This window comes from Taudactylus pleione, unplaced genomic scaffold (genome assembly GCF_031769625.1).
Source record: "Taudactylus pleione unplaced genomic scaffold, aTauple2 ptg000431l, whole genome shotgun sequence".
Taxonomy (NCBI): domain Eukaryota; kingdom Metazoa; phylum Chordata; class Amphibia; order Anura; family Myobatrachidae; genus Taudactylus; species Taudactylus pleione.
This window is the reverse complement of record NW_028284833.1, coordinates 1514361-1586449: the sequence shown is the minus strand read 5'-3', so window position 1 is coordinate 1586449 and position 72089 is coordinate 1514361. Positions and strand designations below refer to the sequence as shown.

Sequence of the window (72089 nt, the reverse complement as noted above, 5' to 3'; positions counted from 1 at the left end):
TGGGTCTTGAAAAACTGTAAATTGCATTGCCATAGATAAAGTGCAAGGGGTACTACAGATTTCGAAGAAAGCACATCCATACCTAGGGGATTTGTATTAGTATAAATGAAATAGTGTTCATCCTTAAATAAATTCAGCTCAAATTAGATATTAAAAAGAAAAGTTACTTGAACATTTATAATTACCATTGTTGGTGTAGACAACTGTTTTTGTCTGTATGTACATAATGTACATATATGTATATATATTTCTATATTATAGATAGATATATATAGAAGCGACCCACTCCGGCTTTGTATGGGAGCAATTTCATCTGGCCATAGCCCCCTGCATCTCATAACAACCTGTGCCATGTCACCACAGTCCCTTGAATCTCACAACAGTCTCCTGTTTCTTATTCTTGCCCACTGCATCTTAGGCCAGCCTCCTGCTCCTCACTACTGCCCCATGCATTTCACAACAGCATCCTGTATTTCACCACAACCCCTTTTCACTCCTGCTTTTTACCACAGCCCTCTGCATCATACCACAGACCTCTGCATCTCACCAAAACCCCTGATTCTCACTCATGCACCCTGCATCTCTCCAGTGTCATTACAACCCCCACTGCTGCTGCCCTACAGTTGGCTGGGGCACAGCCACTGGGATGTGCTGGGTATGGCAGGAGGATCATGGATGAAAGATTTACATTGCAGCTACCATAAGCATTATCAGAAACATGTCCCCGGGGCTTGGGCACCTGTGCATATTTCCGAAGCCTCTATGTGCCCCACGACCCAGCTGCCAAACAGCTATTGTGACTGCATCAGGGCATCTTCATGGGTTCGCCGGAGGCTGTCTCTCACTCTCTGGGCCTGATTCAGATTTGGGAATAGAGTAAGGTAGATATATATATATATATATTATAGCCCTCACATACCAGAGAGGAGTAATTCTGTGTTGGAAGTCCTTGAACTCAGGGTTTTCGGCAGCGCATACCTGGTTTGTGCTTGCTACCAAGTATTCTACTTTGGCTTCAAATTGCACATGACTTGTGACCCTGAAGGGTAGAATCATTTATCAATTGTGAAAGAGATTTTCATCATGGTGAGTGGGTATCCCTTATTTTAAGATTTGGAGGTCTCCAAAAAGTGGTGAATAAATAATTTCAAAAGAAGGTCTTATCCTGATTCATCATACCCCTGAGTGGAGTCACATGGAGGTAAGCACAGATATTACTTATTTCAAACCAATTGGCACTTGCATACTACTTTTACTGTTTTTATCAATAGCGCATTGAGCGTCTGCTATACTTACATATATATATATATACACACACTATCTGTTGCTTGTGTCTTTTCCCACTATGAAACCTCTTTTGTCAATTTCTTTTATTTGAGGTGTTCTAGCTGTATTGCTTTGCATAGGGGCCCTGTTGTGGGAGTTGCTAAAGTGACCAGCATCTCTATACAGCTTTAACTTGACAGATGAAGATTATACTAAGTGCAGGTTATTTCTAGGAGTTCCCACTAGAAAATGAAGCAGTTTTCATGAAAATCAGTAGTTTTTGTGCCAACTCGGAACAAACAGACAAACACAGCATTCTATATATACTGTAGAGAGAGAGATGTAGCTATGCTCATCTAAGTTGCAATGCAAGCGCATCACGGCATGGATGGCGTGAATAGCATGCTCGTGGTTATGGTGTGTGCGTGTGTATGCACACACACACCATAGACTTCAATGGGTTAATCACCGGCTGTTAGCGCGCGCAGCCTGGTGATTGCTGCAGTATGCCGTGATGCGTGCACACATGTGAGTGCATCACGGTAATGATGAGGCTGGCTACATCTGTACATATATATATATATATATATATATAGTGACCTCATGCTGTAATCATGAGGCTATGACATATGTATGTCCATGTTTCTAGATTTCCTGACTCCACTGATTTTAATTACATTTTTTTCCAAAATGTTATTTTGTAAAAATTCACTAATGAAAATAATTTTTTTATTATAGCATAATTTATTATCAACAAAATCCAATAATATATGTAAATGTAGGAAGTATAACTTTTTCTGATGTTGCCTTCTTTGCAACCGTTAGTGCACAATCTACTGAAAAGTAATTTTACAAATGGGAGCACACGTTCACAATAGTCCTTATGTTCAACTTTGTTTAGGAGACTTCTAAAATAAAAATCACATTTTAAAAATATTTTTTTCAATCATTCACAAAGATAAATGTGTGAAACTTTAATAACATGACAAAACTTACATATTTAAATACTAATAAGTTAAATCTTAATAAGCCTCTGTCCTATATAATCACACATATGAGGCTTCAATGCATTCTCCAATAGTAAGTCTGGTGATTAGACCTAATTTATTTCTTATCAAATGAAACAAAACTTAAATACTGCGCTACTTCTTCATACCACCCTTTTTAATGCCATCCCTGCTTAGCATTGGTAATATTATCTGCATGAAACTTTATTAAAATGTATGTATACCATTCTACATTAGCGTCATTATAATGCCACCCTTGCAGTAACTCCAGTTTTGGACTATGGTTTATTTGAATACGTAAAGAAGGAGTACCATTTATTTAATATTTAGTAATTTTTACGTATTTAAATTTGAGGAGTTGCATTTTATGTATAACTTACAACTCAACAACTCCATCCACAAAGGTCCATCTGTTTAAAGGGACTATCCACATGCAGGATAATTCCTGCTAAAGACCCTACTATACCTGGATCATAGTGGTAACTATAGTGAGACTGTTTAACATCATTGCTACATAATATTTGTGTGACATCAACCAACCAATTCCAGCATATAAGAGGCTATAATAGGAACAGGTGTCTCTGATTACAAATATTTATTGTCCTGTATGTTCATTAACATTGTTTTTATTAATATATAAGTGATATTTCTCATGACACATATGGCTTTATGATTGTATGAAATTATTTTTTATTCAACATTATATTTTTACCATTTAATCCATTCCATTCCACATATGTTTTTTATGTGTCTTTATAGCACTGTTTAATTGCATTTTACATATTATTATAACCTGTAATGATGAGCATTGATTATTAAAGTTTATTTAGACATACAAATTTTAAATATTCTAATATTGAACTCTAGGGCAGACATGTAATACACTGCAAATTTGCACACCTTATAATTTGCTGGAAATCCCAGTATGTTTCCAGCAATTTCTTTGTATTTTTAGTGTGAATGCCCTATATACCAGTGAAAACTGGCCCTTGTGGTTCTCCAAGTGCCAAAGTGACCTGGCAACCAGTAAAATTAGGCATGATGGGACCTGTAATTTACTATCCAAAAACATTTGTTATATTATTAACCATTATATTACCCCACACCAACTTGCTGCCAGGGCCTATTGCTGGCAGCAGATGTTTTTTGGGGGGCACCACTCTCTTTATTCCACTGATGTTGCTGTAAAAAGTCTAGGCTGGCTTTTTAAAATATTGATTTATTTATAGTTTATTAAAACAAGGTGACTGTGTGTGACAGTGGTTTCTCTATTGTTTCAGATATTCTTCTGGTGGATTCAGGACTATTTTAGAATCTCGGGCTATTACATTTGGTAACATGTACTTTCAAAATTTTAAAAAAATCATGATGGTGACTTGAGGCAATGGTTTATGGCAATGTATTTTGCATTATATTACATATGGTAAATCAAAGCTCACCAGAAAATCAACGGAAACCTATAAATTTTGCTAAATCAGAGACTATTATATTATAGCTTATATCTGTTTAGCATAAACTCACACATCCAAGATTCTGCTAGACTATTATCACGTACTACATTTTCTTTTATCTTTACTCTTGTTAAACTGTAAAGCACCAGCTAGAACAGGGGTGGGGAACCTTTTCTCTGCTGAGGGCCATTTTGATATATATAACATTATTTGTGGGCCCGGTTCAGGCCATGCCCCCTCTGTATGATGTCACAAGGGGTGGGGCCACAATTGCTGGTGATTACAGCAATGCCTGGAGCATCCTGAGGATGCTCCCGGGAGCTGTAAGGGCAGCGGAGTGACCGTCTGAAGTATCCTAAAGATGCTCCAGGTGGCATTTCTGCATAGATTCTGGCTGCAGGTTGCCATTCTAGACACCTTGCTAGCCAGATGAGGCTAGCATAAAACAGCTATGAGGGCCAGACCAAATGATACCAGGGGCCTTTAACGGCCCCCGGGCCTGAGGTTCCCCATCTCTGATCTAGAAAGAAGGTGTCCTCTTTTATATATATATATATATATATATATATATATATATATATATATATATATATCACTGGACATGAGAAGAAGTTAGAAATCTGGATGTTTTTAAAAGTACAGACTTTTGAAATAAACATCAATGCAGGTCATTCATTAGTTACAGTAGGATAGAGCCAGGGGTACAAAGCAAAATGTTCTGCCTGCCTACTGTACATTCAAATATTTATTCATTTGTTCAGATACTTTTAATGATCGTTTGAAGGATTAAGATTTGTGATAGGAATATGCATACTTGCAAAATAATCATCTGCCGATTATCATTTCCAAAATACTTTTATAGAACTAGCATTGGTAAAAAGTTGTAGGCAAGTCAATTCTATAGGTAAAATTTTAAGATTACAAATCCTTTCATTACATTTATAATTACAAAAAAGAGAATTTATTGCACATACACATATTCACATCGCAAACTAATGTACATTTATAGTAATCACACAGCCAAACAGAATGAATTTCAACAGAATTATATGGAAAGTCAACACTTTGGAATTAAGGATACAACCCAAAATGTATGAATTAAAGTTAGAATTTTTATTAACTCACCTCCATAAGACTGCTGTGTTGCTTACTTTGTTCTAATGCTTCATTGCCATGTCCAGAAACATCAGCATCAATAAGATTGTCCACAGGAACATTTTGACTAGGTTTTACAAATGCAAAGTCACTTTCAGATGAGTCCAAAGCCACACAAACATTGTAAGAGTATGGAAAAGATAATGATCCATCACTGTACAATGAGAGCATTCTGGGGTCAACTGGAGGATACAAGTTTGTACTTAGAGATCCAAAGGTTGGTGAAGGTTTTGATTCTTTGCATTTTGATATAATGACCAAAATAATAGTGACAATAAATAACAAAGAAATCAATGCTAGGGCAATTACTAAGTAAACTTGTAAATTTGACTGGGGAACATCATTATTGATTTGATTGATGAGCTTAGGGACCATCTGTTGAAAGCTATCTGCAACAACAAGAGTTAAGATAACTGTTGCTGATAGAGAGGGGTTTCCATTATCCTTCACCATCACCACAACCTTGTGGTTCAATATATCCTTCTCTTGAAAAACCTGTGATGTCCTGATTTCACCCGAATGCTCACTAATGACAAATTTAGAGGTTTCTGACATGTGAATGAAGTTATAGGAGAGCCAAGAATTATGTCCAGAATCTTCATCTACTGCAATCACCTTAGTTATTAAAGAATCTTGTTCAGAGGTAAAGGGCACAATTTCAAACATTGTTAATCCACTACTTTCAGGTGATGGGTACAATATTTTTGGTGCATTATCATTTTGATCCACTATTTGTATAATCAATGTAGCATTACTATTGAGAGATGGGGATCCATTGTCTCTAGCAGTTACCTGTATTAGAAACTCCTTGTGCTGCTCATAATCAAATGATCGCTGAGCATAGAGAACTCCGGTCTCTATATTGATAGACAGATAAGAGGACACTGGGAGATCTTCTGTATTATTGCTTGAAATTGAATAAATTATTTTAGCATTGTCTCCAGTATCAGGATCCGATGCTTGAATACTGTATATTGAGGCCCCTGGTAAATTGTTCTCTGGGACATAAGCAACATAAGTAGATTTAATAAATATTGGGGGATTGTCATTAACATCTGATATCTCCAATCTGATTGTTCCTGTACTGGAAAGTGGGGGAGATCCTCTATCAGTGGCTATAATGGTGATGCTATAACAAGATACTTTCTCCCTGTCCATGGTGCTTGTTGTAACAATTCTGTAGTATTTAGCAGAAGATGATATTAACTCAAAAGGTGCATTCTCAACAATTTGACAATCAATATCTGCATTGTCTCCAGAATCTTGATCATGAACTTTAATTAGAGCAATCACAGTGCCAGGTACGGAATCCTCAGGGATAGGAGTACTTATTGATGTGATAGATATCTTCGGAGCATTGTCATTCTCATCAATTACTTCAATTAGTACCTTGGAATGGTCCACAAAGCCACCTCCATCCCTTGCTTGTATAGACAGTTCATACTTTTGTGTAACCTCAAAATCTAAGGAAGTTCTTATTTTTATTTCTCCATTTGCATTAATGCTAAACATCCCAGTATGATGGACATCTCCTGCTGTGTTTTTGGTAAATGAATATGTAATTTGTGCATTGGAGCCTTCATCTTTGTCACTTGCACTTACATGCAGTATAGTAGAATTGATTGGAGTATTTTCACTTATACTTATTTTATAAACTGGTTGAATAAATACAGGGAGGTTATCATTGGCATCTGTGACAATAATCCTTATTAATGCAGTACCAGATCTCACAGGATTGCCTCCATCCCAGGCTGTTAGAATTAATTCATGAATGTTTTGTGTTTCTCGATCTAAAGGTTTCTCTAACACAATTTTTGGAAGTTTACTCCCATCTGGGTCGGTGATTTCACTCAGTGTAAAATGCTGATTGTCACTGAGCCTGTATGTCTGTACTGAATTAATACCAATATCTGGATCTTCTGCATTATGCAATGCTAACTGTGTTCCTGGTGAAGTAGATTCAATAATATCTAGAATAACTGGATTGTTAAAAAACACTGGAGAATTATCATTTATATCCTGAATTTCCACAATGATACTGAAAACATTTAAGGGATTTTCAACCACTATATCAAAGGTTAGGAAGCAGATAGCTGCTGCCCCACACAGTGTCTCTCTGTCTATCCTGTCCTTAACATATAGATTTCCATTTTCATTATTTATATAAAAACATTTATCTGAAACAAGTGATTCAATTTGAAGTTTTCTAGATGAGAGCTGTTTAATATCTAATCCAAGGTCTGCTGCAATATTTGCTATAACAGAGTCTTTTCTCATTTCTTCTACAATTGAATAATGAATCTGACCAGAGACTGAATGACACAGCCATGATAATAAGAAGGGAAATATTACTTGCCATCTGATTCCTTTGTTTTTCTGTGCTTGTTGATTGATCTTAACCATTTTTAAAATCTTAGATCTTCTTTTAAATCCAGATAAAAAAACCTTTAAAATATAAATCCATGCAAATAGTAATGATTTCTTGTCTTTCTAAAATCCAGAAAATGGCTGTGTGTCTTCCTGCAGATCTGCAATATGTGAGTGATGAAAATACCAGTGGATCTCCAGATCTGTATTCTTCTTATTGGTGAACAGCGGCGCTCAGAGGTGCAGTTGCTGAACTGCAAGTCTGAGAATTTTTATTAAATATACTGTATTTCAAATATATTAATACTTAATGGATGCTTTAGTTTGTAAATCAAATATTTTTAAAAATACAATACCAATAAAGTTTAATAATATAAAAATCAAAACTTGGTAATTGAAATAAACATAATATCCTTTACAACATGAATGCAGCAAAAGTTCCAAATTAAAAGCAACCTCTTAATATACAAAACCTGCCATAACAGTTTTATAGCAGTGTTTGTAATTTGTTGGCTTGTTGGCTAATGTTTTTCAATTATTAGAGTTATAAAAGTTGAAAACAATTTGTGTAAACATGAGGTCAAGACAGATGTTGCAATTTTCAATCAAGTTTCAGAATTTAAACTCAGAATTTTTAAAATAAATACATATGTAATTTCCTATGCATTCTGATGATAGTAACATTTTAACTCAAACATCACAAAGTCCAAGTCCAAAGAACTATAAATCTATCTTTTACATCACTGGACCAGCTCACTTACTTTCTCTTCACTTACACCAATCTTATAGTACTTATTCTTGTTTATTAATATCAACACACAAGTATTTTTGATTTAGGTTACATGTAGAAAAAAAATCTGTATTGCATGTTCCATGATTCTAAATAAAGAATGCCTTAAAAAAATAAAATATATTACAAAATAAAGCACGAAGTATAAGTATTCTATATTTTAAATAATGCATCTAGTACAGTATTTATGCACATTTTAACACTTCTCTGCAGTTACATCAATTGTTGCTCATTTATATAGAACAGATTTTTTATAAAATGTTGAAAATCTAAAATCATTGACTTTTTAGAAACAATTTAATGAGCTACAGTAGATGGTTGCCCTATGTATTCAGCCACATGAGACTCCAATTTATTATCTCCAATTAATTTTCAGAAGGACATCTGGTGAATATTTTTGGTGGGATTTATTTCATAATATCATAAGGAAGAGAGAAATTTAGGTCATAGTTGATATAAGAACAATTGCTCACAGATAACTTAAAAAATTCTTTGCAGCTTCTTCAATGAGAAGAAACAGAGGTACCAGAAACAGGGTCAGTAGGAGAAGGCAAACATCCACTAAAGAAAGAGGAGATGCAAATAATTTATAATAAGGGCAAGCTTAATTTTAGCCCTCTTCATATAAATAACAGTTACGATACCTAAAACTCAGACGTTGGGTTATCTGCTGGAGAGCAGAACTAAGAAAGTGATTCCTTTGTGGGGGCAGTCATAATAAATCACACAGTAGTTAAAACTTAACTTTTAATAGTTTTAATTTAAGATTTGATTGCAGCATTAATCCTATTATCAAGTGTTATAAGTCATTCATCTAACGTTTATCCAAGGTTTCTATGAGCCTGTGATAGAAACTGTTTCGTATAATTAAACCAGGTTAATGTTCCTATTTTGTATTGTTATACTAGGAAATAATCACATATAATGTGATAATTAAACACTAAATGGTGTATCAATAAGGTGTAGAGGTGAAGGTAATTATTCAATCAATAACTATTTGAGGCACAACAAAATTAAATTACTCCAGTTAAAGGTGTGTAGCTGAATCCTGGGGACTGAACATATAGATATACAGAAGAAAAAGCGTATATAGCACTAAAGAATAAGTAAAAAAAACCATTTAAATATGCTTAATATGATCCTGTGGAGATAGAGATCCAATCCACCATTCTAATCATATATATTCATCACTTACTCTAGGTCATATTCTGTGACAGGCATAATAAGGTAAGTGGGGTTTACTTTGTGGTCTCATATACAATATCTACTATGTAGTGTATACAGAGAGTAGTAATCTATATATATATATGTAAATCTCATATGTCCCTGCCTGTTATGCATGTCTAAAAAGAAAATAGATGTCCTGTATTATACTGCCAGGAATTTCTGAATTCCAATCATGAGTCACAAGGACAGTGGATGATAGATGAGAGAATCCATGGCAGTTTTTCCAAGGCAGAAGTATAGAAAAAAAGGACACTTCTGCTGTCTGTATAAGAGTTAACACCTAAGATTTCCTGTTGCAAAGCATTGCAGGGTAATATAAGAGGACCAGATGAGAGAGTGTCCGAACACCTGATGTTCAGTTGTGTGCTCAATTAATGCAGTCCTGTCTGCACAGACAAGGTACTGCTGAAGCTTCTGATGTGCATTTCACCCATGTAGGGCTTGTTCACAGATTAGCCATGTGTAATAGTGTCCAATAGTGTCCACAATACAAGCATTATGTAAGCCAGTCATGTGTTACAATTGGTGATTGGCATGTCTATATACCAATGAGAGCCTGCTTACGGAGGTATAAGGTAACATGTGGGTCTGAACCCAACCAATCTCGTGTATGCAATGTGACTGACATGTTCAACCACCTATCAACACGTATTATGGGTGGTCAAATCTATTGTTAATAACATGACATTTAACCTGAAGAGCATCATTCTGAAAATTATCTAAACCTCTGCTAGGTGATATGCAGAAAAGAGTGGGAGCATGTGGATTAGTCACGTGATCTGTCCCCTGGTATATTAATCTATCATGTCCAGAATCTGTATTGTGGCATGTAATGGGGTTGGATTGCTTCATTCCCAGAAATTAGTCATACAGGGGCTCCTCTATGTTTCCAATAATAAACTGAATATGTATCATGGACTAAAAAGTTTAAAAAAATAATATATAAAAAATTTATAAAAATGCCATGCAAGGTCATTTTCGTAGTTGTTGCTGGAAAATGAGTCATCCTAAAGGTATTGTATGTCATTACATATAACAGCATTACCTAACAGTAGAATGGTAAATCCAATCTTAAAAACACTATATATCATAGGTGACTGTACAGCAGTAACTCTGATCTATAGTACAGGGGTATATAAAATCTTATAAAAGAAGAATGAAATTAATTAGCTCAGTCATTATACTGAGGTAGCAATCTATAATGGTTGCTTGGTTGTCAATTAGATATCATATCAGAAATGTCATATACACGTTTAGACCAGTGTAAAATGTGAGAAAAAATGTGTAATCGCCTCATAGATTGATTACCCAATGTAATGATGTTATTGGAATATTTGGTGAAAAGTGTAAAGGTGTGAAGATGTGAGAAGTAGGAGAAGGGGAAATAATATATATCGTGATAAAAACATACGTGAGTAAGATTATGATCATGATAGTTACCAGTAATCCAATCTAGTGAAGGGTATGGAAGCAAAAAAAGTGGTATGCTGATGATGTAAGAGGGAATAAGTATATGTGAGGAATATATATAGAGAAAAATGCACAGCAGTGTAGTGATAGTGTAGTTATAAAGGGCCACAAAATATTGTGATTATATGATTGCTAAAGAGCATGTAAGGTGATGATAATAGCGCATGAAGATGTGCAAGAATGCTATATATACAGTATATAAAGTGTAGAATAGGGTTAAAATATATTTATTTGAGGAATGTGATTTGTGTTTTAATAGAGAAATTCTAAGCAATATAAGGGTATGTGATGGATAATGTGCCATAAAAATCAAATTGAATAATTGCGTTGTGTGGTTAATCAATAAAAGTAAAAGAATATATATAAAAAGTGATGCATAAGAGAGGTTGGATCACTGAGAGTGGATGCGTAGACAAGAGTATTGATGCGAACATGTTATAAAAAATAATAATAATTGATATGCTCATTGAGGCCTCCTGGTGCAAGTGCACCAAGTTTAAATGTCCATTCACTTTCATTTTTCAGTAGTTCCTTGGTGATGTCCCCTCCTCTGACACCCAGATTAATTAATTCCAGCCCAAAGATTCTGAAGTCCTCATAGGTATTTTTGTGTTTTGTATGAAAATGTCTGGCCACAGTTGTAAGTTGCTTCATTTTCTGTAAATCATTAGCAGCATTGCGGATGGATCCGATGTGTTCAAGTGCTCTTTGTTTAAGCATGCGAGTTGTCATGCCAATGTATTTAACGTTACAGGAACAAGTTATGCAGTAAACTAAATTAATTGCTTTGCAAATGATAAATTGGCATACTGGTATAATGTTGGGAAATTTGTCAATGACCTTGTCTTGTTTAAGGATGTATTTACATGTTTTGCATGTACCACAAGGGTATGTGCCTGTTCTCAAAGGTAGTTTCCGAGGGTTCCTCTGAAAGTGACTTTGAACCAATGCATTGTGGAGATTAGGTGAGCATCTCCAGCTCATGGAGACTGTGTTATTAAGAGTCTTGGCTAGATAAGGATCTACTAATAAGGTTGACCAATGTTTCTGAATGATAGATTGGATCTCCCTCCACTTGCAGCAATAATTGCCTACACATCTGATTGTCTTGTCTATTTCTTTGTCCTCTGGATTCTTTTCCCTATATATCAGGGACTCCCTTTTAACCATCTCAATAGATGTCCTTGCCTTTTTTATAGATCTCATACTTTAACCCCATTTTTTAATCTTGATGTTAACTCCTTGCTCATCTCAATGTATATTTGTTGGTCCGAGCAGTTTCTCTTTAGATGGAGAAATTCCCCTTTGGGGATATTTGAAATGGTGGTGGAAAGTGTGAGCTGGTTCTATGTAGCAAGCTGTTGGTTGCAGTTGTTTTCCTGAAAATCTTAGTACAAATCCTATTGTTTTATTCTTTATAGATCAGAAGATCAAGGAATGAGATTTGAAGATGGCTGGCTTCATATGTCAGTTTTAAATTTTGATTATTATCGATAAGTCATGATATGAAATGGGAAAGGCTCTTTTCATCTCCATTCCAAATCAGGAATATATCATCTATGTTTCTTTATCACATAATGTTATTTCGAGAGAAATATTCATTGATTTCATTAAAGACCATTTCCCTCTCCCACCATCTAAGATAGAGGTTAGCATATGACGGTGCACACACAGCACCCATCACAGTCCCCCTAACTTGGATGTAGTACTTATCATCAAAAGTGAAGTAAGTACAAATTCAAGTAGCTCAATGATAAAATCATGAAAGGGACCAAACATTTCCATTGAGAGGAAATATCTCTCGTTCTTGATGGTTAATGCTGGTGTAGAGGGACTCAACATTCAGACTTACCAGAAGTTGGTTCTCATCCAGAAATACACCTTCAATTTTTCTTAAAATGTCCCTCCCTGTATATAGGAAGGCAGTCTATGGATGTGATGTCTAAGATGTATATCAATAAATGTACTAGCATTCTCTGATACTCCCCAATACCCAAAACAATGGGCCTACATCCCTACACCTTTTTTATATACCATTTAGTGTTTAATTATCACATTATAGTATAACTATACAAACTAGGAACATTAATCTGGTTTAATTACACGAACCAGTTTCTATCACAGGCTCATAGAAACCTTTTATAAATGTTAGATGAATGAATTATAACACTTGAAAAATAGGAGTAATGCTGCAATTAAATCTTAAATTGAAACTACTAAAAGTTTAGTTTTAACTACTATGTGATTTATCATAAAAGTGCCCCCACAAAGTTCTGCTCTCCAGCAGAGAAGCTAACATCTGTATTTGATTTTATTTGATTCCGGGGAGCACCACCAACATTTGCAATTGTATTACATTTTCAAAAATTTATTTTTTCTTGTACTGTTGGTCCATTACATACAATACTTCTTATTATTATTCATTAAAAAATCCTGTGTTGAAGTCCTTCCGACAACCTATAATATCTAAAATGCTTAAGCAAATATTTTACTTTTGCTCCAAAGAACAGCACTGATCTATTTAGATCTATACTGGTGATTATATGTTAAGTGTAGCTTGCTGCCTAAACACTTTTCTACAAAGATAAGTAAGTTTTTATGAATTCTTAACAGTTTAAAAAATACATCTTAACATATCTCTAAAGATAAAGACCATATTCGACGCACACATCAAAAGTTAAATCCTGCATTGAAAAATTCCACAAACTTGATAACTTGGAAGTATTGTGCAAACAAACACCACAATAACAAAAAATTATTTCTCAAATTAAAAAAAACAGATCCTTGGTGAATTAATAAATAACCTTGATATTACTATCCATCTATCAGTTAAAGGAAGAACAATTATAATTAATATTGAATATTCCCTAAAGCTAGCCAACTGACTTTTGTCTGATGTTGGTATGCATCACACTTTAAAATACTTTGGTTTTCAAACAAAACTACAATATGCTAGCTGTTACATTCAGTTCAGGGGGTATATTTACTAAATTGTGGGTTATTAGAAGTGGAGTTGTTACCCATAACAACCAATCAGATTATAGCTATTATCTTCTAGAAGGTCTTACATAAATGATAAGTAGCATCTTATTGATTGCTAAGGGTAACAACTCCACTTCTAAAAACCCACACTTTAGTAAATATACCACCAGCTTATCATAGAAAAAAATATAATTTGTTTCTTGAACATTGATAATCCGAGAATGCCAATAATTTTTTAGTTCTAGGGCTGTCCTTTTGGGCATAGTTTCCTTAACTGACATTTTAAGTAGTGCCAAGAAAAGTCCAGAGGTAAAGAGCAAATGTGTCTGCATGTCTCCATTTCAAGTACTGCACACCTATGTGGATACTTCTCACAACCACTGACATGACTAAGGTATATGATAGGAATATGAACCCTGTCAAAAAACCAACTACCTTGGTTATTAAAGAACCTGGAAAATGGCACAATTTCAAAAACTGATTATCCACTACTGTATTTTAGGTGATGGGTACAAGCTTTTTGGTGCATTATCATTTCGATCCACTATCCATGTAATGAATGTAGCATTACTAATGAGGGATGGGGATCCATTGTCTATAGCATTTGCTTGTATCAGAAACTCCTTATATTGCTGATAATCAAATGATCACTGAGCATAGAGAATGACAGTTTCTATGTTTATGGAGAGATAAGATGACACTGGGATGTCTTCTGTATTTGTGTTGTAAATCAAGTAAAACATTTTAGCATTGTCTCCAGTATCTGAAGCTTGTATACTGAATATTGAGGCTCCTGGTAAATTGTTCTCTGGCACATAAGCAACATAAGTAGACTTCATGAATATAGGTAAGTTGAAATTAACATCTGATATCTCCAATCTGATGGTTCCTGTACTTGAAAGTTGTGGATATCCTCTGTCAATAGCTATCATTGTAATATTATAAAAATATACTTTCTCTATGTCCATAATGCTTGTTGTTACAATTTTGTAATATTTAGAAGATTAAGTTAAGTCAAAAGGCATTTTCTGAGCAATTTGACAGTCAATATCTGCTATTTGCATTGTCTCCAGAATCTTGATCATGAACTTCAATCAGAGCAATCACTGTACCAGGTGCAACTGCTGAACTGCAAGTCTGTGACTTTTTTTATAAATTGCAGAATTTAATTGATACTAACCTCAGTAAATAAAATTCACTTTACAAAAATAACAAATCCAAATTAATAAAAACAAACATAGAGGTCTATTTACTAAGCCTTAGATCAACGTAAAGTGAACGGAGATAAGGTACCAGCCAATCGGCTCCTGTCATGCCATGTCACAGGCTGTGTTTGAAAAATGAAAGTTAGGAGCTGATTAGTTGGTACTTTATTTATGTTCACTTTATCTCCATCCAAGGCTTAGTATATAGACCCCACAGTCATTAAAAAAACAACATAGTGCTCTAGTGCAGTGTTTCCAAGCCTCGGCCCTCAAAGCAGACTAACAGTCATGGTTTTAGTGATATCCAGGGTTAAGCACAGATAGTTAAATCAAAATAACTGAGGTACTAATTTAAACACGTGCTCAATTATAGCTATCCTTAAAACCTGGACTGTTGGTGTGGCTTGAGGACCACGGTTTGGAACCCCTGCTCTAGTCAATACATTTGCAGCATCATTTTCTAGACAAATTTCACAAAAACTTATGGTTAATCTGATGGCACATTTTTAGGTAAGTATTTTTCAAACTTTGCTGTGTTTCAGAATTACTAACATTACACCTTGCATGATACTATGTAAAGTGAGTACAGATATCTTTATTTACATGTCCGAATTTATGTTTTGTCCTTTTAGCAAATTTGAATATGTAATTTATGAGCAAATTAGCCATGATAAAATTTGAACTGAAAGGTTTCAAGGGCCAAGTTCAAAGCATGATAAATCTGTGTTTTACCCCCCTGAAACTGTTATTTTATTTTTAACACCCTCTTGTCCACTAAAATGATGACACAAATTGGTTTTTGGTATAAGTATGAATAGTGAATAATTTAAACTGCATTTTGCTAAATAAATCACAGGACAATGCAAAACATTCAAGGAGGACAGCTTTTTCATGAGATCAAAAAATCTAAAAACATCTTTATTATTCTAAATAATGTAATTTAATCTGATATAGCTCAATACATTACCCATGAGAGGTCTAGTTACCTTACTTATTGAACCACCCTTGTATTTGCAGATGGCAGTTAGAGATTTCTGCACTTTAGATAAAGTCCATTTCCAAGCTTCCACATAAAAACTTTTGCACAAATATAAAATCTTCTAAAAAGTTGTGAAGGGAGTGGGTACTTGTAGTGGTGCTAAGGAGAGCTATCAAAACAAGTATAAAGTTGTTTAATTTTAATACTTTCTCACTTTTGCTCTTGGATAAAAGTGAGCTTAACTGTCATTTCTGTTTCAAAATCTATTCCTCCATTGTCATCTCCACTGTCTTGATGACAGCTGCTATTATTTAACATGAGGAAGAACTATCCTGGCACCTTTTAGGGCAGCATGCTTGACACTACAATGCTCACAGAAAGAGTAGTGGAGGTGTGGAAACCACAGAACCACTAATATCCCAGCATAGGTTTTGTATGTAAAGATCTTACACCCGCTGCAAGTGATATTAGGGCACTTGCAAATGTCTCAATTAATTACAAAAGTAAACACTGTGCTTAAGTGCAATAATAAACATAGCAATTAGTTATTCTGCTCATTGTCATGAAAACAAGAAGGCCTCTAAAATATTAATATTTAATAGTACAGTGCATTAAATATAATATATATATATATATATATATATCTATATACAGTACAGTATATAAAACACATAATATGTTCCAGCAGGGACACAACAGTGTTTAGTCCATAGTGTGTGGCACGAAATTGAAGAACAAGATGGAAATAATTAAATATATAACTTTTAAGGAAATGCTACGGTGTTTGGTATGATTATAGCCAATATTGTAAATTGCAGCTTAAGCCTATAGTAGCAGCTCATCTATGCATATGGAAAGAGCTAGCATACACACTGATACAGTGTAACAGAACTTGGAAGGTTTCTTAGGTAATGAGTAATCCATAGATAAGCAGAAGTCCCAATAGAAGCTTGCCTTAATTCCTGAATGATGAGTCTGGTTGTTTTTTGGTGCAATGCTACCTGCATGATATTTCAGTTTGTTTTGGAAAAGAGATATTCCAGAGCCACTAAATAAACCAGGGTTCCACTTTGTTGTGAGGGCAATCAACCTCTAGTGCTTTTTAAATAATATTTTTAAAGCCTCCTTGTTTCATGACATTAAGCAGACTTACAAGATGCTTTAATTATTATTGCACTTTTATGCAGTGATTACTTTTTGGTTTTCATTTACTAAAAAATCACCTTTGGGCTATGCAAAGTAACTCCAAACTGACCGATGGCCACAACTGTGCCTGCCCAGCATGAAAGCAAAATCTTCATCTAGAGCTAGCTGAGAAAGATGCTAACTTATGAAAAATGGTGATGGACAACTACAGTGTGGTTTAATACAGTAACTAGCTCTTGTTTTGTGTCTCTGCCTTCTGCTGTCTCTACTCATTATAACTGTACCAGATAAGTGATACCTTCTACAAAATGCCAGTTGAGTACTTTATTATTTATTACTGGATCATTATTTATTTATTACTGGAGGCTTATAATACTGCTGCCTAACAATGACCTGCACTTTACCACCAATTGTTACTCTGCTACATTCTAATGCTTATTTTGTTTAATAATAGTATTTTATATACCATATCACACATAAAATTTCAAGCATTTGCACCAGTCCTGACCTTACTAGAGATCACAATCTTTTTTCCCTATCACATGGACACACATACACACCTGATATAATTTATTTGACTGCAGCAAATTAACTTGTATTGTATTGTATAGTATATTAACTAGCCATTAATGGGAATTGAAGTCATGACCTCAGTACTATGCCAACCATTGTAAGCTCATTTGGGTAGAGTAATTTGTTTCATGACATTGCATATAATTTGTTTATCATGTCATGATCCCCTCTATGTGCAGTGTTGTCATCACTTTATAAATAAAAAGATACTGTAATACAGTAATATTTATATTAAAATAATAAACAAAAAGTATCTTACTGAAAAGTGTTCAAATTGTTCACAATTATTTAGCAAATAATGATTTCCATTTTGGTTACTGTATTATATAAATTATTAATGGCTCATTATACTATACTGTGCTTTGGATATACTTTGAAAATATGAAAGAAATATTTGAAATTAAGGTTATATATGAAAGAAAATCAGAACATTTCAATTTATTTTTAAAATATACATATATTCACAACCACATATACTGTATATGTTGAATTAAAAACACACAGGAATATACAAATTGCCAGGTAAAATAAATGTTATGTACTTAATTTTTATATTTTTAGCATTATTATGATATGTTTCAATTAAATCAAATTGACCTCTAATATGGTGTTTTTGTGAAATTCACATATTACTTCTACAGCACCTATAAAATTATGATTATATGTTTTGGTGAAATTTGTTTTTACTTTTCAGATTTCACAAGTCTAACTTTTTGTGTATTAACAAGTTCACATTCTACTCACATTTGATACAAAAAAGGATTGAAGATTCACAACATAGTATTCCTTACTTCATTCTAATTTGGCTCTTTGTTTAATAAATGTTTAATATTAAAATAGTTTTCAACATTACAGAAATTTTTTACCATTTACAAATAATGGTTAAACTTCCATAACACAACACAATTTAAGATAGCCATAATTTGCTCAAATTGGTGTTCAACAATGTATTTTTAAACTAGATGTATGGTAAGTAGATCTTGTAAAAAAATGTTATAAAGAAGAAATAAATAAGTATCTTACGAGGCCTACTGTAAGTACTATTTGCCACAATATTTTAATTTCTAGAAAGAGATTACCCCCTCCCAATGAGAATAAAAAGATATCACAAAAAGGGTCTGAAGGAGAAAAGGAGAAACCCAAATATTTTAGTCATTGCATTTTTATTCTTACTGTAGTTCTATTCAATGAAATAATATTTGCATAAAAATCATAGGCAAATGTTTATCCTTTTATCATACCAAAATAGATTAATTGGGAAAACATATATGTAAAGATAATTAAATCCTTAGTATTTATATGCAAAATATTCTGACTAATAGCTCACTACATACAGTACAAACTCACTGTAACTTTTATTTAAATTTTCCAACAACTTTTAAAAAATATTTAGAAATATTGTGTATAAAACTGTCCAATAAAAATAATAATAATTTTACAACTAAATTGTTAATTAACAAATAACCCTGAAATTACTATCAAACAAGCAAAGGAAAACAGTTATTATCCCCAAATATTGTTTAAAGGAGACCAACAGATTTTTATCTCATGTTGCTACATATGAGACTTTAAATTCTTATCCAACATTGGGTTTTTAAACAAAACTAAACAATATGCTAGCTGAAGCATCAGTTCATGTGTTTCTAGCAAAAAATAATTTGTTTTCTTAATATTGATTAACAACTAATCTGATATTGTTACTATTTTTAAAGTAAACATGGAGGAAAACATCCCCAGTGAAAAACTATAGTTGCAGTAATAAATTCCTTAATTACAAATAAAGTTGTTACTGTGTTAAGATTTATTTAACAACAAATTTTGGGTACTTTTTTTTCTTTAAACTCAGAAAATAATCTAACTGGGATATAATTTGGGATAGATGAATTTATGTATGGTACAATAGATGGATCTTCTCTTTATAAATCAATTTTTCATGAAAAATATTATGAAGCCTCAAGTCATTTACACAAAATGATTTTATTTTGGAGTGTATAGAATTTATTTTAACTCAGAGTTATTTAAAAATTCTGGATTATTATAGTTACAAAATCAATATGACGTTTATCTGTGCAAATGGCAATTATTTTCTCCTTCTTCTTCCTCTTACTAGTATTATCATTATATTTTATTTATGGAGAAACAGAAGGAGCCTGCAATGCCATACAGTCATGAGAACATAATTTATATTGAATAAATACAAAGAATGACCAGGAATAAAATGATGAAACCAAAGACAATAGAGGGTAAGAGGAGCATAGGGTAGAATAAAAAGACTCAGTATGGTTTTAGAGGCAAGCAATAATGAATCAACAGGGAAATGTATTGTCATTAGCAAATAGCACTAAGTGAGCCTGTAGCTACTAAGTTTGTACTGTACACAGGATCAAATGAGGCTTACAGTCTTATAGGGAGGAAATAACCAGGAGGATAAACTGGTAGAGAAAATAGATGGGTGGTCAGAGTTGCTGAATAAGGAGTTATGATGACTCATGCCCTTGCTTCAATAAACTTAATTCCAGCCTCCACCCCTTCAAAAGAGTCCCACTCTTTTAAAGGTGGGAGGCTGGAATTAAGTTTACTGAAGTAAGGGCATGAGTTACAATATATATATATATATATATAGTATCAAAAGTGCCCCACTTTTTAGTATGGATGTTTTTTCTAGTCCCACTTTTAGTTACTAGTATTTATTTTTGGTCACATAGCACCATTCATATAGGATGGTGACATTTAGACATCAGTGTTTAGATTGGGTAATGAAAGTGCCCCACTTCCTAGTATGGATGTTTTTTCCAGCCTCACTTCCTGTCACAAGTAACCATTTTTGGTCACAGTTTCTATAGCCCCACTTCCTGAATTTGAGGTTTGCCCCATTTCCAGACCTTTCATCACCTCCGATGTTGGTGGGAGCATTGTGTCATTTCTGGTAAACAGGTGATGCTACATTACCCAGTATACCATTACCATCAGCATCGCATCATTTCTGGAACACGGATGATGTGGCGCCTTGTGTGGGACCTATTATATCCAAGTCAGACTTGGACTCACCTGTGCCGCATCACTTCTGGTGATGCGGCACCACACAGAGGATCATTATATTGATCCAAGTTAGACTTGGACTCTTCTGTGATGCATCACCTCCGGTTCATGCCTCGACACTTCCGATTTATCAGTGTTGTGGCAACATCTAATAAGACATTAGATACCTTACCTTAATGGCCTAATTATCCATCTTGTGTTTAATACATCCAACCACTATAGCCCTGTCCTTACTATTGGTGGCCATTTTGGGTTAGCCCACACAACTCCAAATTAATTTTAACATTTACAACCTGTTAAACTATATAATTTTTTGATTTTAGGTGTCTATCTCTTGTCTGTATATTAGTGATGTATTGTTGGATTTAATTAAGTACTGTATGTACATGATTTTTATCTTTTTAAATCAGCCATTTTTAGTCCTTCTATATGTTATATATCCATATATGAAGTTGTCCAAATTGTGAACAGGAAATATTCACAGAGATGCTCTAGTTAATTGATAGCCCTATTTAAGCACCATCAGTGGTACAGGAACCCATCCCTGAGGAAGTTTGGTTCAAACAAAACACATTGGAGGTTCCTGCTCACAGTCTCTCAAGTCTACACCCATTGAAGAAATACCATGGCTGTGGAAAGTTCCCAGAATTTGGTGCCACTCTGCTTGGACTGTCCAGATCCCGGGTTGGGTGACTCACACTTGTTTGATATGTATTGTGTCAAGTGTTTTTTATGTACATATTCTTAATGTTTTAAAAACAAAGTTTTGATATACTACCCCATGAGTTTTCTCTGATCTTGTTTTCGTGCTGGGCTGCATTCTGAAATTAGAGATTTTAGGAAGTTTATGTCTTGACTCATCATACCACCAGTTAAAGTGGAATTGAGATAATCTTGAGTATTTTTACGAAATGTACACACATTACTTACCTTGAAACCAAACATGTTTTTACATACAGTACTACACTATCAGTGCCTTCTTGTCCTGTCATCTATATATATATATATATATATATATATACATATATAGGAAAAACACATGGGATGGGGAATTATGACACTCCTGAGATGGAGGTAGAAATGAGTGCCTAACAATAGCAACCTCCTCTATCCTATCTCTTTGGGAATGTATGCTAACTTGTTAGAAAACACATTCATTAAAAACTGAATAATACATTTCCTATGACTGTAATATTATCTCTAACATTAACACATAAACACATATTCAATAGCATCTCTTATGGATGGTACACACTAGACTATATGTCATCCAATCCAGCCGGATTGGACAACATGTCGGCAACATAATCTAGTGTGTACACTCAATGTCACTGACTATGCGTACTTCCATGCAGGTCTGATGGGTGACATCATCAGCAAGGGCCATGCTGCTGAATGCAGCATGGCCACCACTGTTGCAATGTCTCTCCTGACATCGGCAAGTGTGTATAACGGGAACAACAATGGGTCCCACCACACAACAAATCAGCTAGGTACCATTAAATGTGTACCCAGCTTTAGAATTCATTGATACTACAAGTATATTTATGTACCAACAGAAATGTAAACATTATTATTTGTTTATCAATATAAGATCTGTCAGTAAAGAATACTAGTCTACCTGATGAGAATACTGTACATAAAGTCACCATGAAAATCAGTTTGGCCACAACTTGAACAAGAACTCCACTGACCAGCATCTACTCATTGTAGTAAAATTAATATAATGAATGAAATAATAGAGGTTAAATAATCCAATAGATATTAGTGCAGTATTACAAGTAGGTGTATGCTCACAAAATGGTTCCGTTGGACAGACAATTGCAGAAAATAATTTTACTAGTATTAAAATAGTTTATTCAGCATATTAGTACAACTACCAGTAGAAGAAAGTGAATCCTTTAAATGTTGATTGACCAAAGTTTCAGAGTCTAAAACATATAGGTAACATAATTAATTCTAGTGATAACCCTTCATATGTATGCTATAAATAAGAAATATAATATACAGATAGTTTTTTCATCAAACAGTAGGCAAGGCAATGCATAATGTTTATGGAAATTATTGCTGTTTCATCAGTACTACACTATATTAGGTCTGTTTGATTGCAGAAATAAACTGAAAGACAAAAAAAGGATTGTTGCTGGAATAATGTATTTCTATTTCTATTGTGCTGGCAGATTTTGCAAAAAAAAGAGAAGTTTTGTTGAAAATAAAAGTTCTAATTATATACTTTAAAATATCACCTACTTTAAAAGGTGAGTAATATACATTTAAAAATAAGAATAAAGGTCTGTATGGTATACACTATATATATCTTTCCTATATTCTTGGTACACCAGCGCCAAAAATATTTTTTATCTAACAATGTCAATACTGTAAGAATACTTATAAGAGCGAAATATTCACTTCCAAATCTAGGCCAATTATGATTAATACACATTACAATAGATAGATGTTTCAATAACAAAACTGCAAAAAATCAACAACAGTATCATGTAGTAATTACAGTAGTTAGAACGTCACAACTTAAGATATGCAAATTAAATTATTCCTTTTGACTAAGCAACCTGCAAAAGGCTACCTACACACTTACAGGTTTCTAACAACTGGAATATTTTCATACATACATTTTAGAAAATACTGCATGGGAAACTTATTCATATCAGTAGCAATGATTTAAGAAGGTAGTGTCAGTTCTAATAGGCATTCTTCACCCAAGGCTGTTAAAATAAATTCAAGAATATTTTTTGTTTCTCAATGTAAAGATTTTTTTTAGCACAAATTTGCTTCCATCTGGAATAATGTTTTCACATGGTGAAAAATGCTGATTATCATTGATCTCATAATGTGTGTTTGTAATGTGATCACAGCACCTGCTCCAAAGGTTTCAAAGGACTGCAGTGACCGAAACTTACTGCTGTGTACTGATTAGTGACATGTTGTACAAACTCCAAGTGGCACAGTAGTGCCGAAATTGCCACAAGTGTGTGGCATTAAATGCAGTCAGTTTGTAATCCAGAGATAACTCTTTCTGGCCTGAGACTTGTAGTTCAGTGATGCTTTTATGCACCATTGTTCAGACCCCACTACTATTTCCAAAGACATGCCATTGCTATGAGAGCATCACACACCACTTTCTGCTGTGCCACAGTGAAGGCACTCACAGCTGTATACCGATTAGCAACATGTTGTCCAAGCTCCTTGTTGCACAGCAGTGCCAACATTGCCACAAGTATGCAGCATAAAATGCACAGTCAATTTGCTATCTAAAAACACCTCTTTTTGCACTGAGATGTAATTCATTGATGGCCCACTACTAAATTCTAAGACTGTGACATGCCATCACTGTGTGAGCACTGCACACCACTTCCCGCAGTACCACAGAGACTGGCACTTACTGATGATAGTGCCACAGTGACCGACACTTACTGATGTGTATTGATTAGCAACATGTTGTACAAACTTGAAGGTGAGACTCCTCCTACCTGCCCCAGGTGATTGTACACACATGCAATGGACACTATTAAAGGTAAGTCCTAGATAAATGTATAAAATGTGTCAGTATTAGGAATTTTAGGGACCCACCTGATAAAGTTCACCTTGACGTGGTAGGTGGGCAAACATCTTTGGCTAAACATGTACTAAGAACCTTAATAGAAACCTTTTTTTCTGCTGTAGAACTACAGGTCTCAGCAAGGCAGCACCTTTTATTATGTTTGATTAGGATATGCAGCCCAGCCCCCCTTTCCTTCCCCCCTTTTTCCCATGTTGTACAAACTCCAAGCGGCACAGCAGTGCCGACATTGCCGCAAGTGTGCAGCATAAAATGCACAGTCAGTTTGCAATATAAAGACACCTCTTTCTGGGATGAGATTTGTGGTTCATTGATAAATTCATACAGCAATGCTAAAACCCCACAACTACTTTCTAAGGCATGCCATCACTGTGTGAGTGCTGCACATCACTGCCGAAAATAGCTTGCCATGCAGAATTACCACTGTACTGTATACTGTATTAAAGTCACTGTTTACACACTGCAATACTCTACAGTATGTGATTGGTCCATCTGTCAGTGCTTACTGTTCTATAATATTCTGTAGTGCCATACTGTATCCATCCACTACTGTATTATTCACCACTTGCAATGTATTCACACTTATTTAGTGGAGCACTTGCCACCCAGTGGTGAAGCTGTATTTTGCATGCCATGGATGTTGTCAAGCTTCACTGCACCTTACCGTGCCATGCCGCATTATTCTCATACCACGACTTAGAAGCCTGTATGGCACACTATGAGCAAAGATGTAGCTGGACACATGTGTACTGTATCTGTACTAAATTAATACCAATATCTGAATATTCTGAATTATACCATGCAGACTGTGTTGATGTAGAAGATACAATTACTTTTAAAACAATTACTTCTTAAACATCTGGGTTCCTAAAATATATTGGAGAATTCCAATTTAAATCCTGAATTTATATGTTGACAGTAAAGAATTTAAAGGATTTTCAACCACTGCATCAAAGGTTAAGAAGCAGGTAGCTGCTGTCCCACACTGTATCTCTCTTGAATCCCATCCTTTGCATATAGATTTCCACTTTTAATATATGCATAAAAATATTTCTCTGAAATGTGTGATACAATTCTCAGTTTTATAAATGAGAGCTATAAATGAGAGCTATTTAATATCTAGACCATAGTATATTATATTATTTTCTCATTTCCCTTATAATGCAATAATGACTTTTACCAAAAACGGAATGACAATATTGCTTGCTTTGTGATTTCATTGTATTTCTGTATATGATGTTTGATCCCAGCAATTCTCAACATTTAAAATCTACTTTGCAATCCAGAAAATAATAAATTATAAATAACTTTTTTTTATCATGGAATAAATGTATTCATATATATTCATCCATGCAATAATAAATTCAATCCAGACAATAATAAATTCAAAATAACTTTTTTTCATGGAATACATATATTCATAAATATTATGAATCCATATAATATATTAAGTATATGTTCTGTACCTGTACGAATATAAAACATGGCTGCTTATCGTCCTGCAGATCTGCAGTGTGTGGGTGATGAAGATACTAGTGGATCTGTAGTTCTGTACTCTTCTCCTTATTGGTAAACCTGAGAATTGTACTAAGATGTGCAATTGCTGAATTACAAGTCTGAGAAATTAAATTAAATAACCTAAAGATAAACTTTGAAAGTCAAGGTCATTCCACAAAAACAGTGAAAAATAAATTAAAAAGTACAAACCTCAGTCTTATCATTGAAATATTCATAATGTTTTATATAGCATATATGCAGCACTGATTCCTAACTAAACAGAACAACATGGTATGGTCATCATTTTTTTAATAATAGAGCATTTTAGCCTTTCTGTTTTTGGTAATTAAGAAAGTTTCAAACATCTAAAAGAGTTTATATTATATTTGAAAATGTAAGGTCTAGTGAAGAATGTTCTGCAAATCATATTCAAACTGATGATGATGGAATTTAAACATGGAGTTTACTGGCTTTTTAAACATTTGTCATACTAAACAATCCTCCTACATTCATATATATTAAAATAATTACACATAATTACATATAGTTTTATGTTTATTCATTAAATAGCATTTATCCTAGCTGCATTTATAAATTACATTCAGATTTTAAAAATTTTATAAATCATGCAGTATGCAAAATGTGCAATTGCATTTCAAACCATTGAACTTCTTTCATTTTAAATAAAACTGCCAGTATTTTTACGCATTTTACTTCTCTTCTATAGTTCGTCATGATTGTTACCAGCAAGAAAAGAAATCTAAAAAGAAAATGCTATATTATTTCATCCAAATAAATGGGATACATTTTTGTAATAGCTCAGTATTTCATTAAATCATACCAATAACCCCAGAGATTACTTCCAAACAGTGTGGTTCATGATAAAACCTTGAATTATGTAATGTGATTTCAATATAGATAAACCCTCTTAGTCATGTCTATAAAGAAATTAATTGGAAAGTATTTAAATTCACCCCAAATATTTAGCAAATGTTTATTTTCTTTTAAGTTTTATTGCAACAATTTAAAAAGTGTATTATACTGTTATTGGATCATTTTTAAAAGTTGAAAATTAAAAGTTTGATTGCAAAGAATAAATATCGTATGGTAGGTGAACATTATTATTATTATTATTATTATTAACAGTTTCTTATATAGCGCAGCATTTTCCATTGCACTTTATAAATGGAAATAACATTAATAGAACCAAACTGGGAAGTAACAGGCAGACATAAGGTAAGAGGGCCCTGCTCGCAAGCTTACAATCTATAGGGAAATAGGTGTTTATACACAAGGATAGGTGTTACATTATGTAACTTACATATTGCAAATTGGTTCAGCAAGATTGCAGAAGTTATTGGTGGGCTATATGATCCAGTCACACAGTAAAGTTAACCTAGGGTCAGGAGGATGTGGAATTGAAGAAAGAGAGAGGTTATGTGTAAACTGTAAGAAGGGATGTAATTAGAATTGGAAGTTATGAAGGTTATGTGGGTTTCTGGATGAGGTGAGTTTTCAGGGAATGCTTGAATGTTTGGAGACTTGGGGAAAGTCTTACTGGGCATGGGAGGGCATTCCACAGGGTGAATGCAGCCTGTAAAAAGTCCTGTGACCATGAATGGGAACAAGTAATGCATGTGGATGAGAGAGAAAAATCTTGTGCAGAGCGGAGATGTTGGGTTGCAAGATATTTTGAGATAAGTGAAGAGATGTATGTTTTTGTGGTTTGGTTAATAGCTTTATGTGTGAGTGTAAGTATTTTATATTGAATACAGTAGAAGACTGGCAACCAATGGAGGGACTGACAGAGTGGATCAGCAGCCAATGAACGTTTGGCAAGGAAGATCAGCCTCGCAGCTGCTATCATTATGGATTGTAGTGGTGAGAGCCTGTTTTTGGGAAGACCAGTAAGGAGACTATTGCAATAGTCAATGCGGGAAATAATGAGTCCATGGATTACAGTTTTTGCAGTGTCTTGTGTAAGATAAGGTTGAATTTTGGCTATGTTTTAGATGTATGTAACAACATTTTGAGGCAAATTGAATGTGGGGAACAAAGGACAGTTCAGAGTCAAGGATACCACCTAAGCAGTGAACTTGTGGGGTTGTCAACAGTGATAGAGATATCAGGTTGGTAACTACTATTGGCTGGTGGAAATATGATTAATTCTGTCTTGGATATATTAAGTTTGAGGTGGTGAGATGCCATCCAAGAGGAAATGGCAGAGAGACATTCAGTGACACGGAACAGCACAGATGGTGACAAATCTGGGGAGGATAGTTAGATTTGAGTTTTGTCCATGTACAGATGATACTGAAAACTAAAAGGGCTGATTAGTTTGCCAAAAGAGGTGGTATAGATTGAGAAAAGCAGAGGACCTAAGACAGAGCCTTGCGGTACTCCAACTGATAGAGGTAGCAAAGAGGAGGTAGAATCAGAAAAGTGAACAATGAAAGAGCGATCAGATAGGTAGGATGAGAACCAAGAAACGGCTGTGTCTTGAAGACCTAGCGATTGTAGGGTTTGTATGAGAAGAGAGTGGTCAACACTGTCAAAGACAGCAGAGAGATCTAGAAGAATAAGGAGTGAGTAATGGCCTTAGCCTTGGCAGTGCTCTGATCATTTACTACCTTAGTCAGTGTTGTCTCTGTGGAGTGTTGGGAACAAAAGCCTGACTGAAGTGGATCCAATAAATTGTGCAAGTTAAGAAGGTGTGTGAGGTGAGTGTAGGAAAGCCTCTCCAGTAGCTTGGTGGGGCATGGGAACTGGGAGATTGGACGGTAATTTGAAGAGAGCTAGGGTCAGAATTTTGTTTTTTTCAAAATGGGAGTAATTACTGCATGTTTGAACAGATACCAGTAGAGAAAGAGAGATTACAGATTTTAGTTAAGGTTGGGATGAGCACAGGGGATAGATTTTTACTTAATTATCTGCATCCATGAGGTTATCCACTGGGACATTTTGAATCAATTGATTGTAAGAAAAGTCAATAAAAAATAATTTTAACATTGTCTCTAGTATCAGGATGTGAAGCTTGTACTCTATATATTGAGGCTCCTGGTAAGTTGTTCTGCACATAAGCAACGTAAGTAGATTTCATAAATATTGGTGGATTGTCATTGACATCTGAAATGTCAAGTTTCATTGTTCTTCTACTAGATAGTGGGGGGGATCCTCTGTCTGTAGCTAAACTTGTGATGTTATAACTTTGTAAATTTTCTCTGTCTATTGTGGTTTTTATAAAAATTCTGTAGTATTTACCAGTAGATAAAACTAATTCAAATATAATCTGTTCCAAAATGTCACAGTACTTCTCCATTTTCATCTTTATCTTCATCTTCTACTTTAATCAAGGCTATTACTGTGCCAGGTATGGAATCCTCAGGAAAAGGACTATATAATGATGTGATGGATATCTCAGGGACATTGTCATTCTCATCTATAACTTGTACTAATACTTTAGAGTGGGCAACAAGGCCACCACCATCCATTGCTTGTACAGCCAGTTCATAGTGTGTTGACTCTTCAAAATCTAACTTTTGGTTTATTTTAATTTCTCCACTTATAGGGTCAATGCTAAAGATACCAGTATGGTGGACATTTCCTGAAGTTTTGCTAAAGGAATAGGTGATCTGTGCATTTAAGCCTTCATCATTGTCAGTTGATTTTACTATAATTACTGTAGAATTGATTTCAGTATTCTCTTTTACACTGACCTTTTAAATTTCTTGAGTAAATATTGGAAAATTGTCATTAGCATCAGTTACAATTACCTTTATAAATGCAGTTCCAGTTCTAATGGGGCTTCCTCCATCTATAGCAGTTAATATTAGTTCATGTCTATTCTGTAATTCTCTGCCTAATGCTTTCTCTAATAGAAGTTCTGATAATTTACTCCCATCTGGTCTGATCTTCACATTCAGTGTAAAATACTGATTATCACTGAGCCTGTATGTCTGTACTGAATTTATACCAATGTCCGGATTTTCTGCAGAAGCTGTAGATTCTGTAATCTTTATCATCATAGTATCATGAAAAAACACTGGAGGATTGTCATTTATATCCTGGATTTCCAGACTGACACTGAAAACATTTAAGGGATTTTCAACCACAGCATCAAAGGTTAGGAAGCAGGTACAGTAGCTGTTGTCCCACACAGTGTCTCTCTGTCTATCCTGTCCTTAATGTATAGATTTCCAGTTTCTAAATCTACATAAAAAGATATATCTGAAACAATGCTAAATCTTCAAACTGAGAGATGTTTAATGTCTAAACCAAGGTCTTTAGCAATATTTGCAATAACAGAGGGCCTGATTCAGACTCGCTTGCAAGTGCTTGAGCGCCCGCAAGTGGGTCGATGGTGAGCTCTGTGCACGCGCAGTGGCTGCACTGCACATGCGCAAGCCCCGGAGTGAGAGAGAAATTCTCTCGCTCCGTGGCTCACTACAAAAGGGGCGGCTGACGATGTTGATCGACAGCTTACCCATTTTGTAGTTGTGGCGTGGGGGTGGCTTCACAAATGGAGGCGTTCCCAAGTGAATGCCTGCCATTTGTGGGCAGCCCCACTGACATCACCAGTGATGTCAGTGGGAGAGCTTCCGGCTTCCAGTGGGAGAGCAGGAAGCTCTCTGGGGCTTGCGGCCATGAGACCCTACCACAAGGGTCTCGTCGCAAGCCCCGATGGTCACGATGGTCTTGAACATTGCAACCATCATCCTGGCAGCTCACAATAGCTGTGGGTGGTCACCCACAGCTAAGCGAGTGGCCAGGAGGCCGCACAAAAAAACCCAAAACACCCTGATTCAGAGCGAGCGCTCTTTCATGTCTGTGTATGAGAATTCATCATAGCCATTAACAGCTTGTGAAAACTTTCAGATCAGCTTCCTATTATACACGTACAATCCAAGAATGAAAATATCATTTAAATCGACTTCAGTTGTGCAATATATATCCAGATTTACTATATTCTTTGTGTCATAGAATCCAGAAAATGGCTTGGTCTCTCCTAACAGATCTGCAGTGATGAATATACCAATGGATCCCTAGTTTTGTATTTTTCTTCTTATTGGCCAACAGCGGCATTTTTAGTAAACTTAAAATGCATTTACAAATTGCTTATTACCAACAAATGATTTATGAACATTTTCAAACTAGTGAAGCTGATGTTCTTAGTTTTGTTATAAATACATTATGGACAAGTGCAGAAAAAAAAGATAATAAACAAAACTAAATCTCAAAGGCAAACTTAATATTTTCCAATATTATATTGTGATAACAATTTAAGAACCTCTTTAAGGTTTAAATCTTTGTAACAGTGTGAGGTCATTCTCTTGGCCAACATCTTAATATAAGTATAAGAATATCACATTGTTACAGATATTAAAATTAATATAAGTTGTCGCATTATACATTTTGATATTAAGACAAAGGCCCTCATTCAGAGCCGTACGCTCTGAGCAGAGCGCACGCTCTGAATGAGGGCCGGGCTCCATTTTCATGGAGCGTCCTCCTGGACGCTCGTATAGCTGTGGGTCACCACCCACAGGCTATACGAGCGTGCATTGTGATGGTCGCGATGGTCGAGACCATCGCAACCTTCGAATTTGCGAGCCGGAGCCTGCGGTTGAGGTTTTCAACCGCAAGCTCCGGAGTGATTTTGGCTCTATCAGAGCCAAAATCACTCCCACTGACATCACTAGTGATGTCAGTGGGCCGGCTTCTGACGGGAGGCGTTCCCTTAGGAACGCCCACGTCAGGGAGGCACGCCCCCGGCACGCCCACCAAAGGGGGCGTGCTGTCAATCAACATTGACAGCACGCCCCCTTTGATCGGACACAACGAGCGAAGGACTTTCCTTCGCTCGTCGCGTCTGGCGCATGCGCACGACGGAGCTCCCTCCGTCGTGCACATGCTCAGTCCATAACATCGACCCACTTGCGAGCGGACAGCCACTCGCGAGTGGGTCTGAATCAATTTTAAGTTATCAATTTTATTTATTTTTATTATATTTTCTACAGTAGCTCTTGATATTTAAATTTAATAAGTTCTTCAAGTTCTCAAGGTCTAAATCCTGCTATCAGTATAAATCATGGTCCAGTTTCAGATAGTGAGACCACTATTTAACTATATTCAAGTTCTGGATCTTAGTGCTAATGTATAAGACTAGTCAAGATCTATTTACTGATATTAGTTACAGAATTTCTTTAACTTGGTTTATTTGATACCTCTCCCTCTTAAAACTTTTTCTTCACATCTCAAAATTGATCAGACTGTATGCACTTTATCTGAATTTTAGTATCAGTTCTTTTTATTACCGTTCTACTTTTAATACAGTCACCACTAATGATGAATCATTATTTCCAAACACAATTTATACATCAGCACTTGTTCCTTATAGTAAAACTGACCTGGCACTAGATTGGTGATAACTACTTGTGATATAGGGTTATTGCAAATATTTACAATGAGTTCACAGACCTAAAAGTCATTATTATCTATGTTTACAAAAACTCTGATTCACAGAAAAATAAGGGAGATACTGTATGGGAGGTAATAAGAAACTCTAGCAACTAAGCAACTGTCTTACGCTGGGTACATACTATCCAATTATAGAACCGATCAGCCGATAACTGGCTGATCGGCCAGATAATCGAATACTTTGTATGCAGGAGCATTGGAGAATTTGAAACTGATAAATGGCTTCAAACGCTCCTGCAATTGACTGTTTGGGAGGATAATATAACATGTGCACACGCTATATCTTTCCTGATCTCTTGATCCTGTTGTAGATCAGAAGAAAGTACACACTGAGCAAGAAATGATTGTGTATGGATGCAAACCAATCCAATATTTGCTCAATCGCATTGGAGCATTTATTGGATCAGCACACACTATCTGATAGTATGTACTCAGCTTTAGATAAGTATATATGTATTTATTTATTTAGGTTTATATTTACAACAGTGACAAAAATGTAGGCTTATATTATTTTTTCTTTCTTCACAGTATCAATTCTGCAAATATGTCCTAGACCATTAATGCCAAACAATGGTGCATATTATTCCAGTGAATGCACTGTTTTTGTTTTGTTATTTTGAACTACAAAGTTTTATTGTAGTTTGACACAGATCAGTTTGACATAGTTATATTGCCCACTAACAAATGTGTTTCTTGTGTTTTTTTTACCCTTTTCTTTTATTAACAAGAATAATAGATTCAGTGTAAAATGGATTAAACAGTAACTGTTATTCCAGCAACAGAGATAGTATACTATAGGTCATTTGATGTCACAAATATAAAATAGTTATATACAACATTCACCTTGAATAGTATGTGACGCAAAGGTATGGCCAAGAACTTTAAGTTACACCTTCTTTCCAAATCTGTGAAATGCTGACAGCATGTTCTAGTTTTGAGGCACTGCACCACAGGACAGCACAAGTCACCCTGAACAGATGCTGTAATTAGGGGTAGGGGGGGTAAGGTGCGCTCTTCCTGCTAGTAATGGTGATGACTTGAGTGTGTTTGTGAGTGGTGTTAATTAGAATGTTTCTTCTGGTGGTGGTGATGTTTTGGGAGTGAGGAGGGTGTGATTGGGTATGGAGTGTAGTTTGGAGTAATGTGAAAAGGGGAATGGAATAGGATCAAATTTAGGCCAGCGAGACACACTACTACCTGGTGCTTTAATACATACTACTTCTGAAAGATATGCAATGATGTCCTGATTTCACACATTTGCTGACTAATAATAAAGTGAAATGGTTGTGACACTTGTATGATTTGATGAAAGCCACACAATATATACAGTGTCTGGATCTGCTACAACCAACTATATTATTAAAAAACCTTATTCACATACATAGGGGGCATCTCAATTTTATCTAATTTATAAAATAAAGTAAGTTATGGTATCAAAAAGAGTAAAGTACAAAATAGTCTATTTGACATTACAAAATATAGATTTGAAAATTGTTCTAATAATTGAACAAGGTATATAATATATGTTTCATTTCTAAGAAAAAGTAAATATAAAGAAGTATTTAAGAAGCATCAGACAAGCAGTAGTTCATGATAATTGAAATACCTAAAACACTATTGGGGTATATTTACTAAAGGTCAAATTTAATCGATTTTAAATCGATCAAAATCAATTAACATCGATGTTGTGTTTCTGAAGCTAAATCACACATTTACTAATACTTAAAAAAAAGAATTAAAAAATTGTCTGTTAGTAAATGTGTGATTAAGCCCCAGAAACCCAAAATCGATTTGAATAGATTTTGATCGATTTTAAATCAACTAAAATCGACCTTTAGTAAATATACCCCTATAGGTCTAGTTTTTGCAACTTGATCTTTTTAATAAGTTGTGTCATTATTTGATGATTTAAATGGCTAGTTTTTTTTAAACTATCATTTTGTAGCCCAGAATCATGAGAATTGACAATTTATTTTAAACTGACAATTTAATTTAGTTTCATAAAAGTAAAGTCAGATAGAGATGAGAACAAAGCCACATATACATTGTATGGGTATAGCAAGTTCAATTTATGTATTTGTAAATGGAGAGCACCTTGGAATCAACTGAAAGATGGCAAAGATTTTAACTTATTTTATTTTGATATACAGTAATAACCAATACAAAATGTGTACCCTATGTTTTGTTTGATTGATACATTTACTTCTATGCTGTTTCTAGGCAATTAATCCATTTGTTTTCAGCTATACTGTATAGCACTAGGTCTTAATTCTGTGCATCTGCTTATATCTACCTAACTATATAATTTACTTATACTCTGACACTAGATTATTAATGTTTACTAAGTTACATTTAGTTTTACATCTGTTTTTTTCACACTGGCAGGTTCTCAATTATGATCCACTGTAAGCGGCTTCAATAAAATTGCCCTCACCCATTACTATGACAATTAATGGGCGGAATTCAATTGATTTCATGGCCCGCATCTCCCGTCTAAAGTGACAGGAGATCGTGGGCCGCTATTTAATTGTGCCAGAATTTCACGCTGATCGTGCCCATAGAGGTCAGGTTTAGCCGCGTAAAGCAGCTAAACCTGACCAAAGTGCTGGGCGCGATCACGAAAAGTGATGTTTGGGTGCCCAAACATGTCACTTTTCGCACATTTCAGCTCTCATCCCCCAGGGGCTGTGAGCTGAAATGTAGCGCTTGGCAGCTGATTGCGCCCGACAGGAGCAAGAATAGAATAGCTCCGTCAGGCGCGATAGGGGATGAAAAGAATTGAATTCTGCCCAATGTGTTAGCATATTACACATATCAATGAATAATGACTGGTGCTCAAGTTTTAAATGCCTTTTACAGTGGATGTGATGTTACTACCTTGGGAAATGTATCTGTTAGTATGAAACAAAAATGGTTACCATTTATAGTACCACCTGACTTGATAGGCATAACAAATTCTAAAAGTAATTTTTGCCTCTTATAACAAATGAAGCCTTTTTGTCTCTCTATAAGAATTGCTTGTATTTATACCACTGCATGCATGTTGCATGAGGCACATGCATAATTAACATGCACCCTACAATAGTGCTAAATAGTAAGTAAAGAGGAAATCATAATGACAAAAGAAAATGTCATTTTTAAGTTTCATTTTATGAGGGTGTATCTGGGTTTGAAGTGAGGAGTTAGAACAATCTGTGATTCATATTTGGAGCACTGTATGTGAAAGCAGCAGTATCATAATGTGGGGAACAAATCAGACAAACAGAAAGCCATGCATTGAGTTATATAAAGCACAAATCAGTGAATCCCGGAAATACACATGCAGGTTCCTGTCAAACATTTTGATGTCAAATGCAAATCTATATGAAAATAAGTACATATATACACTTTTATTATTTAGCAATATTTTTAAAACTAAACAAAATTGGACAGAATATTTTTTTTTTAGGAGAAAGCAGTTTGGGTTCCATCATCTTTTCTACTTCATAAGCATGGTGGTTATAATGCTCTTTCAGCTAAACAGATACACCATGAATGTTCTTCCTCAAAAAAGTTGGTTGTTTTTATCCAGACCAACTTTTTTATGTGTCATAATTTTGGCAATTGTTTATGTGAAGCTGAGGGATCATGCTTTCCGAGAGACATCAAACTTGACACATTCTAGCTAAACACCAACAGTAAAGTCTGGAAAGTAAGACTTTAATTACCTTCAGCAGCATGTGATCTGGTGGATGGACATAAACTTATTGTGCAGTGCATCTCCCAATCCAGATCTAACATATGCAGACCCTAATTTGCTGGTAACATTCAAGGTTTCATTAGCGCCATATTCAATAGAAGCAATCAACAATTTGTGATTAGCAAAAAATCAGTGCACCCTTTGGATAAAGATATCATTATATCAAAACGCAAAATGGACTGTGGGTAATAACACATTACAGTAAATCAGTTCTCGAGGAGGACATCTGGCGGCTTTGTCAGCAGAGATTGGGGGAGTCCCAGAAGCAAACACTAACTTGATTTGACATACAGTACACGTTGATTCCTTACCTCTGGTATGAGATCTAACTTTTAAAAGATGTATTTATATGCTGTTTTTAACATTTTAAATGTGCAATATATGAATTTGATATTAAATAAAAAAACATGGTTGCAGTAGATTTTCTTTGTATTTTTTCTGCATATATATGCTCATTCTGGAGTAATTTGATTGGAAAAAAAATACTCATCAGATGGGCTTATACAAATTTATTCTGAAGTAAGGGTATTCAATCTATATGGTGAGCTGGTGAGGTGCTAGATGTACTGTTGATAAGCCCAACATTTTATTATCTCAAGTAAGGGTATTTAATTTACCAGAAAGTTGGTGTATTGGACTTTTTTGTGCAAGTACCTTTCCTAAAGAATCTGGAATCACTTTTTCTTTAATATAACACTAGGGTGTAGTTTAATATTTATTTATGGTAATGCACCATTTGAGTTTATTTTTCTTATACAAGTAGTTACAAACACAGCACTGGAGGAGTCATATAAATATAGAAGGAATTGGTCAATAGAAGCAATGCCCATCAGCTCATCTTTTTAAAATTGAATAAACCCATAAAAAATATAAAATTCATATAAATTCTTGAAGAAAATGACAAATGCCTTCTAAAATTATACAGACTGATAAATAGGGAATGTTTATTCAGAAAATACAGATCTTAAAACATTATGAAATGTTTAATACTAAATTTCTAATATTTATTTTTTAATCTTATTGTATTATACTGTTACAATTTTATTGAACCAGATTGTTGCATGGTAATGTTTCCTAATCTTTATTAATCATAAGGTTCAGTGAGATCATGTTTTAAATATTTTCATGTAAGTAAAATAATTTTTATTGAAATCCAAAGTCACACAATAAGTGTTCTAGTTTACCCCAGTATTCCCTTAGTGTTTAATTCTCACTCTCTACCCTACTCATACAAACAGATTTATATTTAGAAATCCAAAGATTGCCAATTGCTTACTGAAGTTGTTTGCCATTATAATGAGTAATAATCAATTAAAAGCTTGTTTTACAATATGTAACCACTGCAGTTACCTTCATTATTAAAGCACCATGTCAATTCTGTCTTTAACACAAGATTTTCTTTTTATAAATTGCCTGAAATATGTGATACAATTCTTAGTTTTCTAAATGCAAGTACTTTAATTCCTAATGCAAGGTCTTTAATTATATTTGCTAGAACAGAAAATTAAAAAGTTACTTGCCACCTACTGGGTCTATGTACTAAGCATTAGAGTTAGATTAAGTGGATGGAGATAAAGTACCAACCAATCAGCTCCAAATTATCACTTTATCAGGCTTTGCTTGAAAAATGACAGTTAGGAGCTGATTAGTTGGTACTTTATCTCTTTCCACTTTATCTCTCTCCAAGGCTCAATACATAGACCCCTGTATCATGTCATCATGTATAATCTTTGTTTTGTAATAGAAAATACTTGTCATCTAGGAAATATTTGTTGTTTAGACAATCATTCTTTAAATATACATTTTAGTGACAGGTAAATGGAAAAGAAATATTGTTTTTCTACAGACCAAATTAAGGCAATGCTTTTGTATCTAGCTGTAGGTTTGCAGTAAGTTTGTGTAAAAAATTAAATTCCAAATGTAAAAATACAGTACTTTTCTATATTCTACTTATAAGTAAATTATGGTGTGCTTTGTATTTCTGAGAAAACATGTTAATGTAGTTAATTTATAAAGTAAGTTTCTGTAATGTTAACTATATATTAACAGGAAATATATATTATCTTAAGACTTACAATTATATTAGGTAAAATGTAAATCAGTTCAACTTTTAAATTGGACATAGTGTATTTTAAACTGTTACATGAATGTATTTTCCATTAGCTAATTGCATAAAGCAAACAGGTGACCCCAAATTGTGCTATAATTTGATACTTTTTCCAGCACAGATGTATAGTAAGAATTTATGAATGTTGTGCTAAACTGTACCTACAACTGTGTGTGCTGAAGGAGTGTGTGCCAAAATGGGCATGGCCACATGCCACAAGGGGCATGGCCACTGGAAAATGGTATCAACATGACATGCCACTATTTCTCATCACTCTGGGAACATTCTTTTCCATTCCAGCTTGAATCCCAGGTATGACTATTTTAGAATATGGAGAATGTGAAGTAGCTTGTTATAGTTAGAATTCACAGGTTTTCACTGTAGTAGCAGGTGGCTCCATTGGTAAGGTGACTGGCTGCAAAGCATAAGGTGCTAAGTTTGAATCCTAGTTATGACTGTATTTTAGATTAATAAGAATGTGAAGTAGCTTGGTATAACTAGAATTTGCAACTTTCCCTTGTAATCGCAGATGGCTCATTGGTAAGCTGTCTGACTGCAAAGCATGAAGTTACAGGTTTGATTTTTGATTCCCAACTATGACTGTATTTTAAATTAAGGAGAATGTGTAGTAGCTTGATATAGTTAGATTTTACAGGCTGTCACTATAGTAGCAGATGGCTCCATTGGTAAGGTGACAGACTGCAAAGCATGAAGTGACAGGTTTGATTCCCAACTATGACTGTATTTTGAAATGTGAATATGACTGAAGGGGGGGGAGATGTGATCAGACACAGAGAGGAGATGCTGGGACTCACAGAGCAGGAAGCTACATTGTCGAGGGATGTAACTTCTATATATGCTGCCCTGGCTGGTGGTCCCTGCCACAGCACCCAGGGCATGTGCCTGGCTTAACCCCCCCTGGTTATGTCACTGGTGGAGGTGTTGCCCATAGCAACCAATTATATTTTGTCTATCAATTTCTAGAATGCAATAAGGAACTTATAGTTAAAATCTTATTGGTGGCTGTGAGGCAACACCTTCACTTTTCATTATTAGAAGCTTTATTAAATTTACCCCTCAGTCCATGGATCTGTGAATATAATTAATTTTACAGCCTGCTCTAATCAATGATCAATTTAATAATTTAAAAAGTATTATTATAAATGTATGCATTTAACTTTCTTTTAGCATGTGATTAAATGTGATATACATTTTATTATTATTTTTATAACTAGCAGATATTAGAATTTTCCAAATGATAAAAATAATTTTATTTATATAGAATTTTTCTCCAGCAGGACTCAAAGTCACTTTACAAGCATCGAACCATGTAACATTACATTTACCTTTATATAGAATTATAAATAGTAAGAACATATGTGTTTGATGTATTATTATTGGTGTTTTTGCTTCATATTGTTACATCATAACTTTTATAAACTCTATATGAAATGATGAGAAATTCTAAATGAAGCAAGGTATTTAGAGAAATAAAACAGTTCTGAAAAGTATAATGTTAAATTAGACATATAGTAAGTTTATTTTAGATTTTCGGTGTAAAATACAGTAGTAACTACATCAGAAACAGTATAATCAGTACACCATTGCAATATAACACATAAGTACTTTTAAATGGAATAAACTTAGGTAATGAGTAATAATACCTAATAATGACACACTTTGTTTTTTCATTTTGTTGTTTCTTTTGCTATCAAACTTTCATGAATTACATTATCATTTTGCAAGCTTTTTTAGTTACACTAAAATATTTTTGAAGTCAGCATATACAGTATTTTCTTAGAATGTAAATCCATTTAATGTGCTAGTTTCTTAATGCAACCATAATTAAGCTTCAGATTGCAAGTTCAATATTGATTTGTGAAAATGTGCATTGTCACAAAAACGCTCAATTCAGATTGTCTATCATTTAGTAGTTAGGGATTAAACTTTGCATTAGTGTTCAATATTTCAGTATAGTGCAATGCATTAATCATAATCATCATCATCAACAACAGCATTTAATGCGTTGTTGAGTAAAAGTACTCAGTTTTAGATTAAACTAAAATAATTTTAAATTGTATGAGCAGGAGAGTGATTAAGGTCGAGTACTATATTTTATAAATTCCATAATTTTTTCTTGTGAAAGCAGACATTGTTTAATACAGTAAACTGTTGTATATTTCAAATCTGTTTTTAGATAAAAAAACATAACATAATAAATAATAAGGCATTAAAGGCTGTAGTATTTATAAAATGTCAAAAGTAGGTTGATATACTTGTTCATAATTTTGGTTTATTACTTCGAGAACAACATGTTGAAAATTTTCTGTGACAATTAGCTTAATGTTAACTTTTGCCAAGAGAGGAGAAAAACCATAATTATTTATCAAAGTTACATGTTCTTCCAGAATGCCTTTTTTTTAGTCATAAACAGATTTAAAAACTTGAGCATAATCAAAGTTAAAGTTCAAATAATGGTAGTGTAAACTAATATCAGCTATGTTCAAAGGTCTGTTAAATATAGTATGTATAGCTTTGAAAAGTATAAAGAATATGATCAGTGTTAATAATGATATCACATTTCAAAATATGAAACCATGTAAACTTCTTTCATATATTCATTTTATACCAATACACAATACAATAAAATGTGCAAAGTACTACCATAAAATTGACTCTTTAAAGTAAAGAATGAACACCTCCTATAACAAAAATACTCCATGGATTATTAAAAAACTCAATACAGTATGAATGATGAACTTGAATTTAACACAATAATGACCAAGAACACAGATAAAAGAAAGCTACTATAATAAAGTAGAACAGTACACCTAGTTTCTATTGAGCATAGGGTCTTCATGGTAATATTTGGGACCACAATACTACTGTATATGGAAGTATTTCAGCACCCTTTCTGGGCAGAAGTGACATTGCAGAAGCTTTACTTAATTAGCCACATATTAACTTATGTTATTATTGTACTTACATAATTAATAATGATCACTTTGTTTGCATGTAATATAACTTACACACTTGATAAATAAAAGAGTAACTCTACAGTAATGAAGCTGTGTTGCATTTTAATTCTAGTACAGTTTATCCAACTTCTGGTTTGTCACTAATTACTAAAAGTATGACACTAGGATTTGAACCAGGGTTTCACCAATTAGTAACTATGGGTCAATTTAACCACTGAGCAGTAGATGCCACCCTGTGGACTTGTTGCCCATGTGCCACTCATAACAATATATTTAAAATCATTGTTGACTTTCCCCCTACTCTATAAATTATTATTAGGATATGTGTATACATAATGATGGAATATAGAGTTATGCATAATATGTTTTGGAATGTGGTAAGCTATTATTTGCTGTTGAAGTTAAAATATATAAATATCTATAGATTTACATTTATGTAAAGTAATAATTTTCCATTGTTTTTAAATGAGTATGAAATACTCATTTTAAAAAATAATTTTTCATGAAAAAGAAAAGTATGGCCCTTACAGAAACAGCTCTTCTGAGCTTCTACTGAACATCCAAGTTTTCATAATATTATCTTAGAAATATGATATTATCTTAGAAAATATAGTTTTGTGGTTGACTAAGTATTAAGAAGAATATTACTGTAAAGTACATTTTAGAATATACTGAAGATTTTTTTTATCACAGTTACAATACATTCTCACAGTTTTTTCATAAACAAACATTTAATCAAAAACACTATATTGTACAAAATTTTTAAAATGGTATACTGTAACACTGTTTGATAATATTATGATTTAAATTAATACTAATATGTAGTACTAACATACACACCTACAGACACAATTTACTTAATCTTTGAAAATCAACTATTTGACAAATTACAGTTTGGTGTCCATCCAAAAAGCAACACTGAAACTATTCTAACTAAATTGACCAATGACTAATTAGATGTGAATGACAAAGAAGAGTACTCCTTATAAATATTCTTTTCCTCTAATGTATGCACTTTTTAATCTTTGTTGCTCTATTTTCTTATTTTTAATTTCCATAAGCATGTGTAGCATCTCCCCAGTGGTATATGTTCCCCTATTCTTTTCTTTGGACAAAATTTCTATTCAATGATTGAAAACTGGTGAGAATACCAAGCATTTTTTTACTTAATTGAATACATTTTCAGTTTAAGGACTTCTTAACGTACTAGTTAAAACATGTATTTTCATTCATTCAGTGCTGTGTAGAAAACAGATATTGTACCTGATAGTATTGTGTCATCTTACATTTAGATATTAAACCACTGCAGCAAATGTTACAAAACAGCCAGTTGATTCCCCACAAATAAACTATATTTATATTATACATACAGTACTACAGTATATTTACCCAATGAGAAAAAAGATATTGAGTCAAATTTCAGTATGTACAATAATAATATTAATATTACTAGTTTTAATGTAGATACAATTCTTATAAAGCAACATAATAACTGAGATAAGCTTCATATACAGTAAGATTTTTTAAAGATGAACAAGTACTGTATCTGCATTAAGCAATGTATCTTAGAAAAGAGTATTACTGTTTTTGTAATATTTCAACTTAGTGTTTAGTGGAACTCAAAGGTGAATACTTTTTTCTGTAAAATGAAATAACCTATAATACTGCTGTATAAAACTCAGTATATTTGTTATCTTTTTCAGGTTCTTTAACTAATATAATAATTTCAAATTTGAACACAGATTGATTCTGACATTTAAAAGTGTATCAAATAAATATATATTACATAATTATACATAATTGTACTTATGTAATATACATTATTAAAAACTTAAATATATTTCAATTCCAAATACAAATTATTTTTGTTGATAAATTACACTTTCTATTTTGTTTAAAGCTTTTAATATATATTTTATATATGTAGGCATATATAAATATATATTGTATATATATATATGATTTTTTTTAATAATGAAACTTAAGTAAATGATTATAAAAGTCATACTTGTACTATAGCATGAGTATACACTTTACAAATATAGCTTTTATTACAAATATGCAATTTTTGTTATAATTACAAATCCTTGTAATTTGTACATTGGTCTAAGAAGGGATTTTTAACATGCACATCCCAGCATGCCATAATAACAAAACTTTGGCAGGGCATTCTGGGATGTGTATTTCCACAACAGCTGGAGGTCAGCATGTTGAAAATTCTTGGGCTAAGGAACACAGACTACTTAATATATAGCAAAGACACTTTTAAAGGTTCCAAAACTTTCTTTTAGTCAGAATGGTGAAGTAAGGCTTAATAAATTCCAGTTTTCAGATGTCTAGTCTACTTTGCAGATAACTTTTCAAGTTTCATTGAAAAGTTTTCAGATGTCTAGTCTACTTTGCAGATAACTTTTCAAGTTTCATTGAAAAGTTTTCAGATGTCTAGTCTACTTTGCAGAGAACTTTTCAAGTTTCATTGAAATAAAACTTAATGAAATATATAGCCCATTCAATATAGTAATACCTTCATCTGAATAAATGGCTGCTGCACATCCAGTCATGTGCTGCAGTGATGCTGAGATATCCTAACTCAAAAATATAATCTGTGGTAAAATGAATATCAAAGTATATATTTTTTATTTATATTTATTTGTATATTAAAAGGTAACATTGATAGCTACATTTTTATATTTGCATTAGTACAGTAGCTTTTTAAAGCTCTGATTGAAATCAACAATGTATTATATATTTTTGAGGTCAATCCCTAATTTAGTGGTCAATCAATAATCAAAAATAACATTTTACATTACTGACATTTTTTTACATTCCCATTTCCTGAATTATCAGTATTATTGAGATAGATTGTGTTTCAGCAAAACTAAACTCACTTCCATTTGAATCCAAATGGATAAATTAGTGAAAATTGTAAACTTGTAAAATAACTTATTATTAGAATATATATTAGAATTTACTGCGATGATGATTGTGAGCTTCCCACTTTCCTGCATTTTGAACACAAAATTGCAGTCACTGTGAAATAATAAAAATAGCAGAGCCAAACATATCTAATTTGAATTATAAATTTAATTTTCTAAATTGTTTTTGATCAGATGTTGAGTGCAGGAACAACGTGTTCAGCATCTGCATGAAATGCCCCAATTTTTTTATTAGATAACTTTGTTGAAAATAAAACAAAATCAGGATACTGTACATAATTTTGAGCTTTTTGGGTATATTGTGATGCTGATATATTGCACGAATCCTCTGGTTGCTATTAGTGCTCAGAAGGTGTGATCAGTTTTAATTTTAATATCTTTGGATGATAAAATATTAATGATTCTCTTAGTGAAACAAATCCTGTACAATTTAACTGGTTAAATTACAAAAAATGTTAATACATATAAACTGACAATGAAAGATGTGATCTCTCTATTTCCCTCGGTGTCTGGATCTGTAACTTGCACATTATGGGCCAAATTAAATATAGGGTGAGAGTTTACAAAATATGAGAGTTTAGCAGTAAACTTTCACACTTTTTATACTAGACCAATGTAATAGAGTCCGAGAACATGCATACTTGCATGTTTTTAGACTCAAAAAACTCACATTTTAAGATGTTTTCCCATCTTGAAGATAAAACTTGACCAATGTGAGAGTTTACTGCTAAACTCTCACATTTTCTAATCTCTCACTCTATTACATTTAGCCCTATATGTAAGTTATTTTAACCACTTAACTGATGTGGTTGCATGGAATGTGAATGCAGCCAACTGTGCTTCAGATGACAAACTGTGACCTGACTGCCTCACTGTGTTTTTAATGAGGAAATCCATTCTACACATGTGCAGAATGGATCTCCTCTGATTCCCCAAACTCTCCTGCAGACCTGGCAATTTCTCACCAGTTTTGCCAGAAAAAATAATCAGTTAAATGGTTAAGTAATGTAAACAAAATTCTTACTTAACTGAAAATGAAATGCTAAAATCCCCCTCTGAAATTTCCAATGCAGAGTTTCATTGTAGGCATTTTTGATTATCTAAGAGTTTAAGGGTCTTTCAGTGCACTTGTCTGGATAGATTAGGGTCAACTGGGAGCTGCTATTGCCCCAGGTTGTGCATACAGTTAGTTAACTCAAAAAGAGTTAGCGTTCACCTGTGAATCATGTGTGTTTGTGTCATGTGTGTAATAATATTAATAACAAGCTTGTATGTGTATTTGTGTATTACTATGACAATATTTATTCATCTATATTGACTTTGTCTATAAATAGACCACTTCTTAGCAGAAAGACTCACACAAACTAAAGGGACTGGGTGGTGATGGGGAGGGGAAGGAAACACAAGAGACTACTCATATAAAAACAAAAGTGAATTCAATTTAATTGAAAAGGAATAAGAAAAATTAAATTGTATCTATATTGAGATTTAAAAAGTGATGAAAAAAATCTTAAAAGTCTTATAAATCAATAAAAGTTCAAAGCATGTGCAAATTCATGATCATATCAATCTTCTGAATTAGAAAACAGTCCAGGTCTTCATAAAGGAGTAGCAAATCATCAAATCCCATAGATGCAGTGTAAATTACGAAAACCATTCATTAAATCCAGTGGTCACATTGGTAACACCAGATTATTGAAATCAAACAAAACAATTTGCTGTATATTTCCTTAAACAAGTGAAACACTATGAATGGTGTTGCTGTTAGTACTAAGGTCACCTTCCATATGAGTAATCCATATATATCTGAGAATTGGGCCCACTTCTGTCACAGTTAAATAGACTTATCCCAAAGAAACCAGAATATCCTGCACAGGAATAATAACCACTGTTATATTTCACATCTAAAAGTAAAACCAGCAATAGGTACCATATATATCATATTTTATACCATAATTTTATCATAAGATACATTTTATATGCTGGAGGTGCTCCCTGGAATTGAGTAACTAGAACTCAAAAAATAACAATAATTGGAAAAACCAATCATCAGTATAGTGATTCCTTTGTGGGGCACTCTTTTGTACATAAATGATTTGTTAGTATAATTAAAAATTAGCTTATAATATACAGGTATTTCCAATAAAAGAATAGGGAATTGTTGTGCTCATTTATAAAATATCTAATCAAGCTCCCTTAGCAATTAATCTCATGAAGTTATAAAAATATATCTATTATAAGAATTATAATAAAGTATGTGGTGACTATGCTTGTTTGAATTCATATGCTCATATAGCTCCTGATGGGTACATAATATATTATAATAACAGGGTCAGGTACAGTCATATGACATAAAAATTGTAAATAATAATTGGAAATAACTCATAAATTAGAACTGTATGTAATGATAATCACTCGGTCATTTGAGATAAATCTATACATTGAGTGTGATAATAGCATGTCTGCTGAGTATCATCCCAAATTCATATACCATGTGTGGCCAAACACAAACACATATGCAAATGATCCCCGGCTTGCAACAAATTATTTAATCCTATTGCCGAGTTGAATACTACCTCAATGTAACCAAAAATATATATATACACATGAAATGCTAGCAGAGTACTCTGAAAAAAGGGGAGAGCAAAGACCTCCCTGTAGGTGTAAAAATATCCCAGATGACCTGATACTGATTTATATCAGGATAGCAATCCCGGATGACATAATTAAATAGTATAACATATTATAGGCAGATAATATCATGTTGTGTCACATAACCCCATAGAAATCTAAATAGTAAGAGCTCGATTAGATATTTTATAAATGAGCACAACAAATCCCTATTCTTTTATTGGAAATATATTAAAAGCTAATTTTTAATTATACTAACAAAACATTTATGTACAAAAGAGTGTCCCACAAAGGAATCACTATACTGATGATTGTTTTTTCCAATTATTGTTACTTTTACAGTTAAATAGACTGCCAGTCCTGCAGTGGCTTGCAGTCTGTCCCCATGTGTAGTGAAGTGGTGAGATAAGTATCAGGCTAGCGCTCACTGTACCATGATGTTGTGCGAGTTATGTGGTGATCCCTCAGCTCATGGCTTGGGGGGGAGTCTGGCAGTGTATCCATGTTCCTGCAGACAGTTCAGGCAGCGGGTACACTGCTAGTGCTGTGCTGACAGCCAGGAGCTGGGCACTACCAGCATTCCTCCTTGTAGCCCACACTGGCTTGCAGACTGTCCCCAGGTGTGGTGCAGTGGTGATGTAAGTATCAGGCTAGCGCACACTGCACCATGATGTTGTCCTGGTTAAGTGGTGATCAATTAGCTCATGGCTTTGGGGAGTCTGGTAGTGTGTCCATGTTCCCGCAGACAGTCCAGGCAGTGGGTACACCACTAGCGCTGTGCTGACAGCAAGGTGCTGGGCACTACCAGCATTCCACCGTGTAGCCTACAGCAATCCTTACCTTCACCCGCAGCTTCAGTGTCATTGGTATCACCATTCTGTGATCCTCCTCCCGCTCTTCTGGAGCCCAGTGCACCAGTGTCTTCAGGATGTTTGTGTTTGAGCCTCGTGTTCCAACACATTTCAGCCAACTGTGGTGGCCTTTTTCAAGGAATATTTTGAATATCATTTGTGAGTTGCAAGTACAATGATAACATAATACGAGATTTGCTCTCTAGGTATAGATTCTGTAGTAGAGATTTAAAGGTCACTGTATCATTAAATTGATGGAGAACTTCACTAGTCAAGCCAAATATTAATTAAAATAGTGAGGTTTATCAATGCAACTACTGTACAATGCCTGATAAATTCATCTTTAGAAATTGTAGAATTGTTGAAATTGATAATATATGATTGTATATTATTTAATTGAATGTACAGTATATTGGAATGGGTTGGAAAATATATTTGACAGTCATGATGTCTACAATCATTATTAGAATAATGAAATTACAATGACCATCAACAATGTAACTGCATCCCTATCTGAAAAGAAACTGGTTAGGTGCATTCATCAATGCCAAGATTTATGCAAGAAAAAAAAAGTTGTGCTCAATTTCAAACTTTGAAAAATATTGTAAAGGATTATTTTTACCAGTATTTCACAAGTATTAAAATTGAAATCTGTTGCATCAAACAATGTCTCACTGTCTATTCAACATTTATAAAGATTTAAATAAAGGTTTACAGTATATTGTTTACATTTACAGATATACATTTTTATCCTATCAGTTTGTTAATATTAAAGACCAACTTTTGCAAAGTAACCAAAACAAATAACTTTTTATAATTTCTTCCACACTGCAATAATGTATGTGAACAAAGACTGAATAACAAAGAGATGATAATGTAAAATGTAACTTTCCATTGTCTAAATCACTTTGTTTGGTGGATATTTATTTTATCCTATTATATTTGCATCCTATTACTTACGTTTCTAAAACCAAAAGTAAAGAAAACAAGCATGTATGCACCCACTAGTTTAGTTCTATGAAGATAAGTAAATGACTTCATATCCAAATAATGAGCTAATATTTTATATTAAGTTTTCATATTGTTGATTACCAACCAGGGTCTCCAATAGCAGGTTCTTATTTCTGTTAAATACTTTTAATAAAAAAATGCAAACTAATTTGTATTAATGGCACTTCTGTATGAAAGAACTGAAATTAGTAACAATTTGTTTCTACATCTACATCTCTCAACATATAGATAAATAGATGTGCTCTGAGGCCCAAATGTAAAATTGCTTTAGTCCTGATTTTTTTAAGCATTTATCTCTAAATACACATTGATTACATTATTTGAATTGCAATGTTCAAAGAATGTTTTAAAGATTAAGATTGCAAAAAAACAAAAATAAATCATAAACAACTAATAAAACATGATTATAAAATGTGAGATATTTGTATTATTATCATTTTAATTTCATGAAAACATATGAAGTAAATATAATAATTGTTATAGTACAGTAAATTAGCAAACCTCCATTCATACACTGCTTTCTAATTCCAAATAAAAAAAATAACTTCTTTATTTAGTTGCATTTCTGAAAAAAGTAAATATTAAAAAGTTAATTTAAATATATATGAGAAAATTATACAATTTGCCAAAATAAAATGACAGTTGAAATGAATCAACAGACTGTTAAATAGGAATTTTGATACAAATAGTAATATATTATAGTGAATATTTAAGTTCCAGTAAGTAATAAAAATAAGTAAATACTAAAACACTATTAATATGATTAACTTTGCAATACAATAAACAAAGAAATATTGATTTATGTTTGAAAAAATTCATTTACAAGAAATACCATAGAAATAAATCCTAAAACAATTAACTAGCATCATATTCTGCTGTTTACTGTACCAACCCAAAACTCTGTCTCTGCATACCAAGCAAACATTATAGATTTTTTTACTATTTCCCAAATTGTTTCCACAAAGAGCTAATTACAGTATGTGTCCAAACAAGTTTGAGTAAACCTGAACACTTGACAATCTTACTCATATGTTATGCCTGTTACAATATGTAACATAGTCACTTGTGCCATTTTTTTTATCAGTTTCTTATTCTTTATGAGACTGAAAGGCATATTGAGTATTATTTGCATCCAGCCTCTCAATGTAAAGACTCCTTATTTGTGGCAATACAAACTCTTTATTCGCCTAAATGTATTATTACTGAGTCACCAAGACAGGAGCCTGTACCAGTGATCAGTGAGAAGTAAAGTGATCACATTGCTAACATATTAATTCCTGCTTTGCCCTCTCAGCTGCTCTACTATGAATGTGCCAACAGATTATAGCAATGCGCAAGCCAGAACACTGGGGAGGGATTTAAAGGATCTTAAGACTTAATGCAAAATCAGTGTTGCTGTCGGAAATGGAAGGACCACCACAGATTTCAGAGATTTCTGCTGTGACCCTCTCTTTCTTACAAATTGGTGATACTTAATACTTATAGGTATGCCCCAAAAACATGTGTCTTTGAGAAAATGCCACAACATACTTTAATAAATAGGCCCATAAAATCTCAAAATACAAACCTCCCTTCACATGTCATATTCCTGTACTATACATGACAGTGGAGTATTTTGTCACTTTATAAATAAACATTAATAACGATTAAAAAAAACAATAACAATGAAAATATATTAAATATTAAAATGTGATAAACTTTATGCATGTGTAGTAAATATAACAAGTTTTTTTTAAGAAATCCCTTATTAAAAAATAAGTTTCAGTCAACTGACTTCAGAACTGTAAAAACAAATCTAGCAGTGGAGCAAATGCATACTCACTTCAATATATTTCACTACTAAGGTAATCACAAACATTTCTTTATTACAATTGACAGCCAAAAATAATTTTAAAATAAAGTTTGAATAACCCAGTATTAAAACAAGAATATTCTGCAGCTGTACTATATAATACCTAACTGTCACTGCTACTACTTTTGGAATTAGTCTAGCACTATACAGTGTCAGAATATACAAGTTAATCTTGAAAGTAATTAGATAATTGCTGTGTAATGCATATTGTAATTTCCATTCCTTATCGACATTAGTCCCTCTAATGAGTAACTAGGCACACATATTTAGTACATTAGATTATCCAAATCCATATAATATTAAACATAATTATTTAGATACTATACTGAATCACAATATTACAGTACAATATAAATATGAATGTAAATTACATTTTAAATCCATGGAAAACTATTGAGAAACTTGCAACTCACCTCTAGCAGGTTGATGGTTGTTAAAGGTTCTTCAGTAATTACTTTTGCTACTCCTGAATTATCTGCATCAAGAAGACTGTCTATAGGAACACTTGGATTTGGTTTCAGAAAGCTGAAATCACTTTCATTTGAATCCAGAGCAACACAGACATCATAAGAAAGTGGAAAAGGCAAACTTGCAGTACTATATCTAGAAAATAACTGAGGATCCATCTGAGAATAAATGTTTGGATTTATGGAGCTAAAGCTGGTTGAAGGTTCATCTTTCTTGCATTTTGACAGAACAGCTAATATTACAGTCAACATGAAAAAGAAACAAATCAGGGCTAAGGCTACAACTAAATAAAACTGTACATTTGATTGTGACTGTACATTTGTTGATTGATTATTGAGTTCTGGAGCAACATGTTGAAAATCTTCAGCAGCAACAAGATTTAGTGTTACAGTGGCTGAGAGTGAGGGCTCACCATTATCCTTCACTAATACTGCTAGTCTTTGTCTAAAGTTATCCTTCTCTTGAAAGATACGTGATGTTCTAATTTCTCCAGTGTTGTGACCAATAGTAAAAGAGAAGGGTTCTGATGTTTGCATAAAATGGTAAGAAAGCCAACCATTGTGCCCAGAGTCAGCATCAACTGCCACCACTTTTGTTACCAGATAACCATGTTCAGAAGCAAGAGGAACCATTTCAAACACACTATCGCTTTCTGGTGAAGGATACAGGATTTTGGGTGTGTTGTCATTCTGATCTATGACACAAATGTTTAGGGTTGTATTAGAGCTCAGGGATGGTAATCCATTGTCTTTTGCAATTAACTGGATATGAAATTCTTTCTGGTCTTCATAGTCAAATGACTGTTGTGCATAGAGAACTCCAGTGACCGGGTTAATGGACAGAAAAGAAAATACAGGGAATTTCTCCACATTTGAGCTAACAATGGAATATGTGATCTTACCATTTTCTTCAGTATCAGGATCTGTAGCTTGTACACTATAAATGGAGCCTCCAGGCAAGTTATTTTCTGTTATGTAAGCTACATAATTGTTCTTCTGAAAAACTGGTGGGTTATCGTTTACATCTGATATTGTCAAACTTATGATTTTTATTGTGGAAAGTGGTGGAGATCCTTTGTCAGTGGCTATTAAAGAAATATTGTAATTTGATGTTTTTTCTCTGTCCAATACAGTTGTTGTAATAATTTTATAGTAGTGTCCAGAGGAAAATAACAATTTAAATGGTAGTGGGTCTTTAATCTCACAGGAAACTTCACCATTTCCTTCTGAGTCTTTATCATGGATATTAATAAGAGCAACCACTGTACCTGGTAGTGAATCTTCAGAGATTGGAGAAGAGAGGGAATTAAGTGTTATTTCAGGTGCATTGTCATTCAAGTCTATTATTTGGACCACCACATTGGCATGAGAAACTAGGCCTCCTCCATCCTGTGCTTGCACAGACATTTCATATGTTTTTGATATTTCAAAATCCACATTTCCCTTAATTTTAATTTCTCCACTTTTTGAGTCAATATCAAAAACATTTAATGCATCTTCAGGAATGTTGCTAAAAGAATATATTATTTCAGCATTTGATCCTTCATCGTTGTCATTTGCTTTCACTAAAACTACCAGTGTGTTGAGTGGCATATTTTCATTTAGTATAACTTTATACACCTCTTGAGTAAATATAGGAAAGTTATCATTGGCATCAGTGACAGCAATTTTGACTTGCATTGTGCCAGTGAGCATTGGACTACCTCCATCTGATGCTGTTAGGATAAGTTCATAATAACTCTGTGTTTCCCGATCTAGAGGAATTTCTAAAATAACTTCAGGATATTTGATGCCATCAGAATTAGTTTTTTCACCCAATGTAAAATATTGGTTCTCACTAAGCACATATGATATTACTGAATTTGTACCCAAGTCAGGGTCTCTTGCATTTTGTAACAGAAATCGTGCTCCCAGTGAAGTTGATTCAACAATATCTAATTTGATGGTTTCAAGATAAAATTTTGGAACATTATCATTTATATCTTGAATTTCAACCTTGACATTGAAAACATTCAAAGGATTTTCTACCAACACATCAAAGGTAAGAAAACAGGGATCAGTTGCAGGACATAATGTCTCTCTGTCTATTCTGTCTTTTATATACAGATTTCCATTGTCTAATCGTACAGAAAAATATTTTTCTGAAATATGAGAAACAAGACGAAATTGTCTATCAGAAAGTTCCTTAATATTAAATTCCAAATCCTTTGCTAAGTTACCAACAAATGAACCTTTTCTCATTTCCTCAACAATGGAGTAATGAATCTGTGCAGAGCCTAGATAACAGAACAAGGAAATGAAACAGTAAAATTCTACTTGCCATCCTCTCCATGCCTTGGCTTGATGAGTCTTCATGTTATCCTTCTTTGTCCTAAAGGCTTCTTAAAGATTTATTTCAGTTTTCTTATGTGACTCAAGCATTTAGATTATTATATACCTTGTTGTTTTACAGTATTAATCACTTGGTCCATATGCTTTGATTCTCCTTCTTGTCCACCTCCAAGTGATGTTATGAAGAAGTTTCCTTTTCTTAACTAATGTTCTCCAATCCAGTTAAATTAATATACCTTTTTTTATGTAAAATTTCAGAGACTGCAAGCAAATACAGTATATCTGGATTGTGATGGACTAGAAATGGCTGCTTTCCTTCTTGCAGATCTGCAGTGTCTGATCATACCAGTGAATTCTGTTTTTTTCTGTAAATCCCTCAATTTCTTAGTAAACAGTGGCGCTCTGAGGTACAAATGTGGAATTGCAGGAGATATTATTTTCTTTTCTATATTCTATAGTTCAAATACAAACTATACATAATTATTTGAAATTAATGTTATATGTTTAAAACCTTTGAGAATATTTATGTTTGTTACAGTTGTTGATTGAGAATTAAAGAATTTGTTCTCAATAACTGAAAGTCAATGAAATAATGTAATGCAGTAAAGTTTTAAAATGTTGTTCAGTGAATCAATAGTTATCGTAAAGACAAAATGTATTATGTACAATTATATGATTTTGTAATAGACAATAATATAACAAAGTAAATAGGTTACTTATTAATATTATATAAACAGTGATATGTTAACATGCTCTCTGCTTTTGAATCTGTGTACATATGTACTACACAGGACATAAACCTGAAATGATTATTTTTTCCTTTTTTCACGATGGCACTGAAATATTGGACATTATTGTAACACTGGTGGTATGTAACTAATAAATTACTGGATTTTTGATATTGCTGGAAATTATGAATGCCCTCTACATTGCTCTATTCACATGTGTAAGCTAGCAGGACACTGCTAGCATACTGAGGCTGTGCCCCAAGGTGAAATACTGCTGCAGTGAGTGCAGGTCACAAACACTGATATATATAAATATATATATATATATATATTACATATAAATATGCATATATACAGTATATGTATGCATCATATATATGTATATACTCTCTCTCTCTCTCTCTCTCTCTATATATATATATATATATATATGTATGTATATGTATATACTCTTATTGACTGGCACTCATTCTCATCATAAATTACTGCCCAGGGGATAAAATGTAATCAAGCACTTTTTTTGGTAAGCATAGTCACAGCATGGGGAGTCATTCCCTGCTAGTAAAAAAATCACATACCTTTTAGGTATTCTGAATAGTAAACCTGCATAATGAGTGAGAAGAGGCATTTATAAAGTGCATAGACAGCTTTCTTTTCATGCTATAGGTGTGATGGTCGAATGGGAGAGGACATTGTTGCTATCAACAACAGGTGCATTTACACTGTGACAACAAGGAAACTGTGTGGCTGGCAAGCTAGAGGGCATTTTAAAGCTGTAAAAAAGGTGAATTTTTGACTGTCAATAATATTTGGCTGTCAGGGGAAATTGGGCGAGAGCTGTTTACTTGACAATAGAGTAAAAATAGTATGCTGCATTACATATGAGAAGAAGAAGTTGTTATATCCACCCACTCACTTAAATGAAAACATATAATCCACATAACAGGAGCGGCTTCTCTGAGTCTGAATGAACTGTGGAAAATTACACAAATTGAGGGAAGATATACTGTAATATGAATTAGTCAAATAATCTGAATTGCTGTACACTGCCATGTATAAGATACATTAAATATACATTTAGAGAACCCCCCTCTATGACAAGCCCCCACATGTGTGTATATACACTGGTACTGTATATATTATATTTATTTGCCTAACTTTCATGTACTCTCCAAGTGAGAAATAATTAGAAAAGTGTAAAGCAGAAAGTCTAAACATTGGATTTGGGACAACTTGGGGAAAAAAGTGGTTTTAAGCAGAAAGCATTGCACTATTTCTAAAGAGAAAAAGTATTGCAATATGTATCCTATCACAATAATGAGATTATGCTCTTGAGAAAGTCAGGGGTTGTCCTGTTGAAATGCATTGGTGGTTAAAAAAGATCCAGAAGAATGAGCTTTTTTTAACACCAGAATAGGATTGTACTTTTTTTTATAGCATTTGAATAGGGAACTTCAAATTTATTCCAGTTGTTACATCAGGGCTTTGTGTATGCTTCTAGTCAAGAGAGAATGCCAGCTATTTTGGAAACCCACAGTAGCCACAAACTTTGCTTTGGAAAGAGACATTCCTTGTACCACAGATTAATTTCAATGTGTAAACTTTATCTATTAACCTCTGCTAACTACAGGACCTTGTCTACTACCATCTAGAGTCCATTGTGACTGTTGCAGGCCAGTGATGAGCAACAGCAGTAATTTTTGATTTTTAGCAGTAGGACTTCCAAATATTTTCTAGTTTTGAGTATTCTCAAATTTTGCAGAAATAATTATAGTATATTTTACAGAGTATTATTAATTTGCAACTGGATAATATATTTTGGAAACACAACAACATAATTAAATAAATGCTACCAACATAATTCTGTAAGTAAGTAAAATGCTATTGTACAATTGTATTGTACAATGGATTGCACCTTTTGTGTATTCATTTATAAAATCTCTTTTCCTGGCAAATGATTCTCTTGGTATGTCCTTTGCTTATTTGTTCAATTTTTAAAGGAATATTGTATAGGATACATTTCACAGTCCTACATTAAATACATCTTAATCTTATTCATTAATATTTCTAAATTGTTTTGCATAAACGTAAGCATTTTATTTTCTGAATGTCTTTTATTTTATTAACTTTTCAACCATCCATATTAGATATCTACACAAAATACTTTTAATGAAATGTACCACTTACATTGAATTATGTTTAATTTGAATCAAATCAATGGTCTGTATTTATTTTGACTATTCTGTATATATATATATATATATATATAAATATATATATATATATATAGTAATCCAGAACATAGGCACTCTCCAGTAAATCTTTCAGCAGGTGATCATTTACTATTACTATATCTTTGGACTATTTGTCCCTTATGGAGCACTGCCCTGTTGGAATACTTAGCTTGGAGAGTAGACATTGCGAATAAATATATATCTATATATATATATATATATATATATATTTATAAAGTGTTTCCAAAGAACTTTCAGAAATTATTATTAATACATTATTAATGTCACAAAACCATCACCTGTGCATGTCTTACTTAGACCCTGGGTTATTCCACTCAAGCAACCTTGGCAGCCATCTTTATCCCCTCCCTCCCTATCCTTCTCCTTCCCTCACCCCTTTATGTTTTGTATTTTAATCTGTGATTGTTTTTGTGTTTTTTCAAAGAGTTTACAATCCTCTTCTTGTTTATATTATTGACAAATTATAAACCATGTTTGTAATACACGCTTTTCAATAAAAAATATTGTTTTACATTTCTTTAAAACAAATCATGGTCATAAGTCTTACATTTTTTAAAACTAATTGGCTAATTTACATCACAAAATTTGTCAGTTGTCAGAGTTGGTGATGGTAACCATGCATAATGTGAGTTCTTAAATTCAAGTTGGAAAATGTGTCAAATAAGGTAGGACAAATACAGAAGCATATTGTTATATCTTCAAAGACAACCAAATTGAGTCTCAATAGACTTTCCAAATATTTATTGCGCTCCACAGTGTCGCAGATATAAACTGCAGGTGCCTTCCTAATAGACCTCCAGTTCAAAACAACAGAGAGCATCAGCCACCATAGAGAATGAAAGAAATCAGCCGAGCATAGAGATACTTTAAATAGATATATATTTATAATATAATAAATATGATTCTTTTTACATTCAGTACACTGTTGTGTTAATGGACACTTTCTTAAATAATTGCTTGCATACACATATTAATTTATTTAAATAAGTGCACCTACAGTATTTACCACTGATAAAAAGTTAGTTAGCTTGTCCTGTATTTAAACAGATTGTAATATTAAATATGCAATAACTCATCATACAGTACAATCAATCCCTTCAGAAAACTATGATGCGTACCATATTGCTATGTTCTAAAAAATTGCAATATCATATCTTTATTGTTAATAAATTATGGTTTAGTACTGTTATATCTGTACTCAGCTGGTTGAGTCTGGACTGAATCATTGGAATGGTTGCTGACATGTTCACTTGTTATGATGATGTCAGCCTGGGCATTGGCCTGGTCAACTGTGATTGGTTTGCCAGCAGTTTTAATCAGGTGCTGGCTCTTGGGCCTGTGTGGGTTGTTATGTTCTGGCTGAGTCTCCCACAGGATTCCATGTCTTGCCTAGTCCCTGGTTCTAGCTGTTTGCAAGCTGCCTAGGAAGGATTTCTGAGTTCTTCATCTTCTAAGAATCCTAGATACATTCTATTACATATTATTGTTAGCAGATCCTGTATTCACCTGGTTAATATACTACTTTGGATAGTCCATGTGTTTTGAAATGTCTTATCCTGCAGTTTTCTGTATGTATAAAGAAATTACTGAGTTTTGCAATTACTCTTATGTTTATTGAATTATCATTCTGGAATTATTATTTATTGCTTAAGAATGTATATATTATTAATGTACTGAAAATATAACTGCATACTCTTTTGTTAGTTGTTTGTTACTAGCTTGCTGTTATGTTAACTGCAGGAGAGTATTCTGGTAATCACTGATTAGGAGTGCTATTTGTATAACTACATCAACTAGCTTTAGACAGACTTCTTCTGTCTAGTTTGGGAAGCTAAGTAGTAAGGGCTTGGGTTTATTACTGGAAGGGAGACTTCTTGAGAATCTAGGTGTAGCTCCCTTTATGAGTTCTTAGAGTGTCACATTCCTTTGTCTACATTTTGATACCTGTGCTTTCTGCACTGTTATTACTTTAAGTGCAAAGTCCAGGCGGCAGCTGAGTACCTATGAACAAGTGTGTGTTCCGGGAAAGGGGGTTGTTATTGGCAAAGGGCACTTTGTTTAGGTTTTCACAGTGCAGGAGTTCATCAGGTATCATATCAAATACATAAAATACATTGAGAGCAATTATCTTCTGTATAAATAAAATACTAAAACACTCTCTCCTCAAACACTACTCAAATTTTATCTTTAAAGACATGTATCCAAGCAAACACTTTTGCACCTAAGCACTTTACAAACTTGTTAATAATTGCTTGTCCACTGCTAAACACTGTCACTTGTATATTTGCTTATTTTAATTTCTTCTATACAATCCTGCCTGTGTTTGTATTACAGTAACTCATATTGCTGTACAATATACCCCTTTTGAATATGTTAGTACTGTATAAATAAATGCTAATACTACTAGTAAAACATCAAAACTAATGTATTACAATTCTCTATATGAGTAATGTAATGACATTTCTTAAAACATACTTTGTGTATTTGCATACTTGGACAAAAATATATAATCTCATTGCAGGACAGCATTACTGTACTCATGCATTTTTATTTTTTTAATAACAGAAAACAATTACCTTTGTAGCCAGGCATATATTCTAAATGTATCCCTGATTTAAAAAAATTGATATTGTTTTGTTTGTCAATATTAAAAAAAACAGATGGCTAGTATATAAAAAGAAATATATCGCAAGCGTACTGCACAACAGTCCAAATAATAGTATGTGCAGTTTGCTCCAATAGCTGGCCAACTTTAAGGTGATGACAATTGGCTTAGCTCTCCAAACTAGCAAGCAGAGAATCTTCAATCTATGTATGTGTAACTTGACAATCCTCCCATCTCTCAAAAGTGTAACTACTGTACCACTAAAACCAATAATTCATGTTTGGCCTTAATTAAGACTAATTAGACATTTAACATCTCAAAAATGACAATATTGTCTCAACAGCTAAAACTTCCCTTTTTATACCTCATGACACAAAATAATATATGTAAAATAAAGATCAACAGGAAATACTGTATAGTGTGTAGTTTAGTTTGATCAATTGAATGAATCTACTCCTGTGTAGTGTGTTTATGAGACAACTTTTTGATATGATAACACCTGTAAAACAATATCTGTGCAACATGTATTTTATCTGATTTTAATGGTGCATGAAAAATCAAGTGAAATCACTAATACAAATAAAAATAAGAACTTCCAAGACCTGTATAACATTTGCTGTAGTATTGAATGTTATGACTTTTGCAATTAAATTGTATTGTAAAGTACAATAAATTAATCTGTGAGACATTTTCATAATAGAATAAATAGAAGAAAAATATATTATATTGAAAGTAGTTGATAGTTGATAACTGCATATTGTCATGTCATTTATGTTATCCAATACTTTTACAAATAGCTAGTAAATCATCTTAAATATATAAACTAAATACTCCAAATTCATACCATAACAAAATATATAGTTACTGTACTAATCAATCACAGTATGACAATGTAAATAATGTAATTGTAGTTTGAGGCTGAAATATTCACTATATATTTAAATTACATTTTCAATTTAGGATAAAAGATCAAAATAGATAAAAATTTATTAAATCTTGAAACTCACCTCTATTGGGTTAGTTGTTGTTGAAGGTTCATCAACATTTTCTTTTGCTACTCCTGAATTATCAGTATCAAGAAGACTGTCTATAGGAACACTTGGGTTTGGTTTCAGAAAACTAAAGTCACTTTCACTTGAGTCCAGGGCAACACAAACATCATAAGAAAGTGGAAAAGGCAAACTTGCAGTACTATATCTAGAAAATAACTGAGGATCCATCTGGGAATAAATGTTTGGATTTATGGAGCTGAAGCTGGTTGAAGGTTCATCTTTCTTGCATTTTGACAGAACAGCTAAAATTACAATCAACATGAAAAAGAAACAAATCAGGGCTAAGGCTACAACTAAATAAAACTGGACATTTGAGTGTGACTGTACATTTGTTGGTTTACTATTGAGTTCTGGAGCAACATGTTGGAAATCTTCAGCAACAACAAGATTTAGTGTTACAGTGGCTGATAGCGAGGGGTCACCATTGTCCTTCACTAATACAATTAGTCTTTGTCTGAAGTTATCCTTCTCTTGAAAGATATGTGATGTTCTAATTTCTCCAGTATTGTGACCGATAGTAAAATAGAAGGGTTCTGATGTTTGCATAAAATGGTAAGAAAGCCATCCATTGTGCCCAGAGTCAGCATCAACTGCCACCACTTTTGTTATCAGGTAACCATGTTCAGAAGCAAAAGGAACCATTTCAAAAACACTATCACTTTCTGGTGAAGGATACAGAATTTTTGGTGTATTGTCATTCTGATCTATGACACAAATTTTCAGGGTTGTATTAGTGCTCAGGGATGGTAATCCATTGTCTTTTGCAATTAACTGGATTTTAAATTCTTTCTGGTCTTCATAATCAAATGATCGTTGTGCATAGAGAACTCCAGTGACTGGGTTAATGGACAAGAAAGAAAATACAGGGAATTTCTCCAGCATTGAGCTAACAATAGAATATGTGATCTTTCCATTTTCTTCGTTATCAGGATCTATAGCTTGTACACTATAAACGGATCCTCCAGGCAAGTTATTTTCTGTTATGTAGGCAACATAATTGTTCTTCTGAAAAACTGGTGGGTTATCGTTTACATCTGATATTATCAAACTAATGTTTCTTATTGTGGACAGTGGTGGAGATCCTCTGTCAGTGGCTGCTATAATAATATTATAGTATGATGTTTCTTCTCTGTCCATATAATTTGTTGTAACAATTTTATAGTAGTGTCCAGAAGATGATAATAATTTAAATGGTAATGCATCTTTAATCTCACAGGAAACATCACTGTTTTCTCCCATGTCTTTATCATGGATATTTATTAAAGCAACCACTGTACCTGGTAATGAATCTTCAGAAATAGGAGAGGATAGTGAATTGAGGGTTATTTCAGGTGCATTGTCATTCATGTCTATTATTTGAACCACCACACTGGCATGAGAAACTAGGCCTCCTCCATCCTGTGCTTGAACAGACATTTCATACATGTTAGTTTTTTCAAAATCTACATTTCCTTTAGTTTTTATTTCCCCACTTTTGGAGTCAATTCCAAAAACATTCAATGCTTCTTCAGGAATATCACTGAATGAATAAGTTATTTCAGCATTTGAACCTTCATCATTATCATTTGCTTTCACTAAAACAACTAATGTGTTGAGTGGCATATTTTCATTTAGTGTAACTTTATACATCTCTTGAGTAAATATAGGAAAATTATCATTGGCATCAGTGACAGAAATTTTGACTTGTGTAGTACCAGTGAGCATTGGACTACCTCCATCTGATGCTGTTAGGATAAGTTCATAATAACTCTGTATTTCCCGATCTAGATTTTTTTCTAAAATAATTTCAGGATGTTTGATGCCATCAGAATTAGTTTTTTCACCCAATGTAAAATATTGGTTCTCACTAAGCACATATGATTTAATTGAATTTGGACCTAAATCAGGGTCTCTTGCTGTTTGTAAAACAAATCGTGCACCTGGTAAAGTTGATTCAACAATATCCAATTTAATGGTTTCAAAATAAAATTTTGGAACATTATCATTTATATCTTGAATTGCAACCTTGACATTAAAAACATTCAAAGGATTTTCTACCAGCACATCAAAGGTAAGAAAACAGGGATCAGTTGCAGGACATAATGTCTCTCTGTCTATTCTGTCTTTTATATACAGATTTCCATTGTCTATCTGTACAGAAAAATATTTTTCTGAAACATGAGAAACAAGACGGAATTGTCAATCAGAAAGTTCCTTAATTTTAAATCCCAAATCCTTTGCTAATGTACCAACAAATGAACCTTTTCTCATTTCCTCAACAATGGAGTAATGAGTCTGTGCAGAGCCCAAATAACAAAACCAGGAAATGAAAAAAAAAAATGCTACTTGCCATCCTTTGTATGCCTCTCCTTGATGGGTCTTCATTTTATCCATCTGTTTCTCAAAACTATCAATTCAATTTTCTATGTGCCACATGCTTTGTAATCCAGAAAAAGCATTTAGAAGATTAAATGCACTGTTGATTTATTAATTTCTTGTTTTGATTCTTCATGTTATGTACATCCAAATGTTGTCTTCTGCAGAAAATATAAAGTTCTACAACCTAGTTGGATTACAAGCAAATATATCTGGATTGTGATGGACTAGAAATGGCTGCTTTTCTTTATGCAGATCTGCAGTGTCTGAGCATAGCAGTGAATTCTATTTTATTCTAAATCCCACAATTTATTGGTAAACAGCGGCGCTCTGAGGTACAAATGTGGAATTGCAGCAGAAATCATTCAAAACCTCTAGCTAAGAAAGAAACTACTGTAAACTGAATTATTTTAATGAAAAGTTTTATTTGATTAATACCTTTAAGAGCACGTGTTTGTTACATTTGTTCATTAAATACTCAATAATGTATTCCTAATAAAACAAACTTAATGCATGAAATAATTTTATGGAAAGTAGTGTTTACTAGTTATTTTTAAGATCAAATTAATTTAGTATAAATGTTTGAATTTGTTACACAAACATTAAATATGATAAAACATTAAATTGAGATAGTAATACATATACATGATATGTGCTTTTTCTTTTAATGAAAATAGTCAATATGAACAAAATAAACCTTTCTTTATTTCATGAAAGAATAAAGAAAATTTTCAACAAGACTGGAGATGCTTAATGCTAGTTTGATATAGTTTTTTTTAGAAATAAAACACATAGCCTACACTATAAAGAAAAGGCTTTCCTATATTTTTCCTCTAAAACTTACAAACAATATCCCTTTTCCACCAACCAAAATACTCAGGTTATTGTCGCATTAATCTGGGTAGTGGCTCAATTGAAAAGGCTCCTTGGAAAAAATCCCATGTCGATTAACCCAACATTTCTTCCCAGGTCTTAAGCAGAGTTTTACATGGTAAAACCATAGTCAGGCTCTGTGGAAACGGGTAACACGGGTCTTCCGAGCCAGGACCCATTTACAGCATGGTGATTGAGTGGTATTCAGAAGTTGTCTGTGACAGCTGTCACTGGGGATGGAGAGATTATAGCCTCCCTGTATGCTCTGGACCATTCTGGTTTTTGCCCCATCCCTACTTCATATGGGGAGGCTGTAATCTCTCACTGCCCATCTACCTGGTGACAGCTGTGACATCACACAGCCTCCTAAAAGGACACCCCACCAGGAAGGACCCCCTCCCTGGGAAGGACCCGCTCCCCTGGTTGCCGGTCCACTCTGGACTGGTGTTCAGAGGAGATCTGGAGTTTCCGCCGCTTGGTGATTACATAATTTCCAAGCATCGGCACTGCAACCATTAGCAGTCTGAATTGCGCCAATCCGGGATATTCCTGGGTCTGACCCAGGAAATTTGTGTGTATCCAGAATCAACCAAAAGAGAACAGAATACATCAAAGAAGAAGGCATCTGAACTTCATTGATAGTTTAGATAAGCATATGACCTGATTTCCAAAGAGAATACATTTTTGTACATTCCATATAAATGTGGAGCAGAGTGCCTTTCAGTCCACATTGAACCAATATGAATATTAAGCATCCTGACAAATATAAAAAATACTCGAGGAGACCAAATAATACATAAAAGAAAACCTTGGCAGAATGTTCTCTGATGTGCATGCTGGATATAGATGTTGTGACACCTAATACATGATCAGGTTTTAGGATCCAAGGCCTTTCAAGCAAGTTGATCTTCCATAGGGCTTTATCAGTGAGAAAAATATATTACATTTAGAAAGCAAACCCTTAGCAGATGATGTAAACCAAAACAAGAATTCTAGTTTGGAGCAGCATGCACAGGAGATACTATTATAGAAAAATGCTGCAACTGGTAATATTTTAAAAAGCATGTATCTGGTATTTTTCTTTTAGTTCTGCAAAAAGAAGGCAGCTCCAGTGTATTATATCTGTAAGAAACCACAGACCTTGTCCAATCCAAACAGAGAAAAAGCCAAAAGAGAAAGCTAGGTTATTCCATGAGAAAGGGATGATTTGAGAGCATAGCAAACTTTTTGGCATTCTGGTCCCACGCCTTAAAGAGTTACTGTGCAATTACATATTTTTTTAATTTTGGGATCTCCACTGTGTGGAGGTATCCATAGCAAAGAAGAAACTGAAATTAAATTAGTGAGGGATGACTCAATGGAAACTGAAATTCTGTGGACATGAGGATAGGGTAATGTCTAAATTCCCTTCCCGGAGAGGACCCTGACGTAATCAGTCAGTGTCCAGCATCATTCCCTACCATCCAAGTGGGCACAGAGGGGGAATATAACATTGTAGCAAGCGTAGCGAGCCACTGAGCCCGAAGCGTGGCAAGCACAGCGAGCCTGCAAGGGGACAACTTTCTTCTTTAGGGGGGTACAACTTGCTTCTTTAGGTGGCCTTAATGGGCATGGAACTGCACTTCTGCCCTCACTCACGTCACTTCCAGGTCCCTAGCATGATGGGGAAATAAGCTCTACCATGAGGGCATTTACACAAAATGTATTGAGTCATTTAAATTGGGCATGACAAAGCTATTTAGGACTGCCACTGACAGCTTGTTATACTGTAGACAGTAGCAAGTATACACCATTTTGGGCCCTTTGTTTTAGCTTACATTGGACTTGTGGCGCACCAGACCTACACACCCTCTTTCCCCTAATCACATCATTTCAGTTGGCATCTAACAAATCCAAAGGCCAATGATGTTAACAATAGGGTACACAATACAGCAATTATTATCTTGCAAATACCTGTAAAATTATGTACCCCTTATTTCAGTTTACAGTATTATACAATACAGTAGTTTTCTATATCCCTCTGTTCTGTAACTAGACTTTTTAGTGCCCTGGGCCAAAAAGAGCATTGGAGCCCCCCACCCATTTTTCAAATAGGGACATAAGACACGTGACCAAAAATGGGTTGTGGACTCACAGGAAAGGGACATGACAAACCTGATTTGTCTCATTGGATGATGATGAGGTACCGATTTCATTGTTACACTGTTATCCAGGTGTCACTTCCAAATACAGTGTGAATCCAATGGCTGCAGGGATGATATACAATAATTATGCAGTATAATCCACCAGCTCTAGATGTAGCAGAGAGCTGGTGAAGCTGCACCTGCAGCAGGATTTGTCCATCAGAACAGCCATGCACAAACCTGGAGCCAGCAGTATAGATCACCAACTGAACCTATAGAAGGAGTGCTGCTTGTAGTGTATACATGCAGCAAATATCAGTGGTGGGGAGGTCTGTATATGTACCCTGGGCTGACAGGTAAACGCACCGGCAAAAGATACTTAAAGTGTGCTGGTAACTTCTGGGTCAGGAATTGGTGGCTGTGTTCAAGGCTGCTGTCAGAAATTGTGGGGCAGATAGTTTCATGTGTAAGGTGTCTGAATGTCTTGTGAGAGTTGAAAGGTTTGAGTCCTGGGTATGACAGTATTTTGAAATGTGTGTGTTAAATAAAAGAGCATATGACTGAATGTGCTTGGGGAGGTGGCCAGTATAAATAGTATAAATATACCAAACTGTATTCTGATGTACAGTACAGATCTGGACTAAGATGCTTTAGATCTGAAAACCATATATAATGTCTATCACCTGCTCTTAAAGTTTTCATGCAACCTTCACCACAGCTGCAGCTGAAGACACATGTTCCAAATGACAGGGTAGTCTTTCACAGGAGTTGAATGCAGCCTTGAGTGCAGGGTGATAATTCCTGCTTAGATACAAGTAACCTTATAATGATAAGGCAGTAGCAGATCAAGTCTGGTTCCAGTTCTGGCAACAGGGTATCCAATAAAAAGAGGCAAAGGCAGAGACTGATTAAAGTCTGGTTAAAAAATGTGGAGCATAGAGGGAAACACAGGTATCCAATATACAAGGACAAGGCAGAGGCAGGTCCATGCCTGGTTTCTAGGTCTGGCAGCACAGGTATCCAATATACAGGAAAAAGGTAGAGGCAGGTCATTATCTGGTTCCTAAGTCTAGCAGAACAGGTATCAAATATACAGAGACAAGGCAGAGGAAGGTATAAGTCCAGTTCTGAGGTCTGCAGCACAGGTTTCAAATATTCATTATCAAGGTAGAAGTACAGATTGCAGACTCAAAGTTAGAACATAAACAATTATCCAACAATTAAAGTTTGGGGAGGCATCCTTAAATAGTGCCAGATGGATTGGAAGTTAGGACCGGGTATGCTGGCTTTACTGCACAAGTGCGCGACCTTTCCAGCTGTTGCACTCCAACAGCTGGAAACCCTTAAACCTTCACCCAGGTGCCAAACCTCTCCTAATCAGCATTGCCCCAGTGGCAGTGAATCTTGCATGCAGGGTCCAGGAACAGCAACCTGCTCATGACACACATACCACTGATGGCATCTGAATATCTATATTGCTCATGTAAACAACACCACTGCTTTGTGTAACCTTAATGCAACATAGGACACATCTGTATCTCAATCTTAATCTTAATCTGTCATTTCTCATCTGTACACATCTGTATCTCAAAAAATCTATCATTTCTGTGCCCACATGTATTTTAAAAATCTACATTTGAGGGGACTATACAGCTGTCCCATGCAATCGTTTATGAATTTATCCTAATAAGTAATGTCCCTTCTATGGTTTACAAACAAGCTGCAGGTTCATTTTGCAGGAGATGGGAAGGGGGCTGTGGCAGCCAAACACTTCTGAAGTGCTTAGTGTGCCCCATGGAGAAATGACTTGCCTTAATGTGACATGGCCAATCAGTCATGGTGCATGACCACGCACTTTCTCAGGTATTCACTCCCAGAAGCACTGAATGTCCAATATCTTACATGTTGGGAGTTCTGTTTTGTGACACTTCTTTGTAAATAATCATACATAACTTAGTATCATCCACAAATATTGAACAACTATCTAGGTAATTTTTACAAATATTAAAATAAACTGGGCTCAATACATATCACTTTTGGAACACACTAATAATTATGATGTAGAAATAGTGGTCCATTTATTACCAAACATACAGTAACTCCCTGAGCACATACATGCATCATCTGGGCCAGGTGAATTATATGTTCATTTTGTTAATATCTATAGGTGTGTTTTGTACTGCACACCTTGTTTACTAGAACTTTTTTACATTTTTACTAGAACTTTTTCCTCCTTGAAAGATGATGGTTTGGGATTGGAACTTTGTCGGAAGATCAGAGACAAAACTAATCCGCTCTTCTCTACTTATAAACACTGTTAAAATGTATTTAAATACATTCTCCCTCAACCAATACACCTAGGGCCTGATGCGAAAATATGCTAATTAATGCTATTGCAATGCCGTCGCACTGCCAGCATAGAGATACCCACTGCTTCCTACTACCACTATCTCACATCTGTAATACCTTGCAGGCCTATGTATACATCAGGAACATCGAGTAACATCGGCCCCCCCACTAAGAATTACAGCAGCCCTGACCTTACTTAGAAATTGCTAACCTCATTGCAGGCAGTAAGTACTCAAGCTGCGTATGCAATCACAGTTGTTAATTTATGCACACTCAAGCAATGGCATTGAAATGGACAGGCACACCTGTGTGTCTCTGACCACTCCCCCGTCACCACCCCCAAATGCTCACTGCCTGTCAATCACTCTACGATGGCTCTCCATGGTCTATGTGATCGCAGTGGTGCCTTCACACATGTGCACTGCGATGCATATGCATGCGCAGTGCGCAACAATCGGCCATCTGCGTATGCTTTAGCAGTTGCGATCCATGTTGAATCAGGCCCCTAGTCTATCTCTTGGTCCAACATTATGATATTTTACAATTCATAAAATTTACTGTTGCAAAGTGAAAACAAAACAAAAGGTATTTTCAATAAAAAATAGTATAGACATAATCACTACTCACTAATTATTTAAATTTTTCTCAGAAAATGGCATTATCCTTTAAAGATAATTAATACAAAAGATTAAGAGGACACACAATTTACAATCACTCCATTGGTAGCTGGACCTGTGAAGATGAAACATCAAACTGTTGTTTATACTTCCTCCCTCAGGTCACATGACACCAGCACCAAGAGGATTGTACTGTACAAGGATGTTATAATTATAAGGGATTATTGGAAGATAATAAAGGAGTATTGTTATTTAGAGGTTCATAGTAATATAAATAATAAAATGAGTGGAAATGTTTGAAAATGTTATGGTACTGGGTTTGTAGAATACGGACACCTGTGTTTGAATATAATAAATTGTGATTTCTGTGATATGGATGTACATGGTGCATGTTAGATTGCAGGTGAAACAAATTAATTTAAGGTATGTACTGTAACTGCAAGGGATTACATTGACTGTAGTTGACACTATTTGGTGAACCATCGGCATGATTCTTAGGTGGATGCAGATGCACCCACAGCTGCATCTATTGGCCATCACCCTTCTGTGATTTTATGCAAATGCCACTACAAAGTCATTCCATTGTCTACATATGTACGTCCTAATGTCAGGACCAGATCAACAATGGGGCGGATGGGACTACAATTCTAGGCCTCCACATAAAAATAGGTCCATCGTCATGGCAGCATTCTCACAATGGGTCTGATAATGTAAGGGGTGTACACATTGCACTGAAGGCACCCACGCAGCACTGGTCACATCTCTCCCCTTTCTCAGTAAAGTCCCTTTAACATTTTCAGATGCAGGTCCATGTGGCCATTAATCCAGCCCTGCCAAAAGTGCACAACAAATAAGATGCTGTCTTGCCGCATCTGCACATGCAGTAATATCAATCGGTGCATCTTTACACGCCACCATCAGTCTCACTATTTGAAACTTGCACCAGTCCTATGGCAGATTACATTTTAGGTCTGTGTATGGCCCCTTATATGAGCAGTTGAGCATCTGTGTACACAACCATTATCACCAACATGCCCATGACATTCCCTTAACATGCCCCTAAGGTGGACCATCACCATGTGCTAAGATACCTCCCTGTTACCATCCAGGTATACACTTCTCCCTGCATCTCCATGAATTTATAACTGAAACTCTACACGGACACAATGGGGATGCATGTGCAGTGCAACTTAGATTGCTCCACTATGTCTGACATTGGCTGTGCACCTCTGAATCAGGCCCCATTTGTTTATATGTTTAATGGACAACAGAATATATATATAGATACATTGTACTGTACAAACACACAAATATATATTGAATTATATATATATTTATATATATAATTATATACATGTTTATTGTACAGTATATTGCATATAGGATGAATTAATTATGTATATTGGGACAGATATATTGTGTTCATGGGCTGCGTAGTGTGATTGGCATTATACCAAGAGGTTAATAACAGAGAATGTGATTATTTATGGCAATACTGGGCAGAATGAGAGGTAACACCAATTGATTCACACTTCAGCGCTATATATACTGTATAATAACATTGTAAAAGTAAGATACTACCTTTTTACACACACACACACACACACACACACACACACACACACACACACACACACACACACACACACACACACACACACACACACACACACACACACACACACTACACAGCTATGCAGGACATGATCCCAAACCAAACACCAATCATACACACAAATGTAAAACAGAGTAAAAGAACATATATTGTATTTGCATTTGTATTACTCCATCTGTGCTAGTGTTTCATGTTATACTGTATGTAAGGATTGTTATTGAACAACAATGTTAATGAGAGTACATACAGTAATTTAATTTCTGATGTATGTAAACATTAATGACATGAATAATATATTACTGTGAATTTAGAGCAAAGCAGCAAATATTTAGTTATCTGAAATTAATGTTTGTAAGTACTTAATTAATGATTAGTTCTAAGTAGTTATTTAACAGTAATTAACATGGTTGCCTAAATTTTAGACCTAGATTTTAGACCCACATTGCTATCAGAGAGAAGAAATATAAAATTCTGATACTGCAACTATTACATTATTGGAAATATAAATTATTTCATTATATAACGATCTGACATATTGACTCTTATGTAATACGCTGTTCAGTTTATGCAGAACAGTTGAAAAAATATATTACATGATTATAAATTTGCAACTCACCTGTTGCAGGCTATTGGTTGTTGAAGGTTCTTGAACATTTTCTTTTGCAATTGCTGAATTATCAGTATCAAGAAGACTGTCTATAGGAACATTTGAGTTTGGTTTCAGTAAACTAAAGTCACTTTCACTTGAGTCCAGAGCCACACAAACATCATATGAAAGTGGAAAAGGTAAACTTGCAGTACTATATCTAGAAAATAACTGAGGATCCATCTGGGAATAAATGTTTGGATTTATAGAGCTGAAGCTTGTTGAAGGTTCATCTTTCTTGCATTTTGACAAAACAGCTAAAATTACAGTCAACATGAAAAAGAAACAAATCATGGCTAAGGCTACAACTAAATAAAACTGAACATTTGAGTGTGACTGTACATTTGTTGGTTGATTATTGAGTTCTGGAGCAACATGTTGGAAATCCTCAGCAGCAACAAGATTTAGTGTTACAGTGGCTGAGAGTGAGGGTTCACCATTGTCCTTCACTAAGACAATTAGTTTTTGTCTGAAGTTATCCTTTTCTTGAAAGATACGTGATGTTCTAATTTCTCCAGTATTGTGACCAATAGTAAAATAGAAGGGTTCTGATGTTTGCATAAAATGGTAAGAAAGCCATCCATTGTGCCCAGAGTCAGCATCAACTGCCACCACTTTTGTTACTAGAAAACCAGGTTCAGAAGCAGGAGGAACAATTTCAAACACACTTTCACTTTCTGGTGAAGGATACAGGATTTTGGGTGCATTGTCATTCCTATCTACTACAAAGATTTTCAGGGTTGTATTAGTGTTCAGGGATGGTAATCCATTGTCTTTTGCAATTATCTGGATTCTAAATTCTTTCTGGTCTTCATAGTCAAATGATCGTTGTGCATAGAGAACTCCAGTGACTGGGTTAATGGATAAGAAAGAAAAGATAGGGAATTTCTCCACATTTGAGCTAACAATAGAATATGAGATCTTACTGTTTTCTTCAATATCAGAATCTGTAGCTTGGACACTGTAAATGGAGCCTCCAGGCAAGTTATTTTCTGTTATATAAGCTACATATTTGTTCTTCTGAAAAACTGGTGGGTTATCATTTACATCTGATATTACCAAACTGATATTTCTTATTGAAGACAGTGGTGGAGAGCCTTTATCAGTAGCTATTAAAGAAATATTGTAATTTGATGTTTTCTCTCTGTCCATAGCAGTTGTTGTAACAATTTTATAATAGTGTCCAGAGGATGATAATAGTTTAAATGGTAATGCATCTTTAATCTCACAGACAACATCACTATTTTCTTCTGAGTCTTTATCATGGATATTAATAAGAGCAACCACTGTACCTGGTAGTGAATCTTCAGAGATTGGAGAAGAGAGGGAATTAAGTGTTATTTCGGGTGCATTGTCATTCAAGTCTATTATTTGGACCATGACACTTGCATGAGATACTAGGCCTCCTCCATCCTGTGCTTGAACAGACATTTCATAACTTTTTGTTATTTCAAAATCCACATTTCCCTTAATTTGTATTTCTCCACTTTTGGAGTCAATTTCAAAAACATTCAATGCTTCTTCAGGGATATTGCTGAAAGAATATGTTATTTCAGCATTTGAACCTTCATCGTTATCATTTGCTTTCACTAAAACTACCAATGTTTTGAGTGGCATATTTTCATTTAGTGTAACTTTATACACCTCTTGAGTAAATATAGGAAAATTATCATTGACATCAGTGACAGAAATTTTGACTTGCGTAGTACCAGTGAGCCTTGGACTACCTCCATCTGATGCTGTTAGAATAAGTTCATAAT

General features: G+C 34.1%; 1 protein-coding gene across 1 annotated transcript; it reads right to left on the bottom strand.

Moving 5' to 3' along the window:
- Positions 1-29033: 29033 nt before the first annotated feature.
- LOC148506002 (protocadherin gamma-B1-like) lies at positions 29034-54448 on the bottom strand. The gene is made up of 4 exons (XM_088447440.1): positions 54418-54448; positions 50727-53056; positions 29505-29906; positions 29034-29447 (listed from the first exon to the last, which is right to left on the bottom strand). The coding sequence occupies exons 1-4, from the start codon at positions 54446-54448 to the stop codon at positions 29034-29036; spliced, it is 3177 nt and encodes a 1058-aa protein (XP_088303566.1).
- Between the last annotated feature and the right edge of the window lie 17641 nt (positions 54449-72089).

Excerpts from the sequence above, each read along its gene's own strand:
- LOC148506002 (XM_088447440.1), bottom strand. The coding sequence starts at position 54,448 with ATGCAGGTTTACTATTCAGAATACCTAAAAG. Across the intron at positions 53,057-54,417 it reads CTATTCAGAATACCTAAAAG|GCTCTGCACAGATTCATTAC; the intron begins GTATGTGATTTT and ends TCTGTTATCTAG. Across the intron at positions 29,448-29,504 it reads CTGGAACTGCATTTATAAAG|GTCAGTGTAAAAGAGAATAC; the intron begins GTAATTGTAACT and ends GAAATTTAAAAG.